This window comes from Mixophyes fleayi, chromosome 2 (assembly GCF_038048845.1).
Source record: "Mixophyes fleayi isolate aMixFle1 chromosome 2, aMixFle1.hap1, whole genome shotgun sequence".
NCBI classification, from domain to species: Eukaryota; Metazoa; Chordata; class Amphibia; order Anura; family Limnodynastidae; genus Mixophyes; species Mixophyes fleayi.
The window spans coordinates 341,646,991-341,719,079 of NC_134403.1; positions in this window are offsets into that span (position 1 = coordinate 341,646,991).

Genomic DNA, 72,089 nt, shown 5'->3' on the forward strand with positions numbered 1-72,089 from the left:
CCTTCTCTGCTAATAACACATCAAGGGCCTCTGGGTGTTGTAAGGACACTTTCCTTATTTGAGCCAATTCTGCATTTATAATGGAAAATCTCTGACTATTGTTGCAGTCTATCTGACAGTATCCCAACCCCTACTTGATGAAAAAGTGAATACCAGAACTGTTCATTTTTGTTTTTGTATGCTACTCCTCTTTCTGCAACTTGTAAACTATATCTTATAACTATATAAAAGAATAAAACAGAATCAGAAATTTTTACAAGTGCAATCAATATCCCCTTATAAGATCAGAAGAGTAATAAAAATAATACTTATATTTCATATGATGAATTCTCTTACGACAGAAACATTCCTCTTAATTGATGTTCCCTCCAATCAGGAGTGCATATACATTGATGTTTGCATAATTTTAATATGTGAGTTGGACTACTGTTGTTTTTGATCTGAAAATACAATAAAAATATGGGATTATACTAGATGCCCCTTTTCTGTTTTGGTTTTATATATAACACTTGACGGAGGGACCTCTGACGGTTTAACTTCAGGAAGAGGAGAAAGAAAAGAGTTTACAGATCTGATATTGAGGGGCACTGCGTTTGCAATGACCTTTCATTGATTGAAGGAAATTTGCTTGACCATCTGCACAATAGAAGCACCTTTAGAATAACTTTTTGAGTGTTATGTTTACTTCACTATTATGATTCTGTTCTTTCCTATGTGAGCCTGATTGAAAGGAATCAATTAAGGGGAATGTCTCTCTCTGTCGTAAGAGAATTCATCATATGAAATATAACTATTATTTTTATTACTCTTCTGATCTTATCAGGGGATATTGATTGTGCTTGTAAAAAAATGCTGATTCTGTTTTATTCTTTTATATATGTGTTTTATATATGTGTCCTAAACTTGTGTATGTTTAGATTTGAAATTTATTGGGCGGCAGTTAAGAAGTGGAACACTGTTAAAATTTATTTTATTCTATTTGTAAAAATATATCTTTATACTATTGCAGTGATATCTTGGCCGAGGAAACATGTTCCGTTAGCCCCTGCCGTTAACCATGGGTAAGCCCTGTTTCTACACACAAAATACAACCCCCTGGGTAACACAAAGGAGACCCCATAGGAGGAGTTACACTTAAGTTCTAAGCATGTTATATTAACAATAATGATGATGTCTTTCTTTGTATCACTTCATTTTGATTAGATAACTGATATGTTAGCATATTTACAATCAGAAATTTCTACATCCTTATTACTTATGGTGAAATTAAATTATCTTTTTTTGGGTCTGTGTAATAAATGTTCTTACCCACAGGAGTCTGAACTGATATACAGATATCAGGGTTACTAAACACACCTGCCTTAGTATTTCTATTTCAGCAATGGCAATTAGCAATGAAGCAATGGAGCTCTCCTCTTTGTGCGTAACCTATATAACACTGTACAATTTGACTGCAAAATCAGAAGACCAAGCCTGCCAGCCCTAGTATTTGTATTTCAGCAATGACAATTAGCAATGGAGCAATACAGCTCTCTTCTTTGTGTGTTACCTATATAAAACAGTATAATGTGACTGCAGATTTACACCAAGCCTGCCAGCCCTAGTATTTCTATTTCAGTAATGACAATTAGCAATGGAGCAATGCAGCTCTCCTGAATGTCACTGGAGACTTTGAAGATTGCTACTCCTCCTTATTCTATTCTACCTATGATGCTGCCCAACTGCTCTACAGACTGCCAAGAACTGTGCTACCCCTTCTGTTTCCCTCTGTGAAATGGCGCTGGATCACCGTGGAGGGTGGTACTTATAGAATCCAAAACTCACAAGATCCAATGACGCAACAATGACTTTTGCCTCGTTTTCAATTCCGAGGGCGCACAAAATTATCGAGCCGGCTCGGCTCGGTACTCGCATCTGCTAGATTCGGGTGTGTTCGGTTCGCAGGGAACCGAGCCTGAGCATCTCTACCAAGAACCTATACTTTCTATTTGCTATAGTTAAATGTGAGCCTAATTTGACTAAAATAGTCAAAATTACCAACATTATCTGTTTGTGTGTTTTGCACCCTTTATAATCTGTGCTGGAATATCCAATGTGAATAAATGCCACCTAAAGCAGTAACTGTGTACCTCACATGTTGAATAATTAGAGCTTGCACAAAAAGGCTCATACACACAGGTTTGTACACACAGCCTCGTGCACACAGACTTGTACACATAGTCTCGTACATAATGGCTTGTGCACACAGGCTTGTACACAGAGCCTGATACACACATGCTTGTACATAGAGCTTTGTGCACACATGCTTGCACACACAGGCTTGTACACAGAGCCTGATACACACAGGCTTGTACAAACAGCCTCGTACACACAGGCTTTGAAAAATGCTAGTTAAAATCATAAACAAAATGTTGTACTTTTTCCTTACAGTTAACTGAGCATTAAAAGCATGTTCTCATAGCCCCACATGCAGCTTAGTATACTATATACCTAATGGATGCTGCTATAGAAGAAATTGATTTAAAGTGAATAATTGCCAGAAAGTGTGTGTATAAGTCTATTATCTTACTTTATATTTGTATCATCAGTGTAAAATCTTATTACATATGCTGTAAGAATGCATGGTAAAAGTTTTAAGATAACTTTCATGTGTGCAAAGTCTTTGGACTTGGAAAATGAAGGTAGTGTGAACAAATGTAAAGAAAAACAATGAAAAAAGTGAAAGCAAATATAACATGAAACTATTTGATGTTGCCCACGAGGCGTGTGTCCCTATTTTATCTACATGGTAAACATACAATATATAAGTTCAGCACTAGATGATGAAAGTTTACAGTGTATCATTTATATTAATACTGCTTACTTAACAAATCAGCAAGTGAGACACAGTTTATGCACAGATATGGATAAGATATCTGTTGAATGGTCTTAATGTATTTTAAATGCTTAGATTCCAGCTATCACTCAGTTTACATAGGGAGACCTGTCCTTGATGAATAGTCTGTGAGAACACAGTGACATCTAGTGGACACCAATTATTCTGCAAGTATCATTCAATTCTACATTCTGGTTAGTGATAGAGTTTATGGTGGATATTTAATAAAGTGTGATTTCACTAAACCCCACGTTTCCGTGCAATTTGTTTGAAAATAGATAAAAATAAATGTGAACCCTCTCTTACATTAACTAATAGCCCAATCATCTCAACATTGGACTCGTTTGTCAAGGGGAAAAGGAAAGGGAACCTAAAAAAAAGATCAGGCCACCTCACCTAGAGACTACCAGCCCAAAGCTAACCAGCACTGGGCATCGCCTGGTACCCCTAGTCGCTGGGTACCAGGGTAAAAAAAATAAAAATATATTGCAACCTATTGTGGAACTACAAGTACCAGAATGCACTGAAGCCCATAAGTGTTTTTGCATTTTGGTGCTTCGAAGACTACAAGCACCAGCATGCACATGGGTGCAAGTGCATACTTGTAGTTGCAGTGCCGCAAATTTGCAATTTAAATTGAGCCCCCAATCACATAATAATACATCATGTCCCCACTCTATATTATAATATATCATGCCCCCATTCAAATTAGAAAACATTTTGCTGTCAATTTATATTATAAAACATCATGCCCCAATCAAATTATTATTCTGTCCCCCATAATAAATGTTGGAGCAATAAGTACTGTGGCAAGAGCCCGCTACTGCTGAAGCACACGCAAACAACTTCTTCTTTTAATGCAGCTTTATTGTCAGGATGAATTAACATGTATTTGACACCACATGAATTTCACAGCAGATATGGAGACCCTAAACGCTAGCTAGACATAGACAATCTCTCTCAAGACCAGCCAGCTTCCCCAGCACAAATGACACAAACAAGCTTTTATGCATGATACTCCTCCCCCAGCCTGAGCTTGATGGGCAGGTGACACACCCACCTTCTCTTTAAAAGGAAACGCCCATCACTGGCTCTGTTTGCACTAACAGACACACCCTGTCTGTTTGCTGAGAGGAAATCATGTAAGTTAACAAACTTTAAACTACACATATGTTTTTACCTGGTTTAATCTCAACCTAGGTGCATAACTGCGCCAATGTCTTACTCTTGTATGCTTTCTCTGCATCTTGTCAGGTAAATGCCTCCCTTTGTTACAGTACTTACAGTGCACCTCACCAGGCACTCCACATAGGCAAACCACAAAGTACAACTGTATGATTCACAGTTTAGCTTTTTACCCTCCAAACTGTAAGATGATAAATTCTGCATCTTGAATCTGTAAACCGCACATGAAGTCTGATGGTTGCAAACCGCACAATAAACCAAAGTTTAGTAAATCTCTCCCTACACCTCAAACTTAAGACGACGGTTATATGTATTGAACAGACAAGACTGAGACAGTCTAAAAATGTATACAATAAGAGTTAGTTATTTAACCATGATTATATTGGAGTGCTGGCGATATAATAATATACTGTGGTACCCACTTAAGATCATTTAGGGCCACACTGCTCTCACAGCCTGAATTTCTCCACTCTGTAAACTCCAAGCAGCAACATCTCTGAAAATATTAAAGAACAGAGTCAAAACACATCTGGATACTCTTACATTTGGCTGCAATTAATGTCATTTTATCCAATTGACAAAATCTTTAGCTCAACAATTTATACAATGCATATTAATGTCCATGATTGCACACTGTTATGCTCCCATATTGAAGAAGATATAGAAAGAACAAGGTAGGTGATGCAGTGCAGATGGCACTGTAGCATACAGCTCATTATTATTTAATTAATCTTAAAACTAACTATTTAAAACACAGCCTCTACTATTTACTAAATGCCACCTTACTAAAATCTATTTCTTCTTTCACATGCCTATTTTTATTTTCTTGCATTTTGTATATGTCAGTGAGTACCACCTTCCATAGGGCCAGCTGCCCAATTTTGTATCTCACATTCTCATTTGCTTTAATTCCCTTAGTTTCATTTTTCATTGACTGTCAGTGAAACTGCCTCCAAGGGAGGTCATTTAGGTAGTGCTAACCAGCAGCTCCGCAGTGAAGAAGCAGCTTTGGATCTGATGTTGCAACTTTGCCACTCCAGGCAAACTGGACAGGAGTCCATAAGTCGTTTCCCTTCTATTTTTCAGAAAAACGCCAGTTTATGCCAATCTTTGGCTCTAAATGTTACTTGTGGAGTCTCTTGAGGTTCTGTTCTGGGGGCATTATTTTTTCCATATTAATGACCTACTAATAGTCTGTTAATCAGCTTCTATCCATATGTATGATGATGATACTCTCTCGGGGTCATGAGTTCAATTCCTGACCATGGCCTTATCTGTGTGGACTTTGTATGTTCTCACCATGTCTGCATGGGATGTCTCCAGGTGCCTGGTTTCCTCCCGTACTCCAAAACCTACGAGTGTGTGTGTGTGTTAGGGAATTTAGTCTCTTAACTCCAATGGGACAAGAACTGATGTGAGTGAGTTCTCTGTGCAGCACTGTGGAATTGCGAGGACCCGTCAGCTGTATATTGCTTTTTAGGAAGGGTTGTACATTCGGCAGATCCTCGCATTGCCCCATTAATAGCAGCAATATAACTGTCGCCCTTAGAAGTGATGTAAATCTCACTGCCGGTATGTTTCTTTCTCGGAATTGTTGTATGTCTTTTTTTCAAGACGTCTGATTTCCTCCATGTTGGGAATTACATCAGTCGCTATTAACATGTCGTTGTAACTGTTATCAGAATTTAGGCATTCGCTATAATGACTACCACCGGTACAGCACCATGTAGTATGTTTGTGCTCTATATATAAAAGATAGTAATTAAAAAGAGCTGATCGGACACAAAGCTGTAATAGGGACAGAACAGTCAGTGCTCCCTGAGAGGTGCATTAGAGCATGTAAGAATTCAAGGTGCAGAGCAGTATGTTAGAATTACTATACTGATTAGCAAGAATATTTGTAAAATGCATTTTAGTACTTGGTAAACTATTTCATTCTTTCCACTAGCTAGGGCAATATGTAAGGCTGCTTGGGCTGTTTGCAAGAGCGGTGTGGCCTCACCAGAATGGTTGTTAGATTGGCAAATATAAGAATGATTTGGGCAGTATAGAGGGGAGGCCTGTGTTGCACCAACACCCAGTATGATTTTATATTTTAGAAATTAAATTAACTAATATGCACAAGTAAGAATGTATTTTAAAGCTAAAAATATAGAATTATGACACAGCATTGATGTCTCCTTACTTTTATCAGTTCTGTAATAGATAATATAATGTCAGACCAGCAGTACCTTGGAAGAGAAAAAACCTTCAAATTAATATGTGGATAAGTCTATATATGATAACAGTGAGTTTGATTATTTGCCTTTGTACACCATTCAAAATCTAATCATAGAAAAATCCACACTGATCATGCAATGCTTCCTGCTAAAGAAATTATTCTTTGGGACAAAAACCTGTTTATACATGGTGCAGTACAAGAGGCACTTTCACATAAATAATGCTCTGTACCATTGCATTTTTTAGCTGCATAGGTTATCTTTTTACTTATTTCTCCAGTTTGCTGGTATGGAAGAAAGTGGCTTTAACGTATGTGTCGTGAACATAGAGAACGTACAGTTATTTATAAGGGTTAACCCATCACATAATTGTAGGGAATAAGGCCTAAATCATAACTGCAGTGTACATATGGTATATCAAATGAATCCATTGATAAGTTGAGCTACTAAAGTGTAAAATGTGAAGCCAGGGAGTCTGTGTGTGTGTGTGTGTGTGTGTGTGTGTGTGTGTTTGTGTATTCGGAGCCTCTGCACATCCTAGTGTTAGAAGATAGCAGTGTCACCTGTAGCAGCTTCAAAGGGCCCAGCGGTGAGATATATCCTTGCCTGGGATGGAGTTTTAACATTGGAATAGACTTTTAGGAACCGCTCAGCATGGTGTCTGGCTCAAAGAGACCATGTGCTCCCTTGGCTATAGTATATAGACAAGAATAATTCAGTTTAAAAATATGCCACTTAAAATTAATAAAAGTAGTGATCAATCACAAATTCCTCAATAGCATGCTGAATGGCAGCTCCTACGTCTAATTAAGAATTTTGAGAAAGCAGAGTAGTGGAGGAAATGAGTATAAGCTCATCTGATACTCTATACCTAGGCGTGTTTGGTATCAAAAGATAGAGAAATTGATAGGGGATTTATTAATAATATAATTGAGTCTGTGTGACGCTCCACAGAAAAGTTAGGTCACATAGTAGAATTGGGTAGTAAATCAGACAACATGCAAAAAGTGATTGAAAAAGTATCACAGACCACAACCCCCAGGAGGTGGGGACAGGTGCAAAGGTTTTGCCCACTTATGGGATTTTGAATGTTGGAAACTATGCTATGGCTATTTTAACCTGGCTAACCAGATGGAGTTTGCACAGGGATATGGTGATCAGACTTCACATCTGTGTTCAATGTCCCACAATATGTTGCTGTTTTTAGCCCTGGTCTTAGTGCAAACATGAATTACACTTAACAACACAATGTATACATCCATAACATAAACTATGGTTAAAACAAATACATAATAAATTAATGGGTTTAATCATACTTGCCCACTCTCCTGGAAATTCCAGAAGTGCCCCGAATTCCAGGTAGGTCTCCCGCACTCCCGGTTGAGAAGACAATTCTCCTGCATCCTGCCCACTTCCTAGTAAAGTGGGCAGAATGGGAGCCTTCATGACAGGATTCGCCTCATTTCAGTGCAGATTCACCGTTCCATACCCCTCTCTGTCCTCACAACCCACCTTCTTTCCGGGAGACTTTGAAAAGTTGGTAAGTATGGGCTTAACACATAACTGGGTGTCCTGGGGGACAAAATGGCTAAATCTATGATCCTGGACACACTAACACTGTGAAACATGCCTTGTATGAATTAATATTTAGTAAATGTATGAATAGACTTAAATGCAGTAGTGGGAAGGGAATAGCAGTAATAATAGCACCTGTGCTGACTGTCCAACCACACTAAGGCAGTTGCTGGAGACTCTGGTAAAGCTGTCTCCATATGTCCAATATATAAAAATGAGATTGTTAGACTCTCACATACGTGGAATTTCATATATAGAGCTGCATGAAATATCATGAGCAACATATGAAAGAAGGAATGCTGCAATAGACTACTGATCCATATCTAACTAAACTGAGCTACAATAGGTTTATATATGAATGCATAAGTAGGCAAACAGATGCACATACTTTTTGTAGCATAGACATCAAGTAAAAAATATTCAGTTATTCTTTGTGAAAGGTTTTTATTTGAAGTAGATATGGCTCAAAATAAAGTCAGTGGACAAATTACACCTCATTTGTTAAGTAATGAGACAGAAAACAAGAAGTTCCAAATATTCATCTCTATCAAAAATCAAACCTTATGACTTTTATTCTCCAATAACAAATACTAATAGGATAAAATAACAGTTGCAGTAAATTCCTGGTCCCCTAGTCCCCTTCTACTTTAGAGCACTGACAAACTAGACTTTGCACTCTGCCTGACTCCAGAACCAGAACTGTATAATAAACCGTCCATCATTACATCAACATGTTATTCGAATTTGCCTTCTATTCAGTTTAGTGATAAACCCCCTCTGCGAGTAAGGTGATTAGACCATGTGATTACTGCAAGAGTTAGTTTAGTATGTTTTAAAATTGTAGTATATTGCTTGTTCTTAATGAAGCACAGAAAACAGCCTTTTTGTGCTCTTAAGAGAACTCTACAACCCTGAGTAAAAGCAAGAAAAACATTTGCCTGGTTAGCTCCTGTTTTAGCTTATTAATATATTGTATCAGGCCTGTGCATACAATATTTTCCTTTGCTTGTGTGCAGTGATATTGAAATTGGCACATTTTAGACCACGCCCCTTAGTCACCAAATCATGATTTTGGTCAGCCTAAACAATATCCCTAAATAATGAAGTCCTGATACTCTGGCTCCAGAAATCTTGATTGGGACTTCGGTTTGATACGTTTCTAATGGAAAGCTTGCAACACTTACTGATTGTCCCAAATATCTCAATCTGCTTTCTCATAAAGGCTCTACATTATGTTAAATATCTAACCACACATGCGCACACCTTCAAACAGTCCTGTCCAGTTTTGACGGAACTGTCTTGTTTCATAGACCCTTAAAGGGATAAGCACTTTTTCAAAGTAGGTGTAATATGTGGACCTGGGTGGGTTTGGGATAATGGGTGGGGGAGGTTGGGTGGTTCATGGGCAGGGCTTAGTTTGTCCCAATTTTACTTTTTAAAATGTTGTGAGGTACACACACATATGCACAAGTTCACATATATCACATATACAAGCTTAATCACATGTAAGCTTCTCCTGTGTGGTACACCTGCACTGCACATCATAAATGAGCTCTATAAAAACTCATCGTCTTTCATTTGGGAGAACAGTTTAATGAAGATTAAATGAGATGATGCCTAAAAACAGATGTCAGGTCTTAATGGTATGTTCAAGGGATTGAGACTCATGATAACATAATATATCAAAACTGAATCATCATGACATGCAGCAAGATCTGGCATATGATTTACTGTATATAATCTATAGCTCCTCCACTCATGTTAATAAAAATATTTATTTTTGCTGCCGTAGATCTGTTTCAGCAGCAGGTGATCTCTCTAATGTGTAATTATTTTGATGAACATTTTTTTTTAGCATTCTAAAAAAAAATCTCTAATTATTTAAGCTACTGATGGTGTGGAATGTAACACAAATGAATGACACTTGTCTTTTACCACTAAACATCCAGTAATTTAAACTAATTACTGACAAATGAGATAAGAACAAAGTGCTATTTTTAGATCTTGTCACTTGTTCAGTTAAATAGGCTAAGAACTTATTGTGCTTCCAGTTTTTGCAAAAAACGTACAATATTCTTTTGTGCCACAGGTACTTCTGCCTATATATACCTCACTTCTTTCTGCCAGGCTAAGTAACCAGCTACTGTACGAATGGGACTAATTAGGGTCATTGGTTCCTTCAAATTGGGGGCAAGGTTTAATTTCATACCAATATAGATAGTCCATGGCAGCCTGTTCTTGGACTGCTTTATGGAACATTTTAATTCAATTAATACCATCTCAAAGGAGTAAAGTGTTAATGTGTATGGATCAACTTCCTTTAAATAAACATTAGTATCCAGGCTTGCATGAATTTCACCGATAGCAGCACTATTCTTTGCGCTCACCGATATTCAGTTTTCCCAAGGAGTTATGCTTGAAATACAAGTGTTTATGTAACGATACTGGTAGTATTATCTAAAGCCCAATAGTTGAGTAGATATCCAGCGAGTAGTCAGATGTTTGCACAATCAGGGTAGTCACAAAATCAAAGAAGTGCAGGAGCTGAGCAGGCAGAATACTCAAGCACATATCTGATCCAGGAAGTGCCTATTATAGGTCCAAACAGGAAACAGAATCCAAGATGGTTTCTTTTTGACGTCATTCTGGCCATATTGGATAAGGGCAAATCTGAGGGCAAGTTTACGAATGCAGAGACCTCTAGTGGTGGGAGGTGCAAATATCAAAGTAATTCCTTACAGCTTATCTACAAGAGATAGAGGGTACCAGACCTAATGAACCATAGGGATGAAACAGCATACAAGTTCCAAGACACAGAAGGCATATTATGGCCAGATTATGAGCAGATGCAGTGCCACATAAGTATCAAGGAGAGTAGTCTAAATCGAAATCTAAGGTCAAATGAGAAGTAGCATTAAGAGCTGGGATCTGGATCATATCCTTTCTATGGTACCAAGCATAACAAGGGCCATAAGAAAATGAGAATTCAGGCTTTCCCAGACTTCACATTCTATGTGTACTTCTACAAGAACAGGTGGCCACCCAATTCACTAAACCACTCTGTGACACAATAAAATCCATGGGAAGATGAGTCTAATGCTTGTGTAGAATAGACAAAGTAAGCAATTGATCCCAATGGGGCTACCATAAGTTCATTAAAGACTAGAACATATAGAATGAATGTCTCAATAGCTTTTTGATCTAGGTCACCAAACTAATGTAAATGAGTATCTTCTCGTGAAATAAAAACATTTAATACCCAAAAATGTATAGAGATATTAATAATAGGTACAAACAAATGTTCTGGCCAGAGCTATATAACAAAATATGGTATAATGCTCTGTATACAGAAAATCAATAGTAAACAATAATAATGAACAAATGTAAAAATCTAAGTGAAATAAAAATAAACGTAAAACTGAAAATAAAGTCAGATCAAATAAATGGAAGCACCATATTCCAGCAAAATATTATATAATATATGTATAGCAAAAATAAGTGGTTTCATACCCTCAGTTTAGTAAATATACCCTAAAGAGTGAAAAGTAGGAAAAAGTGTAAATTATAAAATGGTAGACTCTCTACCAAGCCTCGCTAAGTGATCCTAAAGCATATATAGTACTAATATGAATACATTGAAAATTGACTTGAATAAAAGTTTTTGAAACCACTTTGTCTTGAATGAGTTATTATACTATAATAGAGTTCATTCAATATTGTTTTAATACAAATTGAAATGAACTATTATACACTATAACTCACTCATCCAGGGAGAGTAGATTAGTACTACATATTTAATATTTACCTAGCAATTTTTGTCCACTCTGTAGTTTATATATGCCAAAGAGCTTATAACATGTTAGGTTTATGATTAGCTTAGTGGCATCAAAATGTTTTTCGCTGAGCACTTTTTCAAGGTACTTTGTCAGTACTTTGATGATTTACTTCTAATCCGCATGATTTCCATAAAGACAGATGATGCATAGCAAAATTATAAAATATATATATAGTGAATTAATTTAAAATAAATAAATGTAAAATTGTAATCCACCTAATTGTCAGATGAGATGCAACAGGACATGAAATCCTAAATTAGAATCCAGCTAATTGTAATAAAACAAAAACACGTTGTGCCTGTTTTTGGTATTGGATGGGAATTAGGCTGAATAGTATAGAAAGTAAAAACAGGGAAATAACATTTTCATAAGGTTAGTGCTTATCGAGGAAGGTGCCCAAATCACAAGCAAGATTAAGGCCCTTAGGAGAGAGAGTGTGCAGATCATAAATCCAGTGGGACTCTTCTCTGGATATACTTTTAATATAATCCCCCCTCTCCAGTGTTTAGGGACTTTCTTAGTGCCTATGAATTTCATGGTAGTTTGATCATGTTCATTTTTTTAAAAATGATCAGAGACACTGTCTGCTTTCAGTTGTTTGTAATGTTTCTCTGTTTTTCCGAGATTCTTATATGTAGGCTACGTATGATGCATCCTACAGGGACATTCCTAAAGGTAAATTACCCCCACAGTCTCCCATGTAAGCTTTTCTTTTATCTTGAATTGCCTGTTAGTGTTATTTGATTTAAAGGACTTAATGGGTATGATTGTACTCTGCCCTGTGGCTTTAGATGCATTACAGCGGTTGCAGTAGTAGAATCCCTCTGTTTTTTTCACCTGCACATGTCTCTGGCTTTCCTTTTTTCTCATCTGGTAAAAAACCAGAGACAAGCTTATTTCTAAGGTTGGGTGCTTTCCTGTATATATATTTTGGCTTGTCAGGTAAAATATGTGACGATTTTTCATCGCTCTTGAGGATGGACCAGTGTTTTTGATGATTTTCTCACACTGTTTTGAGTCACCGTTGTATAATGTTTTGATGGACATATTATCTAGCGCAGATATGTTTTTCTTGTTTTGGGATGAGTAATGGATCTTTTTACATCACGAGTGTCCCTTGGTAAGCTTCATCTACTAACCTAAGTACATAACTTCTCTCTAGTGAGTAAGCCTGTTCTTTAAAAACATTTAACTCAGAGCAATTTCTCCTGATTCTCATGAATTGCCCTTTAGGGATGTTTCTCAGTCATGTATGGTGATGGTTGCTAGATGCAGGGATGAATGTGTTGCAATCAACGTTCTTCATAAAGGTTTTGGTCTTAATTGTATTTTCCTCTTTGTATATTTCTAGGTCAAGGAAGTTCAACCTTAGTCTTAGTGTTGCTGTAAATCGCAGGTTAAGGTCTTTGTTATTAATGTAGGTGATGAAGGCCTTAAGGTTAACTTCAGTGCATTTCCTGCACATAGTATACCATAGTATACTATGTGCAGCAATTTTGGTATACTATAGCATAGTATACCAAAATTGCTGTGTTCAGTCTAATGGCACTCATGATAAATTCGACTGGACTTGTAGAGATATCAGATTGTTTGGTGATTATGACTTTAACATGTCTACAACCAGCTTCGTGGTCTTTAATTTTGCATAGTGATGTCACAGGTGAGTAATGTGAAGTTGTTGTCCCATGTAAGATCATCAAGAGTTCTCAGGACATCTGAGGTCTCCTTAAGGTAGCTACTTTGTTGAAAAAAAGAAGTTGAAGAAAATGGTCAATATATTGGGAAATATTTGCTGTAAGTGGCCCTATACCTGAAACAATCGGTCTGCCAGGTGGATTTTGCAAAGACTTGTGTATCATATGTAGGCAATAAATAACTGGAGTCCTAGGGTGTTTTTTGTCTAAAAATTTTAGTTCTTGTTTTGAAGAATGCCTTCTTTGGAGGTACTCATAAGATGCTTGCCTAGGTCCTTGTTATAAGTGACAGTGGGACCATAGGATAGGTGGACTTATTACCCTGTTGTCTGATTATTTCGTCTTTGTAGCCTAGTTTGTTAAGAATGGCAATACCCCCTCCTTTGTCAGCAGGTTTGATCATAATCTCTTTGTTCTCTTTGAGGACTGTCCTTTCTATTTTTGTCAGGTTAGTTTTCATGTGATTGTTTTTGAGGGGGAGTTTCTCTAAATCGTCTTCCACCAGTTTTTGGAAAGTGTCTTTATTAGAGATGTTCACTGACCCCTGTGTTTTGGTTTTGGTTTTGGGTTTTTGAGTTAGGTCTGGAAAAACCGCGCTCACGTATTTTGGTTTTGGTTTTGGTGTTGGATCTTTTTTACAAAAATTGCTAAAATATGGTAAAATCACATAATGTTGCTCTTTGTTTGTTCCTACATTATTATTAACCTCAATATCACTAATTTCTAGTCAATTTTGACTACCTCACAGATCACAATATTATTTTCATACACTTTCGGACAAAGACTGCAGCGAGCTGTCTGGATGCTATTGGACAGAGCAAGGACACAAACCCACAGCAGTTCATAGCACATCTAGGAAACATTGTAACACAGCAGTGGCAAAAAAGAAAAGTATTTCTTATGTAATATATTGGAAAGGACATGTACAGTTTAAGAAAGCAAGCACTCCAGCGACAAGGAGTGCCACTTTTGTGGCTAAAGTGTTTAGTTTGTTTGGGCCCCCTTAAGCTGCCTTAAGCCCAACAATGCTGTCAATGAACTCTAAATTATTATACCATGTCTGCTCATGCTGCATCTTTAATCTCCTTCTCCTTTGTGGATACCTCCCTCTCAGACCTGAAGAACTGCCAAACTTATGTAGACACAGGACTGGATATTACAACTGGAGTGGCATTAGATCTGCTTCAGACAGACTGTGACAAGGAACATGTGGGCAGCATGGAATCTGTCATGTTGGAATACGCTGCATTGAGCAGAGATTTAAACCAATATATAAATGCAGTTAAGGAGACCATACTTAAGTTAAAATGTGACCCACTGGATGAGTCCCGGATTTAAGAGAGCTAGCACGCGAGAAATACACTGTGCTTCAGAAGAATAATACAGAGGAGGCCCTGAAGCAGGACAATAACTTGCATTGCTCATCCACACATCTGCAGAAATGCTGAAAGGAGGCATCTTTATGAGTACCGTATCAAAAAGGTCAGGCTTACACATAACACTTGTGGATAGACCCTCCTCAGGGATTAGTGTCATTTCTGAATCAAAACATACATTTTCTTCTAATGCCATACTGTTTTTTCCCAGCTCTGCTTTTACATGTAAAAGTATTTTGGCACCACTTTTTGAGTCAGAATGACAAGGTCTTGCATCGTAATGACTGACCTTACAAGAAGATGCCTCACTGACAGTTGCAGAACTAGTACTCATTGAGAAAGGCGAAGTCCTGATTCTTTCCTTGCCACTGCGTGTGTAGAATGGCATGTTGTTATTTTTTTTTTTTCTGCAGCTAACTTTGCCTGGATTACAGGTCTTTTTTTGTTGACCTAGTTGAAAGGTGTTTTTTTACATTTTTGTTTTCCAGCAGCTGATTGGTGCTCTTCTTTGTACTGCTGTGAATTCATTTTGATAACACTGTACAAATTGACTGCAAATTCAGAAGACCAAGTCTGCCAGCCCTAGTATTTATATTTCAGCAATGAAAATTAGCAATGGAGCTCTCTTCTTTGTGTAACTTATATAACATCATACAATTTGACTGCAAATTTTCTGCAGTTAACTTTGCCTTGATTACAGATGTTTATTTCTTTACCAAGGTAAAAGTTGTTTTTATAAATGTTTGTTTCCTGACTTAAAAACACTATGCACTTTAACATAGGATTTAGCAGATGATGCAGAGGGACTACTATCATCATGACTGGTGCCAGTAGCTGCTTGGTGATCCTGGTCTTCTGTGGATTGATGTGAATCAATTTTGATGATGCAGTACAATGTGACTGGCAACTTTTAAGAACACTGTCAGCCTTATTATTTCTCTTTCAGCACTGAACACTGCCACCTCTCCTGTTTCTGGGTGAGCTATTGCACAATATCATCATCATCATCATTTATTTATATAGCGCCAACATATTCCGTAGCGCTTTACAAGTAGAATGTGACTGGAGACTTTTAAGAACACCTCCAGCCCTATTATGTCTGTTCCAGCACTGAAAACTGAAACCTCTTCTGTTTCTGTGTGAGCTATAACTCTGCAGAATGTGACTGGAGACTTTAAAGAACACTGCCAACTCTTCTCTTTAACTTTCATTAATGACGCTGCCCAACTGCACTGGAGACTGCCAAGAACCATGCTACCCCTTCTGTGTCTCTCTGTGAAATGGCATCGGATCTCTGTGGAGGGCAGTAGTTAGAGAATCCAAAACTCGCAAGATCCAACAATGACGTTTTGCCTCGTTTTTAGGTCTGAGGGCATGCGAAAGTACCGTGTTTGCTTGTTTTGGTACTCGGATCTCCAATGTTCGGCTGGGCTCGGTTTTCTGGAAACCAAGCCCGAGCATCTCTAGTCTCTATACAACCCTTTAAGATAACTGGGATAGAAGGTTGACTTGTTTCTAGATTGGTATGTTTAAATGGAGTATTATTGGTGTCAATGGAGGTACTGAGAGAAGAAAGAGTAGCATCAGGCTGGACCCTTTTTTTTATTGTGCCCAATGTGACTTTACCCTTGTGGCAGCATTGGTTGAATAATTTGTGAGATTGCTGCTCAGCAGCAAAATGCTTAGTGTTGAAAAATTCACAAATACTGTTTATGGGACCACAGTTATGAGCATTAATATTTGTTTCTGCAATTACCGACATCAAAAATCGCATGGCATCTCTTTTGCTGACTTTGTAGGTGTTGACGTGATATTTACTCTGTCCTGTTCGCACTTTGATTGTTTTCTCTGTAACAGGCAATTTGCTGAGGAGTCATATTTGCATGGCGATGATGATCACTTTTGTTTTCTCTTTGGTCATCAGTCATAGTTTGTCATTGGGATTTATCCCGCTCCGTCCTTCATCTTTTTGTTGCTTCTTGCTGTGCAGTTGCTCCCACGGCCGACAACTTCCTTTTAGGTGGCATCATAGGTAAACTTTGTTGCTTAAATGAATTAGTATAATCCTATTAATTTAACACTAGTGCAAATAAAACAAATGGATAGAAAACCAAGTCAATTTGGAATAGCAAAGGTTGTTAGAAATGGTAACTGCCACACAAAAACCTAAATAAACCAAACAAAAAAAGTCTAGGAAATGCGAAAAATCTAGTCAGTTTGAATAGTCAAGTGCACAAAAGAGTAATTTACAAACATTTTACAAAATTTGTTTGTATGTTGTTTGTGTGTTTTGTGTGTATTTATAAAGCAGCGTTAGCCTTTTGTATATAGGATTCATATGGATTACAATTAAATCATCATGTTACACACCTATCACTCTGTTACCTATGATTGGCGCCATTACCTTCACAAGCCTAGTTTTCATCCTATAAATAGGCTTGTGAAGGTAATGGGACCAATCATAGTTATCAGAGTTATCATAGGCAACAGAGGTTCCCCCAGAAACTTCTCACAGGCGCCTTACAGGAAGGAATTCTTACTAAGCTAGAATTTGAATACATCTATAAGAAATATCCAAAGGTTCCTGTGATTTACTGCCTCCCGAAAATACATAAAAGCCTAGAGAATCCTCCTGAGAGGCCCATTGTGTCAGGCATATATTCCCTTACGTCCAATCTGTTGTAATATATTAACCACGATTTACAACCATCTACAGTAGAACAAAATAGCTATTTCAGGGATAAAACTGATTTTCTGCAAGTTCTTAAGAATCTAACCCGCGATACTAATTTCACATTTCTGACAGGTGATGTAACATCCTTATACACAGTGATAGAAAATAATGCTGGAACTCAATCTGACATGCATGTAACGCAAATCGACTTCCTAATAGATGCAATTAGTTTTGTGTTAGAGCACAACTACTTTTGGTTCGATGGGAAATACTAACTACAGGTACGTGGAACAGCAATGGGCAGCAAATTTGTGCCCAGTTATGCAACTTTATTTATGACAGACGGGGAGGAAGCAAACATCTGGGGATAAATGTATTATGCTTTATTTTCTGCAACTCGACTAATATTCAGCGAGTTTGACAGCTAAATTTTAAACAGTAATGTCTTTTTGCCCTTAAAGACATTGCCATTTTAAATTTAGCTGTCAAACTCGATGAATATCAGCGCGATGCAGAAATCGGTGCATAATACATTTACCCCCTGGAATAACAACCCCTTCGCCATGGATATGATCTTATGGCAGAGATACATAGACAATGTGCTATGTATCTGGAAAGGGTCCCAGGAAGATCTCGCGGCCTTCCTTACTTACATTAATACGAATAATCTTAACCTCTGTGTCACAGCCCATACGAGACAAAAAAAGGTTGAATTCCTTGATTTGGAAATTGATGAGGAAGAAGGTCTCCTGTAAACTAAAACCTACATAAAAAATGTGGACAGTAACACATACATACTGGCCTCAAGCAACCGTCACAATAGCTCTCTTAAGAACATCCCTAAAGACCAATTTTGGAGGATTAGGCGCAATTGCCCAGATACCAATATTTTCAAAGATCAAGTTCTGTCTCTAAATAATAGATTCTTGGTAATGAATTACAATCCAGAATCAATCAATAAAGGATATCTGTGACTAAGATAGGGAGTCATTACTCACCTTCAAAGAAAAGAAGACAACTAAAAACCCTCCCTATCCTAGGTTCATTACACAGTATAACAGTAACTCCAGGGATCTGAAAAAAATCCTGCATAAACATTGGCTTATCCTACTCAGGGATGATAAACTATTCACATTAGAATTGAGTTAGAAACCCGTAGTGTTTCCCAACTTTTTTCAAAGTCCCCAATTTTTTGAAATTTATGGGCATACAAAAATGTCCCCAAACACTGGAGAGGGGGGGATTACTTGAGAAACATCTCAAAAGATGAAGCCCGGTGGATTTATGATCTGGGTACTCTCCCCCCCAAAAGGTTTGAATTTAGATTTTGATTTGGGCAGTTTTTGCCCAATGAAAATTAAAATTCTCTAAAATCCATGAACATTCCTCCTATGATGTAATCAGACTTCATTTACCTCCCGTAAAACTTATACTTGCAACTCTTGATACAACAGGGGAACTTGCCAAATTTGTTTATATGTTTATGTATTCATTGATCATTCTATCATTCTAATGAATGTTAAGAAACTGATATTTTTGATATATTGCATTGATATATTGCATTGATTCAATATAATAAAAGAACAGAAATAACTGTGATTTATTTGTGAAAGAACTTACGCTCATCATTAATCCAACCAATCAGTGCTGCCTGTCTACACCTGCTTCTTATTGATTAACAATCAAGGTAGATACTGAAGTTCAGAGCACTATTTGATTGCTGACTCCTTTTCCCTGAGGAAGCTCTCTGTTATTATGGACGAAACGCGTAGGCGTATAACATGGGGTATATAACACGTTTATGGGATTATTAATATTCTGCAAAATAGCTATTTGTTCGATCAAAAGTATCTACTAACAAACCATACAGCACTCGGTATTCATTCGAAAAACCCACTCTGTACGTCTGAACTATGAGTCATGCAGAGAACTGTCAAACACTCACAGCACAGCTTTCACAGCAGGAGGATGCAGTCAAATGATCTCACCCACAGCTTTTACTAACCTGACAGCGACAATTCCCGCTGGGTTAACTATGGATACTATCCCTGCACAGCACTTAACATCGGATAGTTTAGGTGCCACTAAAGGACAGTACCTTCTACTTCACAAATTTCTGCAATTGAACAGAGAAACAACCTGGGAGCATCACAGAGACAGCCTCTTGGACTGAGAGGTAATGCATGTTCCTGTAACTAACAAGTCTCAGGATCCGCAGGAAAAGTAAGAATATTCTTTCCTTTATTTAAAAGAAATATAAACTTTGTTTGAACTTGAGACTACCAAATCTGACACACTGTCCATTTATTTTGCAACAAACTTTGGATTACCTAAGGAGTACAGACTCCACAGAAAGAACTTTTACCAATATCTCTAGGATTTAGTCACATAGGGCCTTTATTCATTAAGGATCTTAACTTGAGAAACTTCTTATTTCAGTCTCCTGGACAAAACCATGTTACAATGCAAGGGGTGCAAATTAGTATTCTGTTTTGCACATAAGTTAAATACTGACTGTTTTTTCATGTAGCACACAAATATCAACTTTAAATTTCAGTGTACTAATAAGCTATCAAGTATTTGTGTGCTACATGAAAAAACAGTCAGTATTTAACTTATGTGCAAAACAAAAAACTAATTTGCACCCCTTGCATTGTAACATGGTTTTGTCCAGGAGACTGAAATAAGAAGTTTCTCAAGTTAAGATCCTTAATGAAAAAGGGCCCATAGCCACCAATCAGATTGTTGCTGTCATTTTTTCTAGTCCATTCAAAATCTATCACAGCACAACCAGATAGGCCTTCCTTTTAGAAAGAACTAGGACAATCTCTACAGAAGCATTTGTACATAAGTTTCCCTTCATCACTTTCTTGTTTTCATCAGATTAGACCCATTGCAATGGATTTCTTCATTAACATATAAGTAGCATTGAGGAATATAGTGTACATTTACAAAGTTGTGAAATGGTTAAAACATTGATCAAATATGTCTCTCGCTATTTGCTGAAGTAATTGGTAGGGTAATTAATGCCCTTGGGAAAAATCTGCTTTTCTTTAGTTACTTTTATCTAATGTCACCCAGTGATGGGAAAATAGGCCTGGCCTTTACCAGTCAAAGTCACGGGATAAAGCGGGAAATACCGTTTACTTCCTCTTTCTTGTTTGATCCTGTAACAAGAAAGAAGAAAGGCCACTGAGGAGAGCATATACCTTATTATATTAAAAAAGATATTAATAGTGTTCCTTGCCTTTCATCTCAAATTTGCTCTTTCAAACTTTTCGTTCAGTGGAATTTATTCAAAAAATGTACAAAACCCCTCAGACCACTTTAAATATTCATTAGTTAGCTGCTGTGAAAGACACATTCAGAGCGATAGTAATAATAATAATCTCATTTTATCAGTTAACATGTTCTCAGTCAGGTGTATATACTTCTACATACCCCACTACCAGCCTCTTGTGCTGTGCATTCTTTATGGAGTAGTATGGTTAATCTACACCTAAACTGACAGTCTTGCAGTAAGATATGTGCTTCAGGCATTGGTAGTAGCTTTCAACATTACATTAGATATGTAAGGAATGTGCGTCAGGCACGTCTGTCAAAAGACTAAGAAATTGGACCTTATTCCATTTTTCTAGTTAAGTTTGCCATGCTCTTATATATGTATGTGTACTCCATATTAATTATTGAAGGCATTCAATTTTAATACACTATAATTGGCCTATTTTCACTATATATATATATATATATATATATATATATATATATACATATATATATATATATATATATATATATATGGAGTAAAGGCTTATTTATATATTTATATATTTTTATATATCTATAATATAAATGTCTAGTGGCGTGTGTTAGTCTGTCTGTGTATGTGTGCAAAAAATAAAACCAAGCTGCAGCGCCACCTACTGGGCAGAGTTATACACTGACCTACTAAATTCTTAGTGTGTGTGGAAAAAAAAATTCAGAAAGGGCTGAAATTTGGTATACTAAGATGTTTTTAATTTGTTAATTTAATTTGTTAATTGTTAAAAGTGTTTATACGGATTTAAAAAAAATATATATATATTTCTTGAAGGAGAAGTGACAGTTGCGAGTGGTTGGTGGTTGCCGGGGGTGACAGTGGGGAGTGGTTGGTGGTTGAGGCCTGGGCTATGGCCCAAATGCATGACAAGAACCTTTTTAACACCTTAAGTAGCTTGATTTGACTAGAATGCATGAGTATCATGCACGGGTTAACTTGTATATATATATATTATTTTTTTTTTCCTAAATATCAAACACATGGGGGCGCTTCTATAGTGAATTAACCAAGGTAAAAGATTTTATTTAAAAAACAATATTTACACGTACCAGATGAACAAGTCATTCCAGCATTGATCAAACGATCAGCTGACCCCTCTATTTTCTAATAGCGGACATCATGTAAGAGATTGTTCGTATGTAGAAATGGATCCACAACCGCCTCTACGCGTTTCATCTAATCAGACTTCATCAGGAGGGGTGGATCCTCACCCAAATGGCTATCCCTTTATAGGGTTGTACAAGTTCATTCACAGCTGAACCTCTGTGATCGTTCATTAAATCGCCACTGCATACTAATATTACAAAGTTATACATTCGTACTCCCCTAGTCAATGTCCAGTAGGGGCATGCCAAACTCGAGCACATGTAGCCACAGATGTAGCTAGCTCTACGGCCTTGGAAGTAACCTTTGACTTCTGCCATATCTCTTGCTACAGCTCCGGGGGGGGGGCTAGTCTAATTGGAGCCAGCAGGTTGATTGTGCCACTATGCCTTGACATCCAGGGCTTGATGAGCTTTGTAGGTCCACAAAGTAAAATTTAAATAAATCACACAACCCTCATTGAAACCACATTAGTTTAATAAAAATAATAAAATCCCTAAAATAAACCAGATGCCTATTTTAAACCACATATATTTAATAAAAATAATAAAACCCTATATACCTAACATGTCTTCATCTGTAAACGATTCAATCATGTAAGCTTTTACTCCATTAGGCTTGAAAACAACCATAATAACCATATTATTCCAAAGGTCTTGTTGCTGTCCAAAAAAAAAAATCACATTCCAGGTCCTGGAGTAGTCCAAAAGCAATATGCCGACCCTCCAGCTTTACAGCTGGAAAGGCACAATTCATATACACTCTTGGCTTAGTCTAATTTGATACTATTCTGTTCAAAATTAAACTGGTGTCTACCACTATAAAAACTCAGAGCTATTCACCAACTTTTGATTCTGGAGCACAACTAACAGCTCTTTAATCAGTAGTTACAAGGATCTTATTTCAGTTATCATTAATTTACACTGATTTAAATTTTGTGGCCATATTATAGCATACTATGTAGACAAATACTACAACAATGACATCCTTCCAAAGTCCAGATTTTTAACCCACTGCACTTTACACATTCTAATAATTTCGCTGAAACACTATTGTCATTGAGATAACATAACCTCTTCTTCCTTCACCTGTCATCTCCATTTTCTCCCAGCTAGTCCTACTGTCTTTCGCCACCCCTCCCTCTAGAATGTAAGCTCTCACGGGCAGGGTTATCTCTACCTATTGTCTGTCCACTGTCTGACTCACTTGTATGTCCGGTCATGTCTTTTGCTGCACTCTGTGTGAGTCCCCATAGCATTACTCACACTCATCTGTGCTACTTATGTGTATTACCCCATCTATTTGTTGCTTGCTCCTGTAACTGGCGCTACGGAACCTGTGGCGCCTTATAAATAAATAAATAAATAATAATAAGTCCATGCTTTTTCTGAAGAGTAATACATGATTTCTTTAAGTCATTGTTAATTTATGTAACATTATTCAAGCTCTTTAGTGTTTGTGCACCTCATTGTCACACTTGTCTTCTCTTCTGCTTGTGAATCTCAAGTGGTAGCACCACCCTGTGTCTATACAAATTACTAGTATTAGTCTGTTTAGCTAAACTCACATTTTGCTTTTGCTTCCTCCTCTGCCCTTTTCAATTATAATCAAAACTGTGACCTTTTTGGCAATCGACTGTTATGTTTAATGTGATATAGGAGGTTTATTGCGCAGTGGAAAGAGGCATCAACATTATGCAGTTTATGATGAACACACATATCTATGTGTGTGTATGTGAGTGTATGTGAGTGTGTTTGTGTGTGTGTGTGTGTGTGTGTGTGTGTGTGTACTTGCATTCATATGCTTGTGGGGACATTGACCTGTTTACACTCCAACACTGGGGACCTGAGTCGTAGTGGGGACAAAATTGAGGTCCCCACAAAGTTTCTCAAGCCTAATCAATACAGGGGACCTTGAGATATGCTCAGCATAAAAATCTGGTATGTCCCCGCGAGTCACATTTGTCGGAACAAAAGTGTACGTGTGTCCAATGTGGAGGGGAGAAAGTGTGTGTGCATCCCACCACTAGAGGCCAGTATTCTGTCCAAATGTATAGCAGGAGCAGGAAAAGGAAATGACTGCATCCTGCCGGCACTTTGTACACCAAGCGGGTAAAGACACAGTCAAATCCGTCTGCTGCTGAAGGTAAAGCAGGGACAGTGAAACATGACAGAACCCACTGGTAGCTCCGAATATAGCCCAGAGAGCAGTGGAGATTAGTATGCCCCTGACACTTCGGAGGAGAGTGGTTCAGACACCTGCAGTGATACACCGTTGCCCACCAGAGCAGCAGAGTGCAGGTACCCAGAGATGAGTTCTATCTACGACCATTCTCGACCTTCTGCTAGCAGTGTTTTAAACACAGAGGGTCGGAGAGACGACGCGGTGTCCGTCCAAACGCTATTCAGAAACAGTGATGGCTAACAAAAAGCAGTACTGCCTGTACTGTGAGAAGCCCTTCTTAAAAATTGCCCGGCACATGGAGCATGTTCACCGCAATGAGACTGAAGTAGCCTGGGCCTTGATATTCCCCAAGAACTTGAAAGAAAGGTGTATGCAAGTGGCACATCTCTGCAATAGGGGCAACTTTGCACATAATGCTGAGGCAATGAGGGCAGACAATGGCGTTCTGGTCCCGTGAAAACTTCCAGACAAAGAGATGGATGCTGAAGGCTTCATGTTTTGTGTAGCCACCCAGGGCTTGTTTGCAACATGATAATACATGAAGAGATGTAAGCTAAACCAAATGGGGCAACAAGCTCACACCTGTCAAGAACAGAGTCCAGTCACTGTGCGCCTTTGCTCAGCCTGTTCCACCTGACATCAGTGATGGCTTTTGGAAGCTCTTGAGTGACATGACCCAGGATGAAGTCTTACTTGCAGTCAAAAATGATCGATGCATCATGCAGATGGGACAGCATATGTTCAACCAGGTCGGATCTGATGTTGGCAGGCATAAGTACATCTGTCAGAAGCTTAGAGAAATTGGCAGGCTACTGCTACAGGCCAGAAAAGCTACCCCTTTGGAGAGGATGGAAGACTTTACCGGCCCATCGAACTTTCTGCATGTAGTAGACGCTGTGAAGCTGGTAGCTGGCTATGACGAGGAGACAGGTACATTTAAGATGCCCTCACTGGCACTCAAGATCGGGCACAGCCTGCAAAAGATAGTGAGCATTGTGGAGTGCCGAGCCATGATGGACGGCTGCACTGCTGCGGTTGAAAACACACGGAATTTCAGGAAGTTATATGAGGCGAGATGTAACAAGTTGATCTCATCGGCTGCCTTGAAAACTCTTAAAGAGTCCTAGTGGAACATGCCTCAGCTCTTATCTTTCATGAAAGATGTGAAAAATATGCACTTGTACCTCGATGAGAAGCAGCAAGCCTACCGAAGTGGACTATCTGCCGAGCTTATGGTTAACCACTGGGCACTACTTGCAAAAGTCAACCTGGAACAGGTGATCTTGTCCAATCGAAGAAGGGAAGGGGAAGTTTAAAAAATGTTGCTGACTACCTCCTCCTCAAGAAATACCTCGGATCTCCACAAAGATGTGTCCCTAGCCCTTTCCGAGATTGAGAGGAAGCTCTGCCGGCACTTCACACGCATTGAAATCTGAGGAAAATGAGGGAGAAAAGTCCCCATTCTGCTGACACCAGCCATGCAAGCTGCAGTGGAACTTCTCGTGAGAAATGTGGAGTGGATAGCCAAAATGTCTACATGTTCGCCAGACCAGGTGCCTTGTCACACTTCAGAGGCTCCTATTGCATACGACTGTTTCATCCAAAGTGTGGGGTCAAGCATCCCCACATGCTGTCGTCCACAAAGCTTTGTAAGCACATTGCCACTCTCTCGAAGGTCCGCAACCTAAACGACACTTCCTTGGGCACAACATCAGGGTGCACCGGCAGTATTACTACCTCCCAGAAGGTACCCTCCAACTCGCCAAGATCAGCAAACTGTTAATGGCTCTCGAGAGTGGCAGACTGGCTGAATTCAAATGCAAGAATTTGGATGAGATGCACATTGATCCGGATGGTAAGGGGAAAATCTGGTGTCTGATGTATGTTTTTGACTTTTATCTTGGTCATTTACATATGTGTTTCTTTTCAGAACTGGTCCAGCTACAGGGCGACATGTCGGATGATGAGCAATCCCCCGTGACAGAGGGACAAATGGCCAAGCGTTTAGTCGACACTCCACGTCAGAAGAGAGGCGCTATGTGACTGGACCACTTATAAGTAATTTATGGTATAAATTTGTTTAAAAGAAATAGCGCAGGGCGCTTATTTATATAATTGCAAATTCACTTATTTTTGAGCATTTGTATATTTTGGTATAGGAAATCTTTATTTCTGAGACCAGGGAACAAAATTATTTTTTTTCTGTTTTAACCTTGCTAGAGGAATTGTATTATTTCTGTATGTAATATATCTGATACAATAAGCCTTTGTTCAGAAAGTCTTTTGTATATCCTGGTGTAAGGAAATGCCTTGTTTGGGGTTTGCAACTTTTCTAGGAGAATTCTTTTCTTTGGAGGAAATGTGTATTCTACAACTGTTGGAAGAAAGCATCCATGCTGACCTCATCTTAATTAGACCTTTGGAAGTGAGTGTCCAATACCCCTTAAGGGAAAGGAAGGGGTAATTAGAGTTGCTGTCAGATGTCCACTGTGTCCAAAATAAGATGCAGGAAATCACAGGGTTTAGGATATCATAGATAAGCGTAAATATTGTTAGCTTTGCATTGCATGTAAATCCATGTTTGGGTAAATTAATTGCATCCTGTTTCTAAAAATAGCATGTGAGGCTGTGTCTATAACTGTATAAAATGAGACCCCTTGTACACTGAAATGTATCATTCTGATGTTCCATCTGACCTGACCACTGATACCTTTAATCAGTGGAACTGTGCTTGTCGTGACACTTGAGCGAAATTAACATCACTCTCTGCTTCAAGACCCTGCTTGACAACTTCTTCAATATTGCTGTAATCCTGTGACCTACAGATTAGACCCTAAATCTAATCTGTCTTCAGGCTTTTCTGAGTTTGGACCTAGCTCCTAGTACCACCGCTCTGCCTGCTACCCAGCAGCTCTGGCCAGTGTGATAGGCCAGGGGTGATCCATCCACAGCACCCTGATCCATATTAAGCGGTCAGGGGTACCAGCCCAATTGTACCAGCACGGGAGCACACTAGCAGCGACAGTTACCCAGAAGGAACATGGTTATGGGCGCCATGAAGGAGTCCAGTGGTGGCAGCAGGCTCCTAATACTGCGGCAGGAGGGGCGTATTCGGAATAACGAAAGGGAACGGTGGCAAAGTAAGTCCAGCCGGTTCCCAGCAACAACAGGCAGGGTGACATAGGTGGTCCATCCTGTCACACGGTGTATGGACCTGGCAACACGGGACCAGTGCCCAGCCATGGCTTCCATAGGTAGGTGTAGCACACAGTTTTGCTAAGCAGAGGAACTTTGCCTTCTCTATATTTTGCGGAGTCATAATGGGCCACCTTTCAGGTTGCAAAGAAGTGTGAAGGAAATCCTGGGACAAAGAGGAGGTCCACGCTGTAGAGAAACACCTGATGTGGTTTATAAAGACATGCCGGGTGCCCGGAAAGCGAAACTCATGGCTGAACCATCCATACTGAAAGATCAGAACTGGTCGGGGGTGAAATTCTACATAAAGAACTGCATAACAGCTTTAAAGAGGGATCAAGCTTGTTGAAATGATGCAAAGTAGTTGAACAGGGCTGTAGCCTCCATGGCTAGGGGTCGGTGTAAGCAGGCATGTGGATATCCTCAGACAGTCAAAATACATGACACTTTCCCCATCTTGCAGCCCGTGTCAGTACTTTATGCAAAGTCAAAGTGTAAATCTCATGTAGTAACTCTGGTTACAAACTGCTCCTGCGCATACCCCTATGATTGTTCTGTCGACAGCGCATGGGGGAAAGGGGTTTCCCTATACGCTATGTTCCAGACATGGGTCCTCACGATGCAATAAAAACAAGTGTGTGTATGTGTGTGCGTGTGTGTGTATTTTTTGTCCTGTGGTGATGCAAGATGGTACTGAGAGAGCTGTGTGCGGTAATCTTTGTGCAGAGAATAATAGGAGTTAAGAAAGGTTATTGGCTCTCAGCCAAGAAAAACAGTAGTTGGTCACTTGAACGTAATTCAGTGGGGTTTTTAAAAAAAAAAAAAAAAATTCTCCAAGATGCTTTCTCTATTCTTTGACTGGTCTGGGATCAAAGTGGTTGCTGAATATCCATGTATTACTGCAGAGACTCAGCTTTCTATCAAAACACTGCAGGCTGTTAAGCCTGTAAAGAATCAACTGTTTGTTTTGCAGCTGAGGACAGACTTAGCTGACCAGAACTATAGGCAGCTAATACAAAACAAGCAAGACAGTGCTGAATGTTTATTTTATCAGCTGAATTCTAGCACTAGAGAGGAGTGAGGTGTTGTTATGATGTGTTTAAAGTCCCACTGCAAGGTATGGCAACACAGACTGAAGCATTAAAAATGTATAAAGCGGATTTATTACAGTGGATTAAATAATATATACTTAAACAGAGGTGTAGAATTAATCAATACTGTTCTATGTCTAGCAATTGGATGACTAGGAATTGGGGACTGAGAATATAGATTGAGCACAGGGGTTAAAGACTGAAATTAAGTCATACTTGCCAACTTATGGCAAGTATGATCCGGGAGCTGCAGAGGGAAGGTGGGCGTGCAGGGGGCAGGGCTCCAAAAATCGCGTCATTTTGGCTCAGCCCCGTGATGTAATGACGGAAAACGCGTCATTTTACAGCGGGGGCGGGGCCAAACGCCGCAGTCCCCTGTGAATCGCGTCGTTTTGCACCTAATTCTGCCCACTTCACTAGGAAGTGGGCAGATCCGGGAGATTGCCACACTCTCCCGGGAGTCTGTGAGACTCACGCGAAATGCGGGAGTCTCCCGGACATTCCGGGAGAGTTGGCAAGTATGAATTAAGTGTGCCCAAATGAACTAGAGCAAATTGACAGAGTTAAAAATTCAGAGACTAAATATCGGTGCCTAAATGTAGCTCATACTTACCTACTCTCCCAAAATTTCTGGGTGGTTCCTGAATTTTTGAAAGTCCTCCAGAACTCTCGAAAGAGCAGGCATCCTCCCAGGTCGTGGCAGGGCTCAATTACGTCTTTTTGCATCATCAAGCCCCACCCCCCAACTATGAAATTAACTATTTTATAGCAGGGCTGGGCCCAAGGTGATGCAATGGTGCCACCATGCGCCCTCACACATTTGTCACATGATCTCCAGGAGGGGAGCTTATAAATGTTGGCAAGTATGATGTAGCTACATACAAAATCCAGTGACACAACAACTGTGGATGCTGAGGGTATAACCAAAACAGGGCCCGGAGGTGAGGGGTGCCCAGCAAGGCCGAGCTACCTTCTGAAGACAGAGCAGTTGACCCTTTGAACTCTTGCGACCCCCACATCACCCCTTGTGGCTTCCATTCTGCAAAGAGTCGATCAGCAGCCACATCTGAGTGGCGCTTGCTTAGCGGCGCGGTTACAGCTGCATTGCCGCACCTCTACCCAAATTTTGCTTTGGGGCTCAGCGATGCAAAGTTCTGCCCATGACAGTCTACAAATAGTAACTTTTGAAATATATAACTAAAATAAATCAAATCAATTATTACACGTAGATAAACAAAATAGAGAAACAGACTAACTGATAGAACATACTGTGGAACTTTCAACTTTAAGGAAAATGGCTGCAGGGGGTATTTAAAAAATAGAGCAGCTTTGGGGGGCAGAATCTCATGATTGTGTGGTGGTCACATGGGTGGTCTCAGCAATCACTAGAATACTAAATATTAGTGAGATGGGGCTGGTAGAGGTTTGTATTTGATTGACAACAAATATTCAGATATTGCTTATATATGCCTGTCCAATGGGGTACTTTTAGCTGGCCATAATGGAGTGTTTTGTTTTAACTAAAGGGCCTAATCATTCAGGGTTTGCATTATAATACATTTTTGCACTTTCAAAACAGGATGCCAACTTTCCAGAAGCCAGCGAGAGGATAACAAAGTTGCAAGAGAGAAGAGCAAGAACAGGTAAGAGACAATGGCGCAATCTGTCTAAATTTGAATGCTGGAGAATACACCTGAACATTCATATTCAGGAGTGTTCCTATACACCTATATATTCGGAGGAGGGGGGGGGGCGCTGCGGCCATATTAGCCTAGGGCGGCCAGAACCCTTAATCAGGCCCTGTGTGTGTGTGTGTGTGTGTGTGTGTGTGTGTGTGTGTGTGTGTGTGTGTGTGTGTGTGTGTGTTTATATATGCAAAACTCTGTTCCTGCCTACATGTGTCAAGTCTGTCCGTTTATTCAAATATATATAATAGTTTGAGTAAGCATGAAAGTGTATATCCCTGTGCTTGTCTATCCATGTGTAAAGGTCATGTGCGAATGAGTAAAATTGCTGGGTCGCAGTACAAATTATATTTTGTGACATCACTTGCCTATTTTTTCATGAATACACTCTTTTATGCAGAAAACATGGATCTTTAGGCCAAGATGTCCATGTATGCAAGGGTCTGTTTGGGTTGTGTAGGGACTGTTCCACATTGAATGTGGGCTAAGCAAACTTGCACACCTGGTGTCACACACCTACATAAAAAAATATTTTTATGTATATCATGCAGAGCAAAATATTTAAATGAGTGACAAAGGGGGAAGAGGGCAAATTTATGGAGGCATTCAAATAGCTTGATCTTTATGGGCAAAAAAAAGTAGTAAATGTTCTCCGGGACAAACCATGTTACAATGCAAGGGTTGCAAATTAGTTTATTATTTTGCACAGAAGTTAAATGCTGGCTGTTTTTTTCATATAACACACAAATACTTGTAGTGTAATGATGTAATGATGTAGAACGTGCCCTTGTGTTTCAAACTCCCATTGTCCCATAGATTGTAAGCTTGCGAGCAGGGCCGTCTTACCTCTCTGTCTCTATGTAAAACCCAGTATTGTTTTATTAATGTTTGTTACCAATTGTAAAGCGCTGCGGAATTTGCTGGCGCTATATAAATAAATGTTGAGCTGTTTTGATGGGGGAGGAGGAGAGGATGGCAGGGAACAGAGAGCGGATGTGTTAAAGTGTCTGTGTGTCAGGTGTAAGTAGAATATAAGAGCAGTATTGTATGTAGTTTGCTAGATATTATGAAATGCTTTCATTTCCTGTCTAGGTTTTTCTCCAGACTTAATTAGCTTCACTATGTTTTCACTGAACAAACTTGTCAGATTTAACACAGATATCAGCTGCAACATGGTTAATATATTTGATATATTTTTGTGTCCCCGCTGTGACTTTTCTGCAACATTTATAATCTGTAAATTATTCAGAAACAGTACCCTTAACTGTTAAAATGTTATCCCTGCAATGCTGGTATACAGAGCGACCATGTAATACCATAATTACAGAGACCTTGTAATACCATAATTACAGAGACCTTGTAATACCATTATTTGGGGAGAGATGGGAGGTTTGACATTTTTGTCTTGGATGCACCTTGCCCAGCCAGTAACGTCATACGCATTATACAACAGGCACATTACCAAGTTCTACAGGTTGGGGAAATAAACGTTATATAAAGCAATTCCTTAGTGCCAAGTGCATAGACAAAATGTGCTGTCTGTAGAAGCTTGACATTGTATTTATCATTCAGAATGCTTATAGATACATCTCATACTTGCCAACTCTCCTGGAATGTCCGGGAGACTGCCGAAATTTGGGTCGATGTCACGGACTCCCGGGAGACTTGTCTCCCGCATCCCGCAACTGCCTAGCCTAAATGATGCGATTCGCGGCGAATCGCGTAATTTTGGCCCCGTTCCCCGCCAAAAAACGGCATTTTCGACACAGGGGCGTTGCCAAAATGGTGCGTTTGGTCGCTCCCCACCCCCTCCCGCCCTCTAGTCACGCCCCTCTCCCCGATTACAGGCAAGTATGATACATCTGCACATAAAATCATCTTAGGAAAACTAACAGCAAAAATATGGTGTGATCTGTATAATTTTCACAATTCATTTCTATATTTTTTTCATTCTCTTTACTTTGTTTCCAGCATGTCAGAGTTACCTAATTTTTACTCGTCACAATGTGATGGACAGAGGAAAGCCATGTACATACCATACAATTACACTTCTGAGACATATTTACTAGGCTCTCAAGACATGAGAACATTTATTTAATTACTCAACAATCAATCTCTAAAAGCAATACAAAGATGCTGACCTTTCCAAAGTAAATGTCAGCATCAATATTTGTACTTCATTTAGTGTAAAACATCGCAGTGGACCCAATATAACTGACAGAGAACAATGGTAAAACATACCAGTGCTGTTATTGTTGTATTTCACCATAACATCACCAGAACAGCATGAAAAACAATATGAGGCACATTTAGGGCCTGAGTCATTAAGGAAAGTAAGACAAAGAAAGGAGTAAATGTTCTCCGGGACAAACGATGTACAATGCAAGGGGTGCAAATTAGTTTATTATTTTGCACATAAGTTAAATACTGGCTGTTTTTTCATGTAGCGCATAAATACTTGCTAGCTTTATTTTTGCACTGAAATTTAACACTGATCTAGGACAGTGGTTGGCAGCCTTTCTGTTATGCCTTCAGCAGTTATGTATTTACATATGTATGTGTTCTGTGTAAACTCCATCTAGTGGTCAGCCTGGTATTAACTTAAATTGAACTCTCAGAGCCTCTGTAGTTTAGTTTCCAATGCACCATGGTCAGCTATAGGTCTCCATTTTAGATATTACATGCTAAGAAACAAGAGGTGCAGTATATCTCTCCCCTTAGCACAGCATCAATGGTAAGATTGCTCCCTAGTTATGCACTTTTGCCATGTGTTTTCATGTTTGCATTACAATACATTTGTTCATGTTGTAAATGTATTTCCTTATTTCTGTATTACAGTTTTACCACTTGAATTATAACTTTCTTAACTACTTGAATAAACAACATTGAAGTAGGAGTGGTTGTGCTGTCTATCTGATTATATTCAGGCTAAAGAGAAGATTATAGTGAAGACAGAACACTCTCTCTATCAGTGTGCCAGCTAAAATCTTGTCAAGGCCAGGTGTATCAGTTGGGCATGTATATGTATGTATGTATGTATGTATGTATATATATATATATATATATATATATATATATATATATATACATCTCATTTTCTGATGTTATGAGACAGCTGCAGTGCCGGCATGCCAGACAGAAGTGATAGCCGGTGTTCCAGAAAGAAGCGGTCCGTGTGCCACGTCTACCATGCATGCCGGGTGTTGCCAATCCCTGATCAAGGACATGCCCTACCCCAACTATAAATCTGTCATCACATTTCAAATTGACCTCCCCTCTCCAATGCAACATGGTTTTGCCCAGGTGCAAAGCTACCCCTTTTTTATGCTTTGCTCTTCTTAATGACTCAGGCCCTTAGAGTTGGACACATTTGTGCACCGAACGTATGTAGGAAAAGTGGCATGCAAGAAAAAGTGTGCTTATGTGTCCAGCTCAAAAACATTGCACATCAGGGATACAAGTATGTATACTCTCGCTCTGCAATAGAGATGTGACGTGACAATGTTAGTAGTAAAAGATAATGTCATGCTATCCAATGTTACACAATATAATAACGTAAAGGATCATGCATATATATAACGAGAGAATTGTATCTTGACAATTATTAATGAATTCTACAGTTGCATTTTCCATATCAAATGTAATTAACGACAAACATCTCCAAATCTGTTATTTTGTCCCTTTAAAAGTCAAGACTCAATCAGCCAAAAAGAAGTGCCTTGGTAGTGCTGCTGGTAGCTATAATCCTCATTGCATATCTTTCAATACTTCTTGCCCCCCAAAATAATTAATTATCAAAGATAAATGTGCGCGACGGCATGCTGTCAAATGGGTATGTTCAAACCATTGGGGGCGTGCCTGTGCCTCATTGGGGGCGTGGCTGTGCCTCATTGGGGGTGTGCCTCGCAGGTGAAAAAAGCCAAAAAAAGTGATTCCTAAACTACCGCACTAGAACGATATAATTCAGGCTGTTTCCTTTCCAATTTTCTTTCCTCTTAGAAAATAAATATTAGTTTTGGTCTTCTGTACTTCTTATGGAAAGGTGCAAACGGACACTATTAAATATGTTACAAAAGTTAGAAAGCACAGAGTTTCCTTCAGATGATGCACTGAAAGTCTGTAATTGTTACTTAATGATTTGGCCTCTATTCTCCTGGGAATATGTTTAAAAAAACTATACTTTATTATTCATCAATTAAAATCCTTAAAAATAAAGAGACAGCGAATATTAAAACCAATATCGTGCTTTGTGTAGTGTAGTGTACTTGTGCAAAATAGTGAGTTAAAACTCACTTCGTTCCATAATTAATTTGTATAATATTATTGGTCCTTATTGAAATATATTTTAAGGTATCTTTATCATTTTATAATTACCCCTTACTATTGGGGTAATTAATAATAAGGGGTAATTATAAAACGATAATTTTGCACAGTGAATTCTCGCAAGATGCTGGTAATAGAAAATCACGAGCTATGTCCTTGTAACAGAACAAAAGGAAGAAAAACATCAACAGAACAAAAAATAATCAAAAAAAAAGGTCGTCGGCACCATACAAGGACTTTCAGTAGGACCATGGACATTTCCCAACATGGCAATTGCGCCATGAAAATTCCTCATGCTGCACTTTCACAGTAGATTGCTGTGGTGAGACAGGGGAACAGCATTCCCCATTCACTTCCATGTTATGCTAAGGTAGTGTATTAGTGTACACCAGTCTATGTTCCCTACAAAACTGCAGTTTCATGGTCAAAAAATTGCAGTATTCTAAAATACATTCTAAAATGCTCGCTTAATCGTGCCCAAATGGAAAAAATTGTGATTGCATGTTACAAAGCCAAGTTAGGTTTGCAAGAGTAATGCTACAATTACTTGTGTTGAAACAAATTGCAAACATTTAACCTAAACATCAGGTACAAATAGCATAACGTAATTTCAAAGAAAAATATTGCTGCAGTGTAATAACCTGTAGTGATATATTTACCAAACATTGTCACTTGCCATTTAGCATCCAGTTACAGTATGTTACAATAACTCATAATAATACAAAGATATTAAACGTCCAGATTATGGCGAAGAAGGCAGATGCCATAGAGCGACTGACTCCAATACATCAACAAAGTGGGCATACTGTCTCAGGAGAAACTCAGAGAGAAGGGGGTAAATCAGAACTGCGTGCAGGAAAAACTTCTAGTTAAAGTATAGGATGACCTTAAAGAGCTCCCTGCCCTGTCTGGCAGTGCACCCTGTTATCAGTCATGCTGCCCTAGGCTGATAAGGACTGAGATAGGCCAATAAGGACAGGGAGCTAATCTCCACTGTTAGCAGCAAGATATTTAATCAGTTGGCTGGTCATTAGGGAGGGGATAGCCATCAGGAAGGATCCCAATACCAGGACCACCCCCCTGAAGCCCAGTCAGCAACAAAAAAGCAAAGGAAAAAGGTTTTCTTTGTGTCTTTTTTTTAAAGACAATGAAAAAAAGAAACAGGTGCTAGTGAGTGTAAACCATGGCTGCAGGTTGTACCCATTAGTCAAGAGGCTGGTGTAGGGACCACTTGTCTCATGAGCCCGAGTGGTGGATAACTAATAACAGAATACATGGGCAGCATGGTGGCGTAGTGGATAGCACTTCTGCCTTACAGCACTGGGGTCATGAGTTCAATTCCCGACCATGGCCTTAACTTCAATGAGTTTGTATGTTCTTCCCGTGTTTGCGTGGGTTTCCTCCAGGTGCTCCGGTTTCCTCCCACACTCCAAAAACATACTGGTAGGTTAATTGGCTGCTTACAAATTTACCCCAGTCTGTCTGTGTGTGTGTGTGTGTAAGGGAATTTAGACTGTAAGCTCCAATGGTGCAGGGACTGATGTGAGTGAGTTCTCTGTACAGCGCTGCGGAATTAGTGGCGCTATTTAAATAAATGGTGAGGATGATGATGATGAGAATAGTAAGTGGATAGTAGTTTATTTTTCCAGAGACACAACTTTATATAAAAGTTCCACTTTGCTCTTATTTTTTTGTTGTAAGCTGCAGCTGTTATAATTGTAGATTTTTTCCCACAGGCTCTATGGCTTGTCACGTATCACTATGCCATAAAATCATGTGTAGATAGAATTATACTAAAATTAGCTGAAAGTCTTGTCATTAACCTAGATAACTTGAGCCAGGGTACATGATAGGATACACCACAATACAGCAACAATAGAGAACTAGCTGCTATACAGGTCCCTGGTATAGATACAATGAATCTGCTATGTTAAGTTAGATAAACAGTAAGAAAAAAAAATATTATATTTTATTTTTGTAATGCTGGGTACATAACGCTCTACCATGAAGTTTAAATCATAAAATCCTCAAAAACATTTTTTTATTACAGTGTTAATTTCAATCTGCTCTATTTTTACGTTACCTGAAATATCACCCACCGATTCCACTTACCAGTATATGATGAAATACAAAAGAATAATTGCTTAGATCAAGCAGTAATCTTTTAACAAAGAATATATCAGCCATGAAACACCCCTTATTCTTTCAACAGTAAAGGTATGCATTGTGTTGAAAATGGATGATAATGTTATATATAATCTTTAAGATCCTGGCGGCCAGATTTTATTATTTTACAATATATTTTTATCGTAGCATTTAAATCTTCTTTCATTATTTACAGTTGACTAACCAATAATTTAGACATAGTCAAAATTTAAACTATATAACAGTTTTAATTTTGGTTGATTGTAGATGCTATGCAGGCAATAGGTTACGAAAGAGGTGGAGGAATTGCTGATAGCCAGCCTCTCAGGGGGTTATTGTCATTAGGTGGTGAGGCTCTGCTCTGTATGATGGTCATCTAATAATATGGCTCTGTATTATATACCTGTTATAATATTATGGGGCTCTGCTCTGTATGATGGTCATCTGATAATCTGGGTTTGCATTGTATACTGGTCATCACATTATGGGGCTCTGCTCTGTATGCTGGTCATCAGATGATCTGGCTTTGCATTGTACACTGGTCATCACATTATGAGGCTCTGCTCTGTATGCTGGTCATCAGATGATCTGGCTTTGCATTGTACACTGGTCATCACATTATGAGGCTCTGATTTGTATGCTGGTCATCAGATGATCTGGCTTTGCATTGTATACTGGTCATCACATTATGGGGCTCTGCTCTGTATGCCGGTCATCAGATGATCTGGCTTTGCATTGTACACTGGTCATCACATTATGAGGCTCTGCTCTGTATGCTGGTCATCAGATGATCTGTCTTTGCATTGTACACTGGTCATCAAATTATGAGGCTCTGCTCTGTATGCTGGTCATCAGATGATCTGGCTTTGCATTGTACACTGGTCATCACATTATGAGGCTCTGCTCTGTATGCTGGTCATCAGATGATCTGGCTTTGCATTGTACACTGGTCATCACATTATGAGGCTCTGCTCTGTATGTTGGTCATCAGATGATCTGGCTTTGCATTGTACACTGGTCATCACATTATGAGGCTCTGCTCTGTATGCTGGTCATCAGATGATCTGGCTTTGCATTGTATACTGGTCATCACATTATGAGGCTCTGCTCTGTATGCTGGTCATCAGATGATCTGTCTTTGCATTGTACACTGGTCATCACATTATGAGGCTCTGCTCTGTATGCTGGTCATCAGATGATCTGGCTTTGCATTGTACACTGGTCATCACATTATGAGGCTCTGCTCTGTATGTTGGTCATCAGATGATCTGGCTTTGCATTGTACACTGGTCATCACATTATGAGGCTCTAGATTGTTTACTAGTCATCAGACCATGGGGTACTGCTCTGCATACTGATTGACATAGGATGTAGCTGAGCACTGTATATTAGATGCACATTGATGAGCCTCTGTATTGTGTTCTGTTTATCAGATGATGAGTCTGATTACTGAAATGAGAATTTTGACCAATCTGATAAGTTCAAAAACACACAAAACTCACATATAATAAACACATGATGTCACATCGCCATCATGCTTAGTTTAAGAGTAAAGCAAAAGCAAGCAGTATTTTAAGAAAAAAGAATTAAAAGATTAAATGAATGAAGAGGTGGTTACAAAGTGATTGTAGATTGGCCTTTGTAGTGATATTTGTACTGTTTCTGCCCTCTGTATTTTCAAATGGATCTGTAATTTGCAAATGTAGACACAATCCTCTTTACGGGGGCAGTTCTAAGGATTGGAAAGTGGTCATGCACCTTGGAATGTGCTGGTAGAATGTGCTTGCTTCCTAAGGATCTCCTTGAGGTACTCGCTGCCTGCTCTAGCTGCCACCACTCTTACAGACATAATGGGATCAGATCTAAATGTAGTAGTGGATATAAGTAACCTGTGTATTAACTGCCTACAGTGCAACAGGTTCTGCTGTCTGAACTACTTCAATTCAGTCTAGGAGGACAGATAAGTGTTTTCTGCATTGTGTTTTTCTCATACAGTGTATAGAAAATACAGTTAAACAGCACAACTGCTAACTGTAATCTCTTTTTATCCCCAGGTATGTTCATCAACTACTGAAACTCTCATTCTCTTCTTTTCTGAAGGTCCTCTCATTAATTTGTATCTCTCATCTGTGCAACTGTGTGTTTTAAAAGTATGTAACAGGAAATTGCTATCTATTGCTTTAAGCTGTGTTGGACTAGTGTTCATTGATGCATAATATATGACCATGGCCTGGCCTCATCTAGCCTAATAGTACAAATAGTTGTTTTTTTTCTCTGCTCAGCTGACTATTTAGCACAGATGTAGCTAGTTTGTACTCATCCCAAATATATCTTAGCATTCAGTCTAGGGGGACAGATGCGTGTTTTAAGTGTTTTTCTCACAGAGAGCCTGATTCATCCAGGAATGTAAATGTAGATTTTGTGAGTATAATCTACAAATTTAATCTGCTAATTTAATATGCCCAAAACCCGACCATGCGCAGCTAAACGCAGCAAAGTTCAATTGTTCGAAACGCAATGGACACTTATTACAGTTTAGTAAGGGAACGGGGCTGGGCATTTGCCCGTAGACAATGTACAGTAAGGGCGTGCCAAACTGGAGAGCACACAGCCACATCCGATGAAAGATTTGGCCATCTCAAAATTACTTCTTTTACTGCCGTATATCTTGCTCCAGCTACGGTGCTAGTTTGTCCTGAGTACTAGTGATGACAGTCTTGTATGCATGCTATAACATGTTTTTGGAATCAGGAGCAACTGTAAAAATGTATTTACGTTCAGTAGACATTAAAATCATACTAATACATATATTTCATGGGGAAAAAAATAGAACAAAAAAACATTTTTTTAACTGTTTTGTCATTAATATTTATATAATTAACAGGTAACATTAATTGAATAGGTTTTCTTTCTGTGCATTCTTTTGTGAATATATAATCCACTTGAGCATTGGACATACCTGCAGTGTCTTGTGTAGCAGAGCAGAGCAGACCTAAACCCGAATTCATCAGCACACGTATCTTGAGATCCGTTCCTTGTTGAATTCCGGACTATGGAGATCCCATTTATGTGTGTTTTAAAACAAACGAACTTTGAGCTCAGTATCCATGCCTTGATGAATCAGGCCCAAAGTTTTTAGAAAATACAGTTAAACAACCCAGTTAAACAAACATTAAACAATATCTCAAGACATTCAGAAATGATCTCCATCTGCTCCAACTGGACTCTGCACTTCTCTAACTACAGTGGACATTGCAACTGAGTTGGGTACTTATTTCCGACACTGACAATGTTGGCAGTTAACCTGTTGACATGAAAATGTCGGCCGGATAAATGCCGACACTACCATTGTGGGGACAGCTTAAAAATGTTGACAGTGTGATTGTCGACATTCACATTGTCGGCAATCACTATGCCGACATTAAAGACAAATGTCGGTGGGTTCGGCGGCTATCCGGGTTAATAGTGTTGGAAATACGACCACATCTGTTGCAACTAGGTGTTTTTTTCATTTCCCTTGGTTTCTTGCCTTTTAATCTTAAATCCTAATGTCGACAAATTGCTTTTCTTACTCTCCTTTCATGGTATTATCTTTACAACTCTATCTTCCATCTCCATTTCTGCAACACACAGCTTTGTCCGCAGTGCCCTGTCATTACTTCACTCACCTCTATTTAACAGTTATCAACTTTTTTCCTCTTTATATTTACTAGCTGTAACATTTTTTCGCCAAAAAATAAAAGGTTACACATCTTACAATCATCTTTCCTATCTTTCTGTCCCTCTGATTCTGTTAGCTGATGATATCTCACCCAATCCAGGTCCCCCCACACTCCTCCAATACACATATATCAGAACAGTACAGAAATAAAGCCTCCTACCTGCAGAAATCTTACCTCTGTTTTATACCTTCGCTCCCCAATTTCTACTTTCATCTCCCCTGATATGGCAGTACCTCATTTTCACCAAACAATAGCAACAGCCCTTGATCAAGTGTTTCCAGCAAAACTTCATACTCCTCTATGATTTTGATGTCAACCGTGGCACACTAAAATAACATGAAATCTTCAAAAACTTGCTTGTAAAGTGTAAATCTCGTACCTCTAATGATTTCCTCACATATTCTGCTATCTGCCACTCCTATCAAAATGCTTTGGACACTGCAAAACAAACATACTTCCAATCTCTTATATGTGCTCAGGCTTCTAAGCCCAAATGCCTTTTTAACAGATTTAAATTCATTCTCAAACCTCCCACTCCAAACCCTCCTACTACTTTCAATGCCCAGGACATTGCTTCCTACTTTAAGGACACAATTGAATAGATCTGATTTGAAATGGTATCATCTTCCTCGACAAGCAATCAGCTCAATTCCTTCCCAGTACCATCTGACACCCTCTCTTCATTTGATCATACAAATGAAGATGAAGTATCTACTCATGTCCTCTTGATCCTATTCCCTCACAAATTGCACTTAACCTCATGTATCAAACTCCTATTGCCCCTTAGACTCTAAGCTTGTGAGTAGGGCCTTCTTAACTCTCGGTTTGTCTGTATTACCCAGTATTGTTTTATTACTTAGTTTATTCCCAATTTTAAAAGTGCTACATAATATACTGGTGCTATATAAATAAATGTTGATGATGATGATGAAATACATTTTCGTGTCATTATATAGCATGGTGCACTCAAACTGATTATAACGACTATGAAACTCAGATCCAATCCAGGTACTTCTGAATAAAAGCTGACAATGGCAGTAGTAGGGCGAGTACAAGGAGAACAGACAGCAAAAACAAATAGCTGTAAAGTCACCAGTACCCGAATGTTTCTAACTTTTTACCAAGTACCCCTTAAGGTCTGAAAATGTTTACCACGTTTGCCTAGATAAACAGAACCATGCCAGAATTTGCACATCAAAATGACTGCCGTTACTATTACAAGCTAGTTGCAAGTATAGACATGTAAATGGCCAAATTCGACTACATCCAACCTTTTGAACATTTGTTAATCTGATTTACTTGTATTTCTGTAGAAAATGCGGATGATGGAAACAGTAAAAATGTCACAGAAAAGTGTTATGACCAAACAGTTTCAGTAAATTAAACACGTAGGACTTCCTTCTAAAATACAGCTTATTCTAGCATTCTTTAAATTTTAAATTAGACTTTGGAACTCATTTTTGTTACGTGTGTGACTTTTGTTTGAAATTTTTTGATTGCATCCTCAAATGTACTGGATGGTAAAAAGGCATTCCATTCAAAATATAGGACAACGTCATTTTATTTCTGAGCAGCTGTAAAATTCTAGTTCTCTTGTGCAGGAGACAGAGGCTCTGCGGCTCGGTAATAAAAATGCATGCTTTTCCAGTATAGGAAATCCAATAGCCGGCAAGGCCTGCTGTAGTTTCACAACACCTGGAGAGCCACAGGTTTGCCAGGGCTGACCTGGACACACATGTGCACATCCAAGGCATTTTGCAGAATGCTTCATAAATGAGGCACAAAAGATGCTAACTTTTACACCAAAAAGCATTTTCCATAAAGTCTGATACATATTTGCGCAAAAATAAATGTATAACGTCACAGAACGCCAAATGCACTTTTTTCATACTTTAATTAATTGATACTTTTCATTGTTCATTTAAACTATTTTTGTATATAAAATAATTTTTAGATCTATGGCTATAGTTTATATTTCAGGAGAAACAAGATGTCATTTGTTTACAAATTCTTCCTAAATGAAAGAAGAAATCCAGGGAGAACTGCTTATGATTTTTTTCAAATTCCACTCTCACTGCAGTGTGGAGCTAATACTAATTCATATTTATCTTTGTCTGCTATCTGAGCTTCTCCATAGGCCCATTAGGCTCCAAGATATCTGACCAAGACATTAGAAATGCACTTTAAGATAAGAGCGGCACTATTGCTAGTTCTTTGGGAAAAGACATTAACTTGAAAAAAAGTACTGTAATAAGTGCATTTTATTCTCGAACATTAATCATATATTTATAAAGTCTAGTTCTCAACATTGAGGATTTTCTCAGGTCTTCAATTTCACACAAACAAAAGAAAAAAACTATAAATTGTGTACAGTAACTGAACAGCTAGGTAATCATAGGTAACGTGTCACCTTATATTCTCCAACATAACATGTAATAGTATAATAAATCTGCTGGGCACTGCAGGACTACCTAATATGCCAGACAAAAATATAATGTGCTGGATGCTTATGGCTGCAAAAAAAGGCTGGTGTTTTATTGTAAATGGTTAGCTGTCTAGATAGTGTTGACTTATTTACTGTACTGCATGCTGGTCTATGCATGATATACCAAATATTTACTTGTTTTGTAAATAATATTTTTTCCAGAATTTTACATAAGTACCGTATTTCCCCATGTATAAGGCGCTCCCATGTATAAGACGCACCTTAAATTTGGCCCCTAAATTAGAAAAAAATAATATTGCGGTAGTTGTCAAAAAAGGCAGGGAGAGTGTAATGGCCGGCTGCTCTGATTGTGATCTGAGCAGCCGGGCAGCACACCAGGTTGTCACACTATAACAGGGAAAGCCAGTCCCAGGGTCAATGTGGGGCTAAATTCCCTAGGAGAATTGGGCTTGCAATAAAATTAAGGCCTTCCCCTTGGGAAAAAAAACAGCCCTGTTTTGAATAGCACTGGTGTTCTTCCTGACCTCCACTGAAGGGAATACAGTGTAATGAGTTAAATTATAAAAATCATATGATTAGTGTGTAGTACTAAAAGTTCTAGCAAGCCCTGACTACAATAAATTGCTTAAGTGTTCTGGTACTTGTAGAACCCATAGTTACCATTAAAAACCACAAGAGTCAAACAAGTGCTCCATTCGGAGCTATATCGTTGTATGACTTAGAGCAGGGGTGGCCAACCAGTCAGAGACCAAGAGCCAAAAAATATCTATAGGTACTGCAAAGAGCCAACTTTACCTTTTATATGTGTTTTGTACATACATATACCCAGTATAAACATGTGCAAACATACCGTACACATATACATTGAAAATATAACATAATTTACAAAAACTTGCTAAGCAAAAACAAAATATCCAACACATTGCCAAAATGTTCAGAATAGTCATAAAATCCTTCCCACAAGCCACTGGTTCCCACCACATGCCCCTTAAATGCCATCAGACCTCCCCACATGCCCATTAACTTCCCCACATGTCATTTGATATACACAAATTTCCCATACATGCCATTAGACCTTCCCATATACTCCATACATACCAATCAACCCACCCACATGCCTACAGACCTATACACATTCCATCATATATCCCAAAATGCCATCAAATCTTCATACATGCCCATCAGTCTCTTCACATGCCATCAGATCTCACATGCCCGTTACTTGCCTGCACAGAGGAGGAGGCAGAACACACTACACTCTCTCCTCCTATTTCCCTGATTGGAGTGGCTGTGACACTGTGACCTTCCTGCATTGTTCAGAGGAAGTCACAAGACGCGGCTGCTTTTGTCAGTCTAGCAGCTGAATATTTTTCATTCTACCTCTGTCATTGATACTCCTGGCCAGGAGCCCCATTTCAAAGCTTAAAGTGCTACAAACAAACGGCAGTTCATTGCACATCTAGGAAACATTGTCACACAGTAGTGACAAAAAAGAAAAGTGGTGCAAGATGAAATTATCCTTGGGCCCTGCCACCCAACCAAGCACTTCAGCGACAAGAACTGCCACTAACTAACAATGGCCTTAAGGCACCTAAGTTAAGAGTGCTGTTAATGAACTCTACAATGGCAAGAGATTGTTATCATCATCCTCAGCCTCATCCTCTCCCTCATCAACATGTACATCATCCTCACACAATATTAATTCATCCCGCTGGAATCCATCAGAAGTCTCTGTACTTTATTGTAATTATCGGTAATGGCCTTCCTTGTGTAATGTGTAGTTCATTTTGATGAACATCATCATTCCACATTTTAAGGAAGTAGCCTCCAAGGCCGATCACTGACAAGGTTCCCAGCTGTGCTGAGAACTCTTTCTGAGTACACACTGGAGGGTGGTCAGCTTAGGTATTGCAAAACGAGTTTGCACATGGCTCTCAAAATTGCCTTGTCTATTTCAATGGTGTTAAAATAATCCTGGACTATCCTGTGGATGTTAATAGTAGAGATGAGCGCACTCGGATTTATGAAATCCGAGCCCACCCGAACGTTGCCGATCCGAGGCGGATCCGAGACAGATCCGGGTATTGGCGCCAAATTCAAATCTGAAACTGAGGCTCTGACTCATAATCCCATTGTCGGATCTCGCGATACTCGGATCCTATAAATTCCCCACTAGTTGCCGCCATCTTCACTCGGGCATTGATCAGGGTGGAGGGAGGGTGTGTTAGGTGGTCCTCTGTCCTGCTATATCTCGTGCTGTTCAGTTAAGTTCTGTGCTGTTCAGTTAAGTTCTGTGCTGTGCTGTGCTGTGGTGTGCTGTGCTCAGTCCAGTGGTGCTGTATCCTGTGCTCTGTCCTTCTGAGGTCAGTGGTGCTGCTGGGTCCTGTGCTGTGTCCTGTTCAGTCCAGTGGTGCTGTGTCCTGTGTCTGTGCTTCTAAGGGCATAGTTATTTCCCCAATATTCCAAAGTGTTTAAGAAAATAAAAAAAAGTTATTTAAAAAAAAATACAAAAAACTAATTACATTTTTTTTTAATTACAACAAAATTTGCACAACCAATCCTGCAGTATAAGCCCATTGGTACTGCAATATTACCAAGTTCACACATTCAGCAGTAAAAGTCCAGTGGTTCTGCAATATTACAAAGTTCACACATTCTGCAGTATCAGTCCAGTGGTGCTGTGTCCTGTGCTCTGTCCTGCTGAGTTCAGTAGTGCTGCTGGGTCCTGCGCCGTGTCCTGTTCAGTCCAGTGGTGCTGTGTCCTGTGCTCTGTGCTTCTAAGGGCATAGTTATTTCCCCATTATTCCCAAGTTTTTAAAAAATAAAAAAAAAGTTATAAAAAAAATAAAAATAAAATTTTTTAAAAAAAAATAATTATAACCAAATTTGCAAAGCCAATCCAGCAGTATATAAGCCCATTGGTACTGCAATATTACCAAGTTCACACATTCAGCAGTAAAAGTTCAGTGGTACTGCTATTACAAAGTTCACTGATTCAGCAGTATAAGTCCAGTGCTACTCTCCTATGCCGCATATAATTTTTAAAGGCTTTGCCGAGTGTGTGTGGCTTAGGGGTACGCTCTCTTGTGCTACATATAATGGAAAACCAAAATTTGGAGGGTAAAGTAGGAAAAGATCAAGACCCACTTCCTCCTAATGCTGAAGCTGCTGCCACTAGTCATGACATAGACGATGAAATGCCATCAACGTCGTCTGGCAAGCCCGATGCCCAATCTCCTAGTACAGGGCATGTAAAATCCAAAAAGCCCAAGTTCTCAAAAAATAGCAAAAAGAGAAACTTAAAATCATCTGAGGAGAAACGTAAAGTTGGCAATATGCCATTTACGACACGTAGTGGCAAGGAACAGCTTAGGCCCTGGCCCGTGTTCATGACTAGTGGTCCAGCTTCACCCAAGGATCTAAGCTCTCCTCCCCCCCCTACAAAAAATTTAAGAGAGTTATGCTGTCAGCAACAACAACAAAACAGCAAAGAACTCTGCCTTCTAAACAGATGACATCACAAATCCCCAAGGCGAGTCCAAGGGTGTTGTTGGTTGTGAACCCTGACCTTCCCATCACTGTACGGGAAGATGTGACTCCATCCAGCATTTGCAGCACGCCCTCTGCATATGCTGGAAGGATCACCCACAGTCCAGTTACAGATTTGGCTAATGAAGGTGTGAATGTTGTACACTGGGAGGAGGATATTGATGTAGCTGGCGCTGAGGAGGATGTTGATGATTATGATGCAGACAGATACCATGCTGAGGAGGATGTTGATGATTATGATGCAGACAGATACCAAATTGCCTTTCTCAATTTCTATTTATATTCTAGATTATATAACGGCTGAAAAGTTTTCTGTTTTACTCCTAGTGGAGAGGGGATCTGATGCAGACAGATACCAAACTGCCTTTGTCCATTTCTTTGTATATTTGAATTTCTAGTTCTACAGTCTATGCAGGCTGCTTTATTTATATTTAACTACAAGTGTAGGGCGGGGGGGGGCATAGATAGCCACCAAAGTAACGTGGTCCATTTAATTTCACTTTCTAGCTCCACAGTCTGTGCAGCCTGCTTTTTTTATCTTCAAAGTATTTATATTTACAAGCCTTGCAATCTAAATTAACTAGAGGTAGTGACGTGGTAGAACTCCAAAAGGCAGTTTGGAAGCCCCTGTACAAACTGGCTCTATTTTTTAACTGAGTTGTCCCCCCTCCAGTGTGTACTCGGAAAGAGTTTTTAGTGCAGCGGGGAACCTGGTCAGTGAGCGGCGAAGGAGGTTGCTTCCTCACAACGTTGAAAAAATGATGTTTATAAAAATGAATAATCAATTCCTTAATGAAGTACAGCACTGCCCTCCAGAAAGTACAGAGGGACTGTGGTTGTGGAGTCCAGCGGGGACGAATTGATAATGTGTGAGGAGGAGGAAGTACACACTGTAGGGGGAGAGGAATCAGAGGTTGAGGATGAGGACGACATCTTTCCTCAGTAGAGCCTGTTTAGTTTATGCAGGGAGAGATGAATTGTTTTATTGGTGTGGGGGCCCAAACAAACCAATCATTTCAGCCACAGTTGTTTGGTAGGCCCTGTCGCTGAAATGATTGGTTTGTTAAAGTGTGCATGTCCTATTTCAACAACATAAGGGTGGGTGGGAGGGCCCAAGGACAATTCCATCTTGCAACTTTTTTTTGGCATTATGTGACCATTCAACAGTCGTTTGCCATGTTCAAAAAGTAAAAGAAAATGCCAACAAATTCAATAAATTAAATCAAAAGTTAAATGCCCTGTCATTATTTAAAACAAGAGGTTTTGACGTGCTAGAATGAGTGTAGTGTTCAGATGTTATAAACACTACACTTGGAAATTGGAGGAGGTATTGTGGCCCCGGTATCAAATTGGGTACCGGGGCCACCCCACTACGCAGTCCAGATACTTGTTTGGTGGAATTCAGACCAGTTGAGGGTTTTATTATTATATTGTGGGGACCACTCTATCTATACCACACTACAACTCTATACCACTCTATTTAATACTTTAATTCTATTTAATACTTTAATTCTATTACTAATTCCCATAAAGAGGAACTGCCGCTTCTATTTAATACTTTAATTCTATTAGTAGTTACCATAAAGAGGAACAAAATAAACCAATTTTACCAAAAGTATAATATGACTTACAAACACTACACTTGAAAGATGGTGCCTTTAAATGAAAAAGTCAGTCTTCATTGCACGACTATGTGCAACAGGGACAGTTTTTTAGTTTACAAAGTCAACCAATAACACTTCGACTCTGTCTGTCTTTAACATACTTGATGGGATCTCAATGACGAATGGTCTGTACCATGTTTGGAGGAGGTATTGTGGCCCCGGTACCAAATTGGGTACCGGGGCCACTCCACTATACAGTCCAGATAGAGGTGTATCAGATATTAAACAACGTTGACTGTTGCTGCAAAAATTTTAAATAATATTGTGGGGAACACTACACTACGCAGTCCATAAACTTTTTGGGTGGAATTCAGACCTGTGTAGGGTTTTTTAATAATATTGTGGTGACCCACTCCTCTACGCAGTCCAGGTACATTATTGGTGCGAATCATACAAGTTCAGGGTTTTTAATTTATATTGTGGTGACCCACTCCTCTACGCAGTCCAGGTACATTTATTGCTGCGAATCATACAAGTTGATGGTTTTCTTATTATATATATTGTGGTGACCCACTCCTCTACGCAGTCCAGATACATTTATTGCTGCGAATCATACAAGTTCAGGGTTTTTAATATATATTGTGGTGACCCACTCCTCTACGCAGTCCAGATACATTTATTGGTGCGAATCATACAAGTTCAGGGTTTTTAATATATATTGTGGTGACCCACTCCTCTATGCAGTCCAGGTACATTTATTGGTGCGAATCATAAAAGTTCAGGGTTTTTAATATATATTGTGGTGACCCACTCCTCTACGCAGTCCAGGTACATTTATTGGTGCGAATCATACAAGTTCAGGGTTTTTAATATATATTGTGGTGACCCACTCCTCTACGCAGTCCAGATACATTTATTGGTGCGAATCATACAAGTTGATGGTTTTCTCATTATATATATTGTGGTGACCCACTCCTCTACGCAGTCCAGGTACATTTATTGGTGCGAATCATACAAGTTGATGGTTTTCTTATTATATATATTGTGGTGACCCACTCCTCTACGCAGTCCAGGTACATTTATTGCTGCGAATCATACAAGTTGATGGTTTTCTTATTATATATATTGTGGTGACCCACTCCTCTACGCAGTCCAGATACATTTATTGCTGCGAATCATACAAGTTCAGGGTTTTTAATATATATTGTGGTGACCCACTCCTCTACGCAGTCCAGGTACATTTATGGTGCGAATCATACAAGTTGATGGTTTTCTTATTATGTATATTGTGGTGACCCACTCCTCTACGCAGTCCAGATACATTTAATGGTGCGAATCATACAAGTTCAGGGTTTTTAATATATATTGTGGTGACCCACTCCTCTAAGCAGTCCAGGTACATTTATTGGTGGGAATCATACAAGTTCAGGGTTTTTAATATATATTGTGGTGACCCACTCCTCTACGCAGTCCAGGTATTTTATTCGGTGCGATTTTTCAGTTGATGGTTTTCTTATTATATTGTGGGGACCACTCCACTACGCAGTCCAGAAAGATACCTCGTTGCAACGTTTTGGACTAATAACTGTATTTTGAGGTGTTCAGAATACACTGTAAATTAGTGGAAATGCTTGTTATTGAATGGGATTGAGGTTAATAATAGCGTAGGAGTGAAAATAAGCCCAAAAACTTGATTTTTAAACTTTTTATGTTTTTTTCAAAAAAAATCCGAATCCAAAACCTTAAATCCGAACCGAGACCTTTCGTCAAGTGTTTTGCGAGACAAATCCGAACCCCAAAAATAATGAAATCCGGATCCAAAACACAAAACACGAGACCTCAAAAGTCGCCAGTGCACATCCCTAGTTAATAGTAGGATCAGGTGGTGTTACGGCAGATGTGTCACGGTTTTTGGTCAATTCTTTAGACCAGACCAGGGGGTAAATGTATCAATCTCCGGTTTTGTCAACTCCCGCGAGTTCAGCGTCTTCGCAGCTTAAATTTAAAGCGGCGCTGCCTTGTAAAGGGAAGTCTCCCTTTACAAGGCAGCGCCGCTTTAAATTTAAGCTGCGAAGACGCCGAACTCGTGGGAGTTGACAAAACCGGAGATTGATACATTTACCCCCAGATGTCAAAATGTTGTGTTGAGTCATCTGCATCATCCCTGTGTCTCTTGGCAAAGTTTTTCCTAGCAGCATTTGCCTGAGAAACTGAAGGAGGAGACGTCGTCATGCCACGTACCACTTGAGCTGTCATCTTGCTCACCAAGAGCTCCTTGCATCTCTTGAGATCTAGGTCAGTTGTAAGCAAAGAGAAGACAAAGCTCTTAAATCTAGGATCAAGCGCAGTCGTCAAAATGTAGTTATTCGATTTTGATAACTCTTGGATTCTGATGAAGTGAATAAAGTACTTGATTTACAAATCCAACATACCTAACATAATTGCGTTGTTTCATATCCTCCTTCAGTTTCTCAAGCTGCTTTTTCAAAAGTCTAATTAGGGGAATCATTTGTCTCAAGCTAGCAGTGTCTGAATTCAGTTCACAGGTGACTACTTTGAATGGTTTCAGCACCTTGCATAACGTGGAAAGTATTCTCCACTGCGCTGTACTAAAATACATTCCCCCTCCTTTCTCATTGTCATGGCTTGTGTAGTAAACGTGGATGACTTTTTTACGTTCCTTCATCTTCAGAAGCATTTAAAGGGTGGAATTTCATCTCTTGCTTCAGTTGGTGACAAGGCAAATTTAATTGTTCTTTTAGCTGCTGCACTATCCTACATGCTGTTGCAGAATGCCGGAAATGTCCCAAAATTTTACGGGCCACAGACAGCATTTCCTGCATGTCCCTGTCATTTTTCAAAAAGCTCTGCACCACCAAGTTTATTGTGTGAGCAAAACAGGGAATGTGATGGAATTCACCCACCTGTAATGCTCTCACAATATTGGTGGCATTATCAGAAATGACATATCCTGAGGATAGTCCAAGAGGGATAAGCCATGTATCAATGACATCCCTTAGTTTTTTGTAACAGATTGTCAAATATATGGCTCTTAGTGAAGCCAGTGATTCACAGAGTAGCCTGCCTGGGAAAAATATGACATAGTTGGGTACATGTTGCTGCTGGTGAAGGCAAATCACGAACCCAGTGGTCTGTCGCATTCATATAATCTTTAGTTTGCCCATGGCATCTGTGATCCGCTTTGCGGGTGACAGCTTTCATACTTGCTTCCTCTTGCAAAGGATTGTTTAACAGTCAATTGTTGCAAACTAGTAGTCTTTTTCTTGGTCTGCTTCTCGGATGAAGATCCACCCCCAGCAGCAGCAGCAAGGGCACTAACGCTAAATAATTCTCCTGAGGAATCCTGGATAGTGGAGGAGTCATATAGTCTTAGCAATTTGGCTGCAGGACTAACTCCGATCGCTATTGAGGATATTGATGAGGATGGTGTTGTAGGTATAGATTGCCGGTGCCGGGATCTAGGTGAGAGAAGGGAGCTAGCTGATGCTGGTATGTTTGTTAATATTTTGGGTATAATGGCATGTTGGCAATTTTATGTTTTTCTACAGCTGATGCTGGAATTTTTGTTATTATTTTTTTAGCATAAGTTTCAATTTTTCCCCAAAGCTTCCCATGAACTCTCTTTAAATGGCGTAACATGGATGAGGATCCTAGATGGTTAAGGTCCCTACCTCTACTGACTGTGGCTTTACAAACGCTACAAACTATTGTTAGGATTTGGGTAAAAAAAAATCCACACAAAGGATGTGAAATTTTTGGCCCAGGCATGACAATGGTCTTCTTCTTATCACTGGCAAGAACTGCTTTCACTGCTGCAGTACTTACACATACAACATCATCATCAGTCATACTTCTATACTGACTATGTCTTCATATTGTATGTCATAGTAGTTTTCTGATTATAACATAAGTCTACTCCACCATTATAACTGTAATTCCTTCATGAACATAAACAATTCTAAAAGTACCTCCCTCCTTACCAAGGTACCCAGTTATAGAAATGTCCAAACGTTACAGGAGCTGAGAGGGATTTGTGTCTGATGCCTTCAACAGTGGTCAAAATTACCTGACAACCCAAACATCCAAAATGCTGTAACAGATCGGGCTCTACTTTGTATATAGTCATCTGACTGAGCTTAATTTGTATACTATCCACAATCATAAGCTTTTACACTTGTTACCAGACTGAGGTTTGCTTTAAATACTATTCATCAGAACAAGTGTAGTGGAGAGTTAAGAGTGGTACACAGGGCCGGATTAACCATAGGGATAACTGGGCTACAGCCCAGGGGCCTATGGCATCCAGGGGGCCCTTGAAAGTGCTCAGCAGCAGTATTGATCGGTCGGGGCAGGGGCGCCCCCGACGCAATCAGTGCTGCTGAGCACTTTCACTGCGGTCCTTCTCCGGCACGCTGTAGTCTCCTTACTGAGGAGATCTCGTGAGTCTCACTCTCACGAGATCTCCTCAGTAAAGAGCGTACAGTGCGCCGGAGAAGGAGTAAAGTGCTGGGGGGGAGGTGCGGGCAGCTCAGATCACTGGGGGGGGGCATGGGCCCCTCGCGGGGAAATTTAGGCCCCCTTAGCCCAGGGGCCTCCATTCCCCTAATCCGGCCCTGGTGGTACAGTACATCAGTGCACAAGGTAGAAAAGGTGGGTGCAGAGTCAAACTTTGCACTGGGACCATGAGCCTCTAGTTGCATAGTTGCAACACTGAATTTATTCAGCAAGAAAAGTTTAACTTAGAAGTTCCTGAATATACTTTCTGGGGCTCATTTACTAACAATGTGAATAATTCATTGTAACTAATAACCAATTAGATTTGATCAACTTAGTGTAAATTAAAGCAAATGTGTGATCCTTATGAATTACTGAACATTAATTACTCTCTTTTTTAGTTTTGCGGCCGATCACCTTATGTCTGTTAACTTTGGTTATAATATTGTTCTGTGAAATATTAAGGATAAAGGGGGTGCAGAATCATCAAATCGGTTTAAAGACAGCCCCATAGAAAGATATGCTAGGATAAAAGCTGACCTATGCTTGCTTGAGATAGTGTGGTAAAATAGGGAACAAAATTATAGCAATGCAACAGTCTTTAAACAACTTAAGTGCTGCATAGTGGTATTCAAGAAGAATGTTTTAGAATATATTTGAGGCTTGCCGCAGTCTTTGTCCGAAAGTGTATGAAAATAATATTGTGACCTGTGAGGTGGTCAATATTGACTGGAATTGAGAGGAAATTAGTATTATTGAGGCTAATAATAATGTAGGAACAGAAAAAGACCAAAATTATGTGATTTTAGCATATTTTAGCAATTCTTCTAAAAAATACAGATCCAAAACCAAAACTAAAACACGCGACGACGGTTTTGCCAAAACCAAAAGCAAAACCAAAACATGAACTTAATACAGATCCAAAACCAAAACCAAAACGCGGGGTTCAGTGAACATCTGTAGTTATCACACATTAACTGCAGAGCTTGTTTGTAGCAATAAAAATCATATTTTGCTCTCTGTATTGGGTGGTGGTCTCATGGCTTCCCTCTGTATTGTGTGGTGGTAACAAAATTGCCCTTTGTATTGTGTGACAGTGACAAGGTTGCCCTTTCTATTGTGTGGCAGTGCAAGGGTTCTATGTGTTGTATGGTGGTCACAGGGTGCTATGTATTGTGTGGCGGTCACCAGACTGCCCTCTGTTTTGTGTGGTGATCACAAGGGTGCTGTGTGGTCTTCTGCTGTCAGAGCACATACAACCTGTTCATAGATGATCTTTTGCATACCACTCTTGGTTATTTGAGTTACTGTCACCTTCCTGTCAGCTGGAACCAGGCTGGTCATTCTCTTCTGACCCCTCTCATTAACAAGGCGTTTCCAACCACAGAGCTGCCGCTCACTGGACGATTTCGATTTTGAGCACCATTCTCTGTAAACTATAGAGACTGTTGTGTGTAGAAATCCCAAGAGAGCAACAATTTCCGAGGTACTAAAAAAAACCCTATGGCACCAACAATAATTCCACAGTAAAAGTCACTTAGATCACACATATATATATATATATATATATATATATATATATATATATATATATATACAAGTTAACCCGTGCATGATACTCATGCATTCTAGTCAAATCAAGCCACTTAAGGTGTTAAAAAGGTTCTTGTCATGCATTTGGACCATAGCCCAGGCCTCCTCAAGGGAAGAGCGTTACTTCCCGACGTAAGCGCCCTTTTTTAACGTTGTTTTGTCCACATGTCACCACCTCATCATTCTTCTCCATCACCTCATTCTTCATTTTCATCGCCACATCTATCCAGATGTTTATCCAGACACAGGGATCTCTCTCAGCGGTCCTGAGTATCACACTCCTCTCACTCTGTCACCCCCGGCAACCACCAACCACTCCCCACTGTCACCCCCGGCAACCACCAACCACTCCCAACTGTCACTTCTCCTTCAAGAAATATATATATTTTTTTTTTAAATCTTTATAAACACTTTTAACAATTAACAAATTAAATTAACAAATTAAAAACATCTTAGTATACCAAATTTCAGCCCTTTCTGAATTTTTTTTTCCACACACACTAAGAATTTAGTAGGTCAGTGTATAACTCCGCCCAGCAGGTGGCGCTGCAGCTTGGTTTTATTTTTTACACACACACACACACACACACACACACACACACACACACACACAGACAGACTAACACACGCCACTAAGCATTTATATTATAGATATATATATATTTTTTTATATATATATATATATATATATATATATATATATATCGGGTTCAATATAGATACATACAATAGACAGTGTAATTATATATATTTATAGATAGATTCAAGCTTAATTTTTTCAGCACCCTGTACTTTGTATACTGTTAAAAACCTGAAAAGCATTCTTCATGTATGTTTCTGTTAAAGCACTTTATAAATAAAAATATTCAGCCATTGCTTGTATTTTTGTCTTCAATGGTCAATACAATAACATAACTTTACCTCTCAACTGTCCCGATTCCATCACGATAGTCCTGATTTTAGGGGACTGTCCTTATCAGCAAGGAGCTTGTCCCGGCATGAGGGACAGCTGAGACGTATTTCTACTCTTCACTGAACTTCAGTTCTTCACATACATGCTGTGTGAGCCAGTTAGTGATGCACTTTTAATACAAGAGTTGATGGGAGGGATATGTAGGTGGTTGGAGAGAGACCCTAGCTATGCCCTCCATGCAGGGCCGGATTTCCCGCTAGGCATCCTAGAACAGGCATTAAGGGCACAGAGGGGCATGATGAGAAATATGTAACAGGGGCATGATGAGAAATATGTTACAGAGGCATGATGAGAAATATGTAACATGGGCATGATGACAAATATGTAACAGAGGCATGATGACAAATATGTAACAGGGGCATGATGACAAATATGTAACAGAGGCATGATGAGAAATATGTAACAGGGGCATGATGACAAATATGTAACAGGGGCATGATGACAAATATGTAACAGAGGCATGATGACAAATATGTAACAGCGGCATGATGACAAATATGTAACAGAGGGGCATGATGACAAATATGTAACAGGGGCATGATGACAGAAATATGGAACAGGCATTAAGGGCACAGAGGGGCATGATGATAGAAATGTGGAACAGGCAGTGTGAAGTGAAATAAACAAGGGGAGCAAAAATATGGAGGGCACAGTGTGATGGTGAAGGGTGCACAGTGTGATAATAAAAGGGCAAAAGCATGATGTAGGGCACAGTGTGATGATGAAGGGAGTACAGTGTACTAAAGGGGAAACAGTGTGAAATAGGAGCAAAAGTGATTTGTTGGGGATATTTTTTTCTCTTCTGTACTTCAACTTATTTGCCAAAATACATTTTTTGTAGGAGGGAGCTGTGAGAGCTTACACAGGCTCAGTGTGCTTGGACTGGGCGTGCAGGGACTGAAGTGACATCATACGGATGATCAAGGTACAGTGCGCAGAGTTGGACCAATAATATCAACCTGCAAGGACTGAAATAACCTTTCTTTTCATCAGCAAACGTGAGTAATGAAAAGTAATCATTATAAACGATGTAATTATCTCTATTGTAATAATGTCCACTCTTTAGTCTGTGACAGAATAGCACTGTAGAATTGTAAAGGGATGTTATATTTGTTAAAAGTAATTGAATAAAACTGTGTCTAGTGATGAGGGATTTTTTCTTAGGACATAGTTGACATTTTCTCTGATATCAGACGTTTAAAGTTAATATATTTTAAACCATTTAACAACAAAAATTTGAATAGAAGATTGTTTGCAGTGTGTTTTATGTCAAGTGTATAGTTACAAAAAAAGTTTGGGGTAAGAATTCTTAGCATTTAAAACTATATACAACATTATTTGCACTCTGTTTTGTGTAAGGATTTAATTAAAAGTTAATATTTATTGGTATAACATTGTCTGCACTATCTTTTCTAGTACCTATTAAAAGTTAATATTGTTTCACGGAGGGGGGCACCAAACCAGTATCTTGCCTAGGGCCCTATGAGGTCTAAATCCGACTCTGCCTCCATGGTGCTGGCAACGCCCACACGCCACTGGTCACACCCACACATCAATGGCCACACCTCCCATGGGACAGCACTTCTAACAATAGGCCCTTTAAAATTTTCAGCCCCAGGCCCATGTGGCCCTTAATCTGGCCCTGCCAGATGTAGATAAGTAGCATGGCAGCCAGTCAGCTCTAGAGCTGTGGTGGGAAGAAGGGACAATGGGCAGTTATGCTTGTCCTCCCTTTCACACCTGAGAAGCTAATAGTGCCAGTTACAACATAGTGGTTAGGGGGATAGGTGGGCAAGTAGGGCAGGTTAAAATGGCATGGGGCAGGGGGCAGGCAGCATTTCCAGACATCCCTTGCAGCAGTGTTTCTTTTTAATATTAATTAAAAAATAAAGGGGGACATAGGTTGTTTGGTTTGTGAAACTTTGTTTTGACTTAGAGTTGTGACGTATTTCATGGTACTTTCCTTTGTATTTGAAATGTAAGGTTATCTCTTGGTTCTTTGCCCATTGTCACAGATACCAAGCCGGGATGGGAGCACATAATCAATCTGGGGATACGGTTAGTCCTCTATCGGCAGAATACTAAGCACAAGTATATGGGTTGCCTGCACCAAGCATTGGTTCCAGGGAACATTGTTGCAGTGCTCACATATTAAGCAGAACACGCCCCGGGTTATCGAATTGGTAAATCTAATAGTGTTGCTCGCTGGTTTCCAGCATAAATTGATCTGTGAATAAAGTTGTGACCAATTTTTGCCCAATACCAGTCTGTGAGTCTGTACAGTATTTGGTTAAAATATGACAGGAAGGCCCTTGCTGATCAGCCTATGTTCTCTTATGAGAATTTCCAAGTGAACTCTTTCATGTATAGTTGATTTATATGCATGTGTTTGTGGGACCGCACAAGTGTGATTTTCTTAATCAGTTTTTTTAATACGCCTTAAAAAAAAACTGCCAGCATATAAAACTTTACATGGAGAACGTCAAACACACTCTGCTCATAAACTCCATTGCCATTTTATAAACTGCAAAATGTCACCCTTGATATTGCTGTGACTGCCAAAAAATATGTCTTTTTGTACATGCTCTAATTTGGAAATCAGGTAGCAGTAGATTAGTAGTTTAATACTTTTCATTATACAGCAAGTGGCAAGGCTAACAAACAAACAACTGTAAGTGGTAGAAAATGATTCATCCGATTCACTTGGGGTGCATAATTCAGCCTCATGGTAAAATAAATACTCAGATTCAGGTGTTTCTAGACTGAGCGGTATATTTATCTTAGCTTGTCTGGGCACATCTGTTCTTCCCTATTCATGAAATATTAATAGTTATTGATTGTTTTTTTTTTTATTTATTTATTTCATTAGATGTAGCACAGAGTAATTCAGCTAAGCATTTTATTGCAAATCCCTTTGCACTGATGGGTATAAATTTACAATGTGATAACGATGCCCTTTCCACAGATGACTTGCAAATCAAAGTTGTAATCAGAGAGCAAAAGAACAGTTGTATATTTCACTGAGCGGAACCCAAATCAGGACACACTGCGAAAGAACATAAAAAAAGAAATTGCTGAAGCTAGACGGAATTAGGGCTGAGAGATTTCCGAGCGCCACTGGTTTCAGTTTAAGTTCAGTATTACTATAAATATGTTCAGAACTATGGTTAAAATAGACCCTGCAATACAATTGCAACAAACATGGTAAATGTAGGTTTACTGGGCATCCTGTAGGTAAACGATGTAATGGACAATTGCCCTGTATTCCCTCTTTCTAAACAGTCCCCAACTATATCTTGTAAAAGAGGTTTTTTTTAAGTTTAAGTTTGTAAACTATGGCAGTTGTGCCCATCTTTCAAGTAAATTTTTTATAAATATTACATTAAAATTAGACCAGAACTAGACCTGAAATATACAGAAAGGACAAGGTTCCAAGACACTAGAGGTCATTTACGAAGCACAAAACAGCTGAGGCCCAGTACAAAATCAGTTTGTCTCACTGTGTGCCTCGATTTGAGCAGGTATGTATACATTTCTGCCAAAGCCCATAGGTTTCCAAAGCCAGAGGGTAGCATTTGTGGAGGAACAGATATGTGAGGACTTTCTTTCAAATGTATGGAGACATCTCCAGGAGATGTGGAGTCAAGGCATTAAGATAAGAGGTTGGTGTAACTTGTGAGATAAGAGGTTCATGTGACTTGTAAGATAAGAGGTTGGTGTGACTTGCAAGATAAGAGGTTGGTGTGACTTGTAAGATAAGAGGTTGGTGTGACTTGTAAGATAAGAGGTTCAGGTGACTTGTAAGATAAGAGGTTCATGTGACTTGTAAGATAAGAGGTTGGTGTGACTTGATGAAGCTACTCTGTGTTCACTAAGGTAGGCAGGGCTAGCTGATGCAAATTGTATCACTAAGTGAGAAGGGCAAAACATTTATTGACGTTAATTGTGTCATCATGTTCCTTCCCACTAGGTGTTCAATGAAGTTTGTGGCACAATGACACAAATTGTGCAATCAACAATCAAGCCTCATCCACCTTGCAGGTAGACAAACCCTTTATGGGAGAATTCCCTGCCCTCTTGGGAGTCCAGGAGGTCTCAATATGGGAGTTTCCCAAAAATTCCAGGAGAGTAGGCAGCTATGATTAATTGGGTGATAGAGAGTTGGTGGCAAAATGGGCGTAAATTACCCTTAAAAAAAGTCCATGCAATATTTTCACTCATGTGCTGAGCAGCAAACATCTTGGCATGCATTCAGCTCCGCATTGGCAGCATCTTCATCTGGTCTATGACTAGTCATCAAAGTCAGTGTATATTTGCACCTGACCTCTAGCAGGTACTGTACTCCACTCTCTACAGTCTTACAACTCCTCTACAGTCATAAGGAGTTGTAAGTGTCAGATGATCCCAAGTCTGCATGCCTGCGAACTGGCATAAGTCTAACTCTGCATGAGGTCCTAAGTGCCTACCATGTTGTATATCATTAGAGAAGCACATTTCTTGGTACACTCCGAGCAATGTACTGAAAAGCTTTCTACATACTGTACATTCCGAATGTTCCCTCACTCTTAAGATTAATTTAAGCCATACGTGAGGCTACACAAAGCAGTATTTTAGGGGAAAAAAATAACTTTTTGTTTTTTTTAAATAAAATGGGTAGGTATAAAGTGGTAGGATTTTGGACAATGATGTGATATTTACACTTTTGCACAGTGCACCCCTTCAGACCTAGGCACCTTCTACTTGGCATTGACATCTCCCAAGAGCAGGGAGTAGGTGTTCTTCTTGTGTGTTGAGCAAATCATCCAGATGCACTGATGCAAAACCAAAGTAGGTCAAGTGTGTTTTGTAAATGAGGCCCACAGCCTTCTATCAATATTAGCAAGTAACAATCATTATCTTTCAAATCAACCACTGAGACCAGCTATTCCTTAGCTCTCTAATCAAAGATATCAGCAGCAACTCGGGAACGGCATGGAACGTAGCTTAGTAAACCCCGAGGACATTGCATTAAGCACATACAGAGACTGTGCACTCAATACATCTGTAGATAGTTGACCTTATCTCCGATTCTACACTGCATGCCATATTATTAGGTCAACAATTATAACCCTATAAGCCTAACCCTATCCGTAACCCTAACCCTAACCATATAATTCTGTCTTCATTTGAATTGTTGATATAATAATACTGTCTACATTCAAATTTTCAACCTAATAATACTGTCTACATTTCAACTGTCGACCTAAAAATACTGTCGACATTCAAATTGTTGACCTAATAATAATATCAAAGTTCAAATTGGCAACTTAATAATACTGTTGGCATTTGAATTGTCAACCTAATGTTATTGTCTTTGTGAAAGTCAACCAAATGAATGTTTGTAAGTTTGCAAGCAGGGTTCTCTTACCTCTGTCTGTTTGTATTACCCAGTATTTTTTTTATCAATGTTTGTTCCCAATTGTAAAGCACTACGGAATTTGCTGGCGCTATATAAATAAATGTTGATGATGATGATTAAGTGTCGACCGCATACCCCTGTCACTTGTGAGCTGCTATGATTGGGACCAAATTCACATTTCTTGCACAATAATTTTAACGTAGATGCAAATGATTGTAATGTCTCATCACATTTTTGGTTTGTTGTGATGAGTAAGTGTCTGTCCATTATCACATTTATTACCAGCAAACATATCTCTTCAAAAAAAAATTTCAGGGTCCTCCTTATCTCGCCCTTCTACATATACAATGTGTCTGATTTGTCAACAGCTCCTGCACCCGTCCAGATTTAATAAAATGTTTGTATGTTCTCCCTGTGTTTGCGTGGGTTTCCTCCGGGTGCACCGGTTTCCTCCCACTCTCCAAAAACATACTGGTAGGTTAATTGGCTGCTAACAAATTGACCCTAGTCTGTCTCTGTCTGTGTGTGTGTGTATGTTAGTGAATTTAGACTGTAAGCCCCAATGGGGCAGGGAATGAAGTTTTTTCCTTTCGGAGATCACTTTCTCCCTACTGCTGCACTTGCAGGCACAGATCCCAGATGCTTAAATCCCACACTCATCTTTTCTCCCACTGTCTCCCTTGGCCTCAATAGGTGAAGTCTCTCTAACCCAATCCTTTACAAGTCTGCAATATAAGCAGTACTCTCAAATGTCCAAATCCTGGTTTAAACCTCATAAATATTTCTCTTCTCTCTTGACTTGTGCTTTATGGAACAAGTCATGGAAGATGTTGTTCTTTATGTATTCCATATTCCCACACATGGAAACAAGATGGCCTAATTTCATCCAAAACACACTAATTGACAATGGTAGCACACTAAACTCAGAAAACACTGGCAAAAGTATTTCCATGTTGTAAATTGTTCTGTTCTTTTACAGACTAAGGCAACATTTATCATACAAATTACACATAGTACATGCAGTTGGCAACCTGTGGCTATCCAGCAATTGTGGAATGTCAAGTGCCTGCAGATAGACACGGCCTGCTGAAACTGGTTGCCTCACAATTATTGAACAGTTTGATATCCTATGCTCTTTTTGGCCGATTCAGAGTTGGACTATGCCAATGCTTTTGAATAACATATGAATATCAGTACTGTGCAAGCACATCCAAAAATGTACATATATATGTCCTGACTTTAAGGAAGAGCCAACAAGGATGGTCACTTGCTTGCTGAGCTCCCATCCTCAACTTTACAGTCTGTCTCCATATAAAAACCTGACACAATTTTTAGTCACCAAAACCCATCTACAGATGCCCTCCATACTCACCGACCATTTTGAGCTGCCCATTGGCTAGCAAGGTACCTCCAAACATTGAGACCTGCACTTGCACCTCTCCTCTTCGTCCAGCAGTTTGCAGATACTGGCTGGTACTCGATTTACCGGCCAGCACTCATCCATGTAGCCTACCGACAGCCCTTCTCTCTATTGGGCTGACTGCTCCTTCCCAGTGGCCTGCTTCAAATCTATCTGTTGCATCCTCCTAATGACCCTGTGGCCTTCTCCTTCCATCTGCTGGGGACAGACGGGCCTCCTTCCTCCCGATGACTCTGCAGCTACCTAATGTTCCTGCACCAGCCTCCAATACCTGGGGCTTGGCTCTTTCTCCACCTCAGTCTGCAGATGTCAACCAATGAGTGCCAGTTCCTTCCCCAATGACAACTGCACACAGGACTCTGGCAAGGATCCTTGCTACAGACAGGATTATCGAGGAGATCAGGCAGTGATGTTATTGTGAATAGCCAGATGACTGCACCCTCTGGGCACCTGCAACCTCTAGGCCTCTGCTCCATCTGAGTTCCTGCACTATATAGGCCTTGCCACCATCTAGCATTCTGCACTACCTCAGCCTAAAGCCATATAGGCATCTGCACCATATAGGGCTCTGCACCATCTCAGAAATAATACTTCCATTTGATTTTTAAAGGGCTACAAAAACAAATGAGGAGGCATTTGTATTTAATTACAATTTATGTTGAAAATTAGTGACTTCATTACATTATTATATTGTGAATATATAGGGTATTGCAACTACTACTAAAGCTGTCAAGTCGCTTGTCTATGCTATTGTATGGCGTACATCTGACATATGTCTTGTGATAATACTACTGTTTTTGATCTGGACTCATCTTAAGATGCACCCTACTTAAAATACTCATATAAGTATGCTTTTTTGGGTGCGTCTTTTCCTTTATGATTCTTCTCAAAATGATTCCCCATATGTAATATAAAAGGATTCTTTGAAAAAACAAACAAGAGGCTAATTTTTTATCTGAATTAAAACCATGTAGCCCTTTTTGTGATCAAACTTTTTCAGTCGCATCTATAGCTAGACCCATTCTCAATATATAAACACTAAAATGAAAACTAATTATATGTTTCTGTGTTTGATTTGGCAATTACATTCCGTGTAGCACTTGGATAGTTTGCTTATTACAGACGAGACAGGAGCGGAACCTTCTGACCGTTCTGCAGAGATAAGACAGAAATTATTTAGTCTCCAATAGTACAAAACATGGGAAATCAGACAGTCTTATCGCAATTCAATCAAGGTAAGTTAAAAAATACAATACATGAGATTATTAATCAGTGTCTTGCATTTGATGATTTATATTATTTGTATTTTTATTAAAAGGAATAAATAACTGAAATGTTCTTTTCATACTATGTTGGCATTCTGGTTCTTTTTATCTTTGCTTCTGTCTCCTGGTATCTTGTTTGTTTTATCACTAATAAAACAAAGCAACCAGAAGCTGGCACGAAACAATGGAAAGACAAGACTTGTTTGCAGATATCACTAGTATTCTTCATAAAATGTAGCATTACATATTTAGTCTTTTTGTATTTTTTATGATTTACACATTTTAAAAGGTCACTATAACTATAATAAAACGTAATTAAATCTCTAAGGAATGTTGTTTACAGGTAACATCAGCTGTCATGAGTTGAGGTGATAGCAAACAGTTTTGTATGAAAACATAGATGAGCCCAAATACAGAAGGTTTGAGAGAGTTACATTAATTTAATCTCCCACCTTTTTAGTGACTCTAACCCCAACAATAAAATGACTTATGATTAAGGGGGAGATTCAATTGCTGGTGATGTGTCACGCGGACATCGACACAGTATTCGGCTGCGCACATGGTCAGTCATTACGGTAGGAATCTCCGCTCAGTTATCTGCACATGTTTATGAGGTGTGAGGAAAAATGAGCAGAGATTCCTGCCATAACATCGGCGCAATGCATCTAATTGGACGTTCTGGAAACACATCACACTGAATTTAGTTCGTCCACTAAGTGTCATATATTCATGTCAAGGTTATATTTACATTTTAGTAGTCCATTATCTTTAGCCTTTTTATATATTCTAGTTCTGTTGATGCAGAGTGAGGTCAACTCCTCTTCCATGAGTTAGTTGCAAAAATGCAGTATATACAATACATAGATGCATGTAAATACAGTCTATGAGCCTGATTCATTAAGGATCTTAAATTAGGAAGTTTCTTATTTAAGTCTCCTGGACAAAACCATGTTACAATACAAGGGCGGAAAATTAGTTTTCTGTTTTGCACATAAGTTAAATACTGACTGTTTTTTCATGTAGCACACAAATACTTGATAGCTTATTTGTACACTGAAATTTAAAGGTGATATTTGTGTCCTGCATGAAAAAACAGTCAGTATTTAACTTATGTGCAAAACAGAAAACTATCATGTGGCATTCAAATGTTGTTCGACATGAATCAAGGGACATAATATTCACGAAAAACTCCCCACACCATTACACTGTTACAACTTTCTTGTATTTTTAGCACCTTAAGGAATGAACTTGTAGATTCTGATTGCAAACCAGGTCATATGCATGACTCCCCCCTCCCCCTGTCACTGCACAGTCTGCTACCCCATAGTGGAAATGCCTGACTCCAGTATACAAATAAATTGTCTTGTTACTTGCTGACCGGAGTGGATCACAGGGGTGTCAAGCTGGGTACACACTAAAAGTTTTTCATCGGATTATCGTGGCACTCACACTAAAAACGACTGTTAGGTCGTTTTTAGTGTGAGTGCCACGTATGGACAGTTATGTGTTCCACTCATATCGCATGTGGCATACTGAGTGCTTGCTTACTGCTGGACATGTGAGACAACAGCTGTATCTATTATATGACAATTCCATAATCTTTAAATATCTAGCATATGGGTGGTGACATCTGTATTCACTTTATTGGAGGACCGAAACGTTGACAAATTGATATGCTGTTAATAAAAAAAATTGTGGAATTTTAAAGAGTGGTGAGTGCCCTCTTTCTTAAAATTATAAAATCTAAAAAATTATATATATATATATATATATATATATATATATATATATATATATATATATATATACAGGCAACGGGGCATGCTTCACTGCCAGAGTTATAGTTTTCCACCACTGTATAAAAAAAAATTTCTGGCTGAGCTCCAGTTTAGGTTTTCATATATGAAACTGGAGGACTTCATAATAAGAACCTTTCCTGACCTTTTTTTATCAGCCTGTTTTGAAAGTTTTGAAACCATCAAACTACTTAATACTATGATATAGTAAAAAAAAATGACACATTCCTGAACATATTTTATCTCAATAAGTGCTTGAGACATTTATCTTTATTAATAATGCAAACATTTCAATTACATTAAAATTGCATTATTTAAATGATAGCTGGCATATTAATCAGTGATGATTGCAATTAACACATGACAGCGATGAAGATTTTGATTGAATTTTCTATCTGGGATCAGTCACTATGCATCATCCTTTCATTATATTGAGTGTTCACACTGTATAATGGTTAGCGCCCAGTATCACACAATTTTCTATGGGGTGGAGAACCATATATGTGTATAGTTAGATATATTCCCAGAATGAATAACATACATTGTGTTACTGCAATATTAAAGCATAAAGAGCATGATGTGTATTTTTCTTTATTATTTTATTATTAGTATTAATAATAATCATCATCATAATCATAATAATAATACTAATGATCATCATCATAAACATAATAATATTATTATTATGATTATTATGATGATTATTATTGTTTTTACCATCCTTGTTATTGTTATTATGTATTTGTGACTGCAAGGAATTTCCATAATAATTGTTATATATAATTTGAATCTCAATGATTAATGTTTCAGTTAATTTATTTTATTGTTCTTTATTGTTTTATTTAAGTAATTGGAAAGCACACACAAAACAATGTTTAAATATATATTTAATTTTCATTGTATGAATTTTGTACCACACATATTAATATATTTAATGTTTTAGGTGTTAGTCAACTCTTTATTTGATAATTAAAGTCTCGGTAATGCTATATAGCATCCTTTTAAGATGGATTCAACTTTTTTGCAATAAATCTTCATCTCCTGTTAGTCTGGGTGTCTCCAGTTTTAAAATGTTTGGGGAGAGAACAACATTTAACCAGTCAGATCATGAGTGTGTTGAAGAAGTCAGCGACCTGTCCACTCATATGATTACTGCGGACAGACCTGCACATGACACGGCCATGCCATTTACATGAGCAGAGTTGGTGGAAAAGTACTAGGATTCCTAGGTGCCCTTTGCCCCTGTGCACCGTCATTCAGAAATGTCACCACCTCAGGTGTAGCACATGTCTCCTACGGCTTCTTAATGGTGTGTAGGGAGTTGGAACAGGTAAAAAGCCAGTTGACAGCCATGGAGATTACTTAATGTTACTTCATGCAGGTAATGAAAGAGACATTCATGAAGGGACAGATTTCATTTTCCCGCCCTGTGCCAGAGGCGCTCTCCAAATTCCGGTGCACTGTGCAGCTGCTAGCACCAGACCTGGATATGATGAGGGGATGGAGACAGTGGGAAGCCAGACATTGAACACAACCCTCCAGCACTGACAAGTATTGTAAGCTTCTTGTCAAACTTCCACAGGAAGATTGTTTTATCAGCTCACCACTATACGAAACCAAGTTTGCATATTTCATTTTCCTCTAAATCTACACATGACCCACGCATACTGACAATGACTTAAACACTTTAGTACTTCCAACATATTAAACATGACTAAGCCGTGATTACTTATTACAGTTGCAGTAAATTACAAAATATGGAGCCTAGAGGGAGTGGCTGCCATATTGTTTTAACTGACTGCATGCTTTTTTGATCTGCGGCTCGGTGTGGGTCTTTTCTTACACTGAATGTGTAGCTCAGCTGTAGCTATTACTCTGGACCTTTCTTCACACTCCCTCACAGAGAAGGACAAAATATTGTGACTCATATTGTATAAGCAAAAATAATATTATGTCATAATACTATATACAGTACAGATATTAACTGATCCCCGTGTTCTGGTTTTGATTCCCGATTTTTTCTAAAATCCTTATTTTTTTATGCTAAAATTAAATTTTTTTGCTTTTTTTCCTCCTACATTATTATTAACCTCAATAACACTAATTTCAAGTCATTTGCAGTCAATTTTGACCACCTCAAAGGTCACAATATTATTTTCATACACTTTCAAACAAAGACTGCAGCGACCTGGCTGGATGCTAAGCGACAGAGCAATGACACAAACACACAGCAGTTCATAGTACATCTATGAAACATTACCACACAGCAGTGGCAGAAAAGAAAAGTGGTGCAAGATAGAATTATCCTTGGGCCCTCCCACCCACCCTTATGTAAGATATTGAAAAGGAAATGTACAGTTTAACAAAGCAAGCACTCCAGCGACAAGCAGTGCCACTTTTGTGGCTGAAGTGCTTGGTTTGTTTGGGCTCCCACAAATCAAGCTAACAATGGGCTTAAGGCACCTAAGCAAACTGTGCTGTTAATGAATTCTACTGTGGCAAGTCATGCACCAGTGGAAGCAGTTCTTGCCAGTGATAAGAAGAAGGCCATTGTCATGCCTGGGCATAAGACCAAACAATCCACCTCTTATGTGTGGAATTATAGACATTTGTATATATGCATTTGTAGCATTGTAAAGCCCCAGTCAGTAGAGGTAGGGATCTTAACCATCTAGGAACCTCATCCATGTTACGCTATTTGAAGCAATTTCATGGAAAGCTTTTGTTAAAATCATAAACTTATGCTAAAGAATAACAACAAGCAGTCCAGCATCAGCAACCTCCCTTCTCTCAGCTAGATCCCAGCACCTGCAGTCAACACCCCCAACACCTTCATCATCAATATCCTCGCAAATGTTCGGAGTTAGTCCTGCATCCAAGTTTCTAAGGCGAGGTGACTTCTCCCCTATTCAGGACTCCTCAGAAGAATCCTTGAGCGTTATGCCCATTGCTGCTGCGCCTACTGCTGATGGTGGATCTTCAACCCAGAAGCAGACCAAGAAGAAGACTACTAGTAGTTTACAACAGTTGACTGTTAAACAATCGTGTGCAAGAGGAAGCAAGTATGAAAGCTGTCACCCAGTTGCAAAGGGGATCACAGACGCCATGGCGACTATGCTAGTATTAGATCTGCGTCCAATATCCACTATTAATGCAGCTGGTTTTAGACAGTTACTTGAGGTCTTTACTAAGAAGCATATTATTATTATCGTAGATTTGTAAGGCACCACAGTGCTCCACAGCGCCGTACAGTAGGGAAGACAAGGACATACAACAGTACACAAGTAAAACAAGAACAGACAAAATTAATAGAGACATGAAAACAAAGGTTATGGAGGACCCTGCTCATTAGAGAGTTTATATTCTAAAGGGAAGAGGGCACAGCTAAAACAAGAGGAGTGTTTGTGGCTCAGAGTGGAGATTGGGATAGTTGTGAGGGTGCATTAGTGTGAATAGTGTTATCGAAGATTAGGTCACCTCTAAAAAAGAGATGGGTTTTCAAAGAGCATCTAAAGATTTGAAGGCTGTGGGAAAGTCTGATTGAGTGTGGTAGCGAATTCCATAAGTGGGGAGCAGCACGGCAGAAGTCTTGAAGGCGGGAGTGAGCGGTGGTTTTCAGAGACGAGACAAGGCGCAGATCAGAGGTAATACCGCTGACAACTTGTTTGAAACCTTTTGTCTTGAATAAGCACACACAGCGAAACGCGTGTCGGCGTCTCGCTGAATGCACCTGCTGGATCACCAATTAATAGTGGTCACCTACAATGCCATTTTGTTCCACTAAATCTAAAGTTAGTTTTGAGCATATGCAAGGTAGATAGCAAGTCACCTCCCGATATCTATTGTTAGAGTTCACCACTGCGCAATAGCAGGCTAGCTATTAATACTGAGCTCTGCTATTTCTCTGTAATAGCGCACTACTACCATCCAATACCAGACGTGGTATGTGAATTGGTTATCTAGAACTAATTTTCTGGAGGAATTGAATTGATATATATGTGCCTATCTTACTTACCTTATAAGCAACAATACTCCCTAAACCATATTGAATATACGGCATCTGGTGCATCCAGCTGATTTTAACCCAAACATTGTTTGTTTTAATGAGCATATTTCTTTATATATCGCTGGTTTTGTAAATTTAAAAACAATAAAAGGTAAGTTTTAATTCATATTCCATGATATCTTTACCTAATTAAATTGAGAGCTCTAGTGCACCTTATCGCTCTTTCCCGTGTTTTCATTACACATTACCATTGCACATGGTTGCACCCCATATACAATACTATAGATTAGATTAGATCTGCTAATAGTGAATAAGTATACTATGTACTTAATAAGCATTCCTATAGAGCTCTGTTATGTTTTAACGCCAATTGCAAAGTCAAAAACAGAGTGGGAGAGATTCAATTCAATGCAATGTATCTCCAGAACAGTCCAGAGAGACACATCGCCTCGATGCTCAAGCTGAAATCTCCATTCATATTTCCTCATGTCCTATAGTGGTGCACAGAAAAATGAATGGGGGTTCCTTAGCGTAATGTGCAGCAATATCCCCATCTGAACATTGAGAAGATGTTTGGCGGCACCTTGCTCTGCATTGAATCTCCCTCTGTGTGTAAATGTCGATTTGCTTTAATTATTTTTTAGACTATGTCTGCATTAAAGCTTATTTACTATTTATTTGGCTTTAATAACGTGTTAAATCTGTAAAAATTAGAAACCCTACATACAGGTGCCATGACCTGAAATAATTTTGATGGCGGGCAGACTGTTGGGTTTTGGGTGGTGGCCATGCACCTTGAGTTGTGATTACTGAGCCCTCTATGGATTTATTATCAGTGAGCTTTTGATTAGGGGCCCACAACTGTCTTATTAAGACTACAGGATGCTAATGTTCTTTAATCTATATAATTTAATATGTAATGCAATTATTAATGAACAAGTCTTTATTTACAGAGATATAGCTAAAGAATCAAAACAATAAAGCAAAGTACGGTGCGTCTTGGCCTGCAAATCCATAGATGGACTTACCCCACATGTTGATTTCGTCAGGCAATTTGATCACTTTATATCAAGCCAGCCTGACAATACTGCATGTGTGGGCCCATACTTGTTTTATCTGTCCTATGTGTTGTAGATGATTTGTCATCTCTTTATCCCATATAGAAGTCAGCTTGTGTGTCAATTGTTGGACAAGACATAATACTGTTTGTTTCCTTGTTTTATCATCACTTTCTAATGTGCCGAATGAACAAGGACTGGGTGTTCTTTTAATAAAGCCTCAGATGTCACCACAACTGGATCTAATAGTAGCTATATTGGCAGATCATACTGCTGGTAGATACCACTAATTGGGACAGTGAAAGCGGGGTGCATGCTTGAAAAGGATGTGGTTACGACATGTTGGGGCATACCCTCTCCCTGTGGGATTTGCCCCACAATTCAGAAGTCCTGGGCCACACCCAGCCCCTTTTCCCTCCCTCAAAAACACCCCTTTGCACATCTGCTGCTGGTCTGCAGACATTAATGGGCCAGGCTTCTGTGGTGAAAACCTCCCAACTGCCCTGGAATCTTCACAACTGTTCTAACTGTCCTAATTTAGAACATGCTGTAGGTTTAGCAGAATCTATTAGTGCAGACATTAGCATTCTGTGTCTCTTCAATGCATTCTCTGGTAAAAAATAAAACCACATATAGAGGATGATTTACTACAGACTACAGATGTTCACTGACCCTCGTGTTTTGGTTTTGGATCTGGATTAGCTTCGTGTTTTGGAAAACTGCACTTGCGTGTTTTGGTTTTGGTTTTGGATCCCAATTTTTTTCTAACATCTCTATATATTTTTTTTGCTAAAATCACATAATTAGGCTTTTTTTTATCCCTACATTATTACTAACCTCAATAACATTAATTTCCAATCGTTACCAGTCAATTTTTGTCAAGTGACAAGAACACTGATACCCCCTCCTGTTTCTGTATGAACAATGGCACCGAGCAATGGTACTGGAGAATGGAGAGTGACAAAAACACTGCTACCCCTGTTTCTGTGTGTGCAATGGTGCTGGATCTCCTGGGGAGAGAGGTACTTATGGAATCCAAAACCCTCAAGATCCGACAATGCAAAAATTACGTTTTGCCTCGATTTCAGATCCGAGGACACGCAAAAGTAGCGAGCCGGCTCGCGAGCCTACTCGGATATCTTAAGTTCGTGTGGGCTCGGTTTTCAGAAAACCGAGCCTGAGCATCTCTACTAAAGACTGCAACTGTCACCAGTTCAGCAGATCCAGATTCGTGTTTGCCTTCATCCCTATAGAATCAGGTGTAGGTAAAATTGCCCAGCTCAGCTTGTAATAGCTAGTACCTTTAGTATATCATCTGTCAAAAAATACCAAACTTAAAAAATGTTTATTAAAAACAATATAGCAAAAAAAGCCAGCGGTCCTATGGGAAATGCAATATAAAGTTTTCTCAGGTAGACAGTTAAAATGGTATTTATGATGTATCTATGGTGAAATTGAAGGGGTTAAAATAGTTTTCATCTTAAAATGCCCCTCTGAAGATAAATGATTTCTAATACATGGGAAATCATACATAAGGACTGGTCTAATTGTGTTCTATTCTTCCTGGAGTGTATCAAAAGACATGACTTTGACAGCACGGAACAAATGGGTTCTTACATGAAATTAAGCAGGCAATAGGCCAGGTTTTAGGTATTAGCATTGCACAATGACAGCTGCAGTACACTCTTCCAAAATTGTATTTGGTTTCTCTGACTCACGAAACAAATTTATTGAATTTTAGAAAGCCGTGGTTTGTAATACTCTGACACAAATACGCATCCGTGAGCATATTTTTGTTCATTTCCTTGACACCATATTATATTTAAGAAACCTAATATCAATCATTTTGCCATTAGCCTCCTGTGCAATGCTTATCGAGTTTCCATGCAGCATTAAGCTTTGTGAAGTGACTAAACCAAATGAACTACCCATTATCTTGAGATGATTCCACAAAGGTCATTCATCTAAGTGATATTGTTGTCATAAGTTTTAGGTTATTGGCATATTTTGCAATGGGAGAATGCCAAAGCAATCAATCTAAGTTTCGATGCTAGACATGTTGTGCAGAAACTTTTATCTACTTAAAGAGAAAATGTGCAAGCCTGCCAAATGACACTGGCTGGTGCCGTGCCACATGGTTACATGGTGAGGGAGTGCATTTCATTACGTCTCCCTCACCTGGAAAAGTAGCTGGATTCACTGGCTATTGTTTGCTGTGCTACTGTTCCCGGCCTGCACTGTAACCCATTGCAGTGTGAGCTGCT